Source organism: Aythya fuligula, chromosome 19 (genome assembly GCF_009819795.1).
Source record: "Aythya fuligula isolate bAytFul2 chromosome 19, bAytFul2.pri, whole genome shotgun sequence".
Taxonomy (NCBI): domain Eukaryota; kingdom Metazoa; phylum Chordata; class Aves; order Anseriformes; family Anatidae; genus Aythya; species Aythya fuligula.
The window spans coordinates 391,613-463,701 of record NC_045577.1 but is presented as its reverse complement, the minus strand read 5'-3'; the positions used below and the strand labels follow the sequence as shown (position 1 = coordinate 463,701).

The 72,089-nt window shown below is 39.8% G+C and overlaps 1 protein-coding gene across 1 annotated transcript; it reads left to right on the top strand.

Moving 5' to 3' along the window:
- The first annotated feature begins 33,970 nt into the window (after window positions 1–33,970).
- Window positions 33,971–61,873, top strand: LMX1B (LIM homeobox transcription factor 1 beta). The gene is made up of 7 exons (XM_032200347.1): window positions 33,971–34,010; window positions 52,958–53,190; window positions 56,868–57,046; window positions 58,058–58,135; window positions 58,539–58,605; window positions 59,582–59,743; window positions 61,533–61,873. Exons 2-7 carry the CDS (start codon window positions 52,986–52,988, stop codon window positions 61,688–61,690), a joined length of 849 nt encoding a protein of 282 aa, XP_032056238.1. The 5' UTR covers window positions 33,971–34,010; window positions 52,958–52,985; the 3' UTR covers window positions 61,691–61,873.
- The last annotated feature ends 10,216 nt before the right edge of the window (window positions 61,874–72,089 follow it).

The window sequence follows — 72,089 nt, the reverse complement described above, 5'->3', positions numbered from 1 at the left end:
TCCTTTGGTAGAGAAACATAGTGAGAATCATCTATTGAAAAGTCTTATCAGACCATTTCTCTTTTCTGTTTTAGACTGCTTTTGTTTCATAATTAATTGTTTGTGTATTTTTTCTTCTGATGTAGCTGGCTGAAGCCCTGAGCCAACCATTTCATCAGATGCATACATTTCTCTGAACACTGTGTCACTCCTGCCAAAACAAAACAAAAACAAAAACAAGACAAACAAACAAAAAAATTCAAAGTTTGATAGTTCTTGAATTTTGGATTCGGGCTGTTGGCACAAAGAAGAGCCACGCAGAACTGCACGGGGCTAGGTGGCTTGGGGAAGTTAATCGTAGTGTTATTTTACACATCTACAACACTTTTATTGTGCAGTAACTCATGAGTTATAGGTCCTCTGCAATTGCAAAATAAATCCTTTAATTAACCACCTAGTCAGTAACAATTTAACCTCCTCGGTGTATCTCATAAACTACATTAGCCCCAGATTTATTTAGAATAGTGTTGTACAAGTGTGATATATTTACATTAAGAATATGCCCTTTGTTATGTTACTGGAAAAAGAAAAGAAATCTGTTTTATATGGTTTCATCCCTGGCTCTTAATGAATTTACTGAGAGTTTCTCAAATAGAAGCAAATGTATTTTTCCAGAGTAGTACATGTATATGAAGACAAGCAGTCAGGACAATAACCATTTCACATACACAGCTTCAAGTTTCTGTATACATTGCTTCTTGTTAAGGGCTATTTTACAGACAACAGTGTTGAGAAACTTTACTCTCCCCACATGTCCAGTAAAAGTCAAACTATGCAGTGACATCTTGACAAGCAACAATTTTTTCTTGAATGCTGAAGAGTTTGTTTCTGTCTTTCAACAGAGGTGTGAACACAAGGCCAGTCAGTGTAATAAATCTTACAGGCTGCCAGAAATAGAGCACGCTTTGTGGTTTATGAGTTTAAGAACATTAAAGAGGTTCATGAGAGTTCCTCTTTTAATGTAACCAAGTAGAAAAGCTGACAAAAATAAGAAGTCAGAAAGGAGACTGAATGAGGTGCCAAAAGCACTAATGAATGGGCATAGAACAATCAGCTTTGTGTTTCATAAAAAACTTCAGTGGTTGCACTGGACTGATGGACCTTTTTGATTTCTGGATGAATTTCACACAGCCCCACTGATTCTCAGTGTATCTTTAGAGCATGGTAGCATAGCCATTGCTGCTTGTGCTGTATTTGGCAACAGCAACAAAAGTTGATTATATTTGTAACTCACCTCATAGTTCTTTCTAGTATTAACATATTCCCCAGAAGGAATTTTCCCTAAAAAACAAAACAAAACAAAACAAAACAAAACAAAAAAAGGGTATTTTCTCTGATTTTGTTAGATGGCAAGAGCAATAGTGATCATGTAGAGGAGAAACTCTAAACTACCATGTTTCCTTGCATGGGGTCAAAGTACCTCTTGGGGCCCTCATTTTGTCCCATAGTGATGGTCAATGCTGTTGGGTCACAGCAAATTTGGGTGTTTGGTTGGCCACTGTTCACAGGGGTTGCATGGAGGGTACCGGGAGTTGAGTAAATATCTGCTAGACCCTTCTGGAAGTGCACCTTTCAGGAAGAACAGTCAGGGATCAAATTGGATTGGCTCCAAAATATCTGTCACAGGTAGTGGTTACTCTTCTGGCACTGCAACCACCAGCAGAGCTGGAGCCTGGACAGCAGCAGCGGTATTTCAGGGAGTGGGGCTGCTGAGCATGCTGTCCTGCCCAAGGCTCAAGCCCATGCAGACCCCTTGCAGCAGCGTGTGGTGGTGCCTTTGGGTTCTGCTTGGTTATTCCAGTCTGAGCAGGTGTCCATGGTTGGTTTGACAGGGTCAGACCCCAAAGTAAGCCTTCTCACTGTGAGATCCACCAGACTGGCCCTTAGAAAGCAAGCCCACAGGCTTGATCCTCCCCAACTGGGAGCCTATGTCCTTGGTGAGGCTGCACCTTGAGTATTGCGCTCAGTGCTGGGCCTCTCAGTACAAAAAGGACATGGAGGCCCTAGAGTGTGTCCAGAGAAGGGCTGTGAAGCTGGCGAAGGGCCTGTAACACAAGTCCTGTGAGGAGCGGCTGAGGGAAGTGGGATTGTTTAGTCTGGGGAAGAAGAGGCTCAGGGGAGCTCTCATTGCTCTCTACAACTACTTGAAAGGAAGGTGTGGGGAGCTGGGGGTCAGCCTCTTCTCACAGGTAACAAGTGATAGGACTAGAGGGAATGGCCTCAAGTTGCACCAGGGGAGGTTCAGGTTGGAATTTAGGGGACATTTCTTCTCAGAAAGAGCAGTCAGGCATTGGGATGGGTTGCCCAGGGAGGTGGTGGAGTCACCGTCCCTGGGGGTATTTAAGGAAAGGTTGGACATGGTGCTGAGGGACATGGCTTAGTGGGTGACCTTGGTAGTAGGGTGATGGCTGGACTGGATGATCTTGGAGGTCTTTTCCAATCTTAAACACTCTGACTCTATGATTCCATGTGAAAGGCTGGAGAGGAGTGGCAGGAGGAGACCGTGTAACAGGCAGTCATGGTTACATTGCTGTGAACAAATGAACAGTGTCTGCTGAGTACTCTGAAATATTCAGACTATAAAAGCAACAATACTCACTGGAAACAGGCCCAAAAACATCACACAAACTGTGTATACTCTAGCAAATATAATTAATAAAATCCAATCCTACTATCTTATTCAAGCTCTGGCCTATGAGAAAGCCAGGGCACAAGGTCTCTTAAGTTGATGTTTTTGTTTGCAAGAACTAAAGCTAGTGTTCTGTCACACAATTGATGAGAACCTAGTTAGCAGGAAGTAAAAAAAACGCCACCAAGTTCTGGAGAGAGACAAGCTAATGACATAAGGCCTAGCTCTCCAAGTGATCTGTTAGCAGATGATAGATGAACGTGTGCCGCACTCGGCAGCGCCACCCAGCCTTGCTCCATTCTTGATATCTGTCAAGATGTTAAGTGGACGACTGCAATCAGCAGTGAAATAAGACCTGTGTAATCTGATGTTCCACTTAGAAAAGAAAACAAAATTCCTACCACCTAATATGAGACTACACCAGTCAACACACAAAGGCCTTTCAAGCAGGCTAGGTATCTGATAAAATCTTTACACCTCATTATCATTTGTAATTTAGAGATATGGGTACAGCTGTATCTACAAACAGTGTATGATGACATTTCCAGGGATTTTTATCTGTGACTGCTTCCAGTGAACAGCTCCTCATTCATATATGTACTTTTATATTCTTTAATGTGTTTTTATTCAAACTTTATCTTTCGAGAAGGGTAGACTGCCTACTAAAAATGTCCTTTGGTAAGAATTTATGTAAATTAGCAATAAAGACAGTCTTCTAGTTCTTTGCAGTGGAAGTTGGTTTTGGTTAATTCAATTTACAGTCAAGTTGTTTTCTACAAGATGATAAGAAATGGAGGTGCTCTTATCTTAAGGTGCAAAACAAATTCTACCTCTTAGGGAGAACCTGAGAGAAGCAGCAACTACATGAATGTTAAGTGAAATGCAGTTTTGAGTATTTAGAACAGGACAGACCAGAAACTACATCAAACTGTTACTCTTTAATCTGAACCTTCCTGATTGTTTTTCACCCACATAGTTTGGATTACAGAGGATATTAGTAAATGTAATTGAATGCACACCAGTTTGCTGTGAAAAGACAATCAGCTGTGTAAGCACCTTAGCTTTCTCAGCATTATAACAGAGGTTTGCAGGATGGATACTGGGGCCTGGGAAAGTGCACCTAGAGAATTAACTCCATGTTTCAGCAAAAAACGGAGTGAAGTAGAAATGATCATACAGCTCAGTCCTGACCAAACATGTGCTTGATAACTTGATGGTACCGGGCTGGCTTCCAGCCTTGGTTACTTTCTTTCATACACACCTTAGGGATACTGCTTAGGGGGAGCACTCTGCATGGCCAGGAGCATGTTCCTGGGTGCAGAATACTGCTTCACCTTCACTGTATGGCTGGCGCTGATGGTGCCCCACCCAGAGCAACCATGCTCCATCTTCCCCTCTGTGTCTGGGCTCCTTTCCAAAGGAGAACAGGGTGCAGAGAAGGATGGTTTATGTCCAGGTTTTATCCCAGAAAGCAGCTGGGGCACAGTTGAGGCACAATATGGGGTTCAGCTCTATCGAGGCACAATGGAACTCACCATAACTGTAGAGGCACAGCTCCCAGAAGCAGCACTCAGCTCTGTGCTCGTGGCACAGTGCTGGAAGCCATGCTTGGCTTCTTGCACAAGTAAGCCACTTATTAATACTGACACAGTACCTCCCCTTCTTGCACTGCCCTGGAGCACTGATGTTACTCTGTGGTTCTCTGGGATATACAATCTCATTCCTCAAATGGGTACTTTTTTTTTTTTTTTGAGTGTACGTTTGCAGAAAATATAGGGCATTCCCAGAAAGAAGGAGGCATGAATCACAAAAGTCCTGCTTCAGTCTCCTCCTAGTCCCACCTTGGTCTGTGTCCGGTGCTGTAGGAGTCAAGATATGACCTTCTGCCACAAATGTTGCATGTGAGCAGCACAGCACCATCTGCACTGGGAGCAAGGAGGCACAGCTCTGTAAAGAGGTGCTGAATGGTTGGCCCAAAGCCAGTGAAAAACCTGTGGGAGAAATGGGAATGGATCCAGATGTCCAGATATTCCTGTTTGCATGGCTCCTTATCTGTGGCAGAGGTAGCTTAAGAGTACACTTCATCCACAAAATTGTGTCCAGTCAAAACTTTTGCAGTACGGACTGTCTCGGCACAGCCTTCAGGCAGAGGGGTCCTGGAGACTGGGACCCTGGTGGTGTCCACATGTTTGTGAGGGTTTCTGAAGTGACCTCCCACACAGCAGCCACATTTGCTCTTCCTGCTCACAAAGAGGTCCTCTTCTTCCTTGCTATATGTCCAAAGGAGCGTATCCTGCAGTTAAGAAGTGGGTTTCTCCTTATCTGCAATCAGAGTTCAGGTACCAAGAGGGCACAAGACAGATCCATCAGCAGTGTACACAGAGTACATTTTAGTTGGGCTTTATGTTATGTGTAGATCAAATGACATGTAGTTTTTGGAGATAAATTAAATTTAACAGTTAAGGACAAATATTCGTATGACAAATACATGGTCATAATTTCTAATAACAATGAAATTTTAAGTGGGACTGAATGACCTGTAATAGACAACTCCTTTTTTTTTTTTTTTTTTTTTTTTTCCAAGCTACTTCGACAGCTTTTTGCTCTTTTACTCTCCCAGTGTGAGATGACTATCATTTTAGGATTATGTTAGTAAATAAAATGGAGAGATTGAGAAGGATGAATTCCACAGTGTTCAACAAAGATCTTAACTTAAGCAGCCACAAAAATGATAATTGTTGCTGTTATTAGAAATGTCATGTGATTCCAGAAGAAAAGATATTAAAGAACGAACACCCCCAATAGCCATGCAATATTTCTCTTCTCCCTTCTTGCTGCAGAAACTTCCATCTTCTCTCTCTGTCCTTTAAGAAGAGGCATGGGCCGGCACAGTGGAGTTCCTCTGTATTGACCTGACCCTTTATGGATGTATCATTTAGAGGAGTACAGATGTGTTATGCATATTGTACTATGTTCCTTGTTACTTCAGCATTGCTTTTTCTTAAATGCAGTGACTTATGTGGCACAGCTCGTTTCTTAAAAGACAAGAGTACTGCTGGTGGCATACAGATGATACATTACATAGCCCTTTTGCAATGCTTTCCTTTTCTCTGTATCCTAATATTTTTTTGAGTGTGTGTGATATTTGTTGTTGTTTATTTTGAAATTTGGTGTAACTGTCTTTCATAGTATCTGGCTGGGTGTCCTTAGACAGAGTTAAATTTAACTCTTAAATAAATTTAACTCTTAGATAGAGTTAAATTTAGATAGAGTTAAATTTATTCATAGAGGCTCATGCATTATTGTGTTTTTGATGAAAATAGTGACAACACACCAATGTTTGTCATTGCTGCAGAGCAGTGCTTACCCTGAATTAAGGACTTTTCAGCTTGCCAGTGAGGAGTCTGGGAGTGCACTGGAAGCTGGGAGGGGACACAGCCAGGACCAGTGTCCCCAGCTGGCCAAAGAGATATTCCATACCATATAGTGTCATACTCAGCAATAAAAGCTGGGCTATAGGGGGAAGGGGGGACACTTGGAGTGATGGCATTTGTCTTCCCAAGAAATCTTTACGTGTGATGAGCCCTGCTTTCCTGGAAGTGGCTGAGTGTCTGCCTGCTGATTGGAAGTACTGAGTGAATTTCTTGCTTTGCTTGAACACGTAGCTTTTGCTTTACCTGATAAACTGTCTTTCTCTCAAGCCGTGAGTTCTTGCACTTTTACCTCTCTGATTCTCTCCCCCATCCCACCTGGGGAGAATGAGCAAGTGGGTGTGAGGTACTTAGCTGCCTGCTGGGGTTAAACCACAACAGAATTGTAAGACACCTGTTGTACAGCCCCTCTCACTGTGGGCATGCCAGAACCTTACTGTTTCCATTGTGCAACTGTAAGGAAAAAAGAGAGACCTAAATTAAACTGAAAATAGTGATTGAAATACATATACTATGTTTATTGTATAAAGAGACTTTTCTTGACCCCAAATGTATCTAAGCTGTCTTGGGATTAGTGTGCTGATTATTATTATCTCTAAAAAAAAACCTGAGAAAATTAATAGGAGGGAAGATTGTTTGAAGAAGACAGGAACGGAGGAAAAGAGGAAAGAATGAAAGAAAAAGGGAAGGAGTCGAGGGTGGGAGGAAGGAACAAAGGAAGGAGAAAATGCAGGTTAGACAGACACAGTTAGAGATTAAAAAGATGTAGACACTTTCTCAGGCACCGTGGGCTGCAGTCCTGGGAAGGAGGATTTGTTTTGTTTCAGCAGAATGGGTTACTGGTATTCTATTACTGCTCTCTTATGATATTTAAAGACTTGCATCCTTCCTCAAATCTGGGCTGAAGATATTCTGTACATTGTTTCAGACAACGTAGTACCATGATACTGCTTCATGCTGTAGAAAATTGCTAATGCAAGAAAACAGAGCCCCTTTAAAAATCAGCTAATGCTTCATTATGCTTTCCTGGGTCCCTTTTGACCCTGCTCATAAGGAGTAACACTTCCCACAGAATAGTTGCACAGCAGAGAAGCTGTTTGGATTTCTGTTGTGGCAGTTTCCCTGAACCCTCCCTGCTATTATGTGCTTTTGCAGCAGAAAATAATGCTAAGAAGCATCTCTTACGGTAACTCAACAAAGTGCTGTATCAGAGGATTGTACCTCTCCAGCAAAGCTCATACTACTTTGGGAGAACGCAGAGGAAAAAAGTCTGTGAGATATTCGGTGTGCCTTTCGTTCCCCTTGCCTGCTCTCCTGCAGTGGCTGCTCTTACTGAAGGAGGAATGCTCGGAGGGATTGAGAGAAGGGTTGTCAGTGGATGCTGACATTACAGAATCACAGAATCACAGAATTTCTAGGTTGGAAGAGACCTCAAGATCATCGAGTCCAACCTCTGACATTGGTGTGTTCTCTTTGCAGGTGTTATTTGGCCATTTAGTTAGTCCAAAGTGATTCACCTGAGCTACAGCAGTAAAATTAGAAACTGTAGCTGAAGGAGTAATATATGTCATCTTATGCTAGATGATGTAGTTTTATGTTGGTTTGGGGGAAACAAACAAACAAACAAACACACACCTGCCCTTTGAAGTACAAGAGTACTTACAGTCGTACACTGACTGGGAGCCATGTTCCCAGTCATTAAGCAATGAAATGCATGTTACGTAGCAAAAGAAAAGCCAGTTTCTATCATTCCTAATAATATTTGTATTATGGCAGCTTCAGAGGGCCTTGTCTAGATCATGGCTGGGTGCTGTCCTGAAGATAAAAGCTTAGACGTTGAACCTTAAATTGATGTCTTTGAATCTCTCCAATTTTTGATAAACTGCAGACAAAAAATACATGTAGAAAGACTACCTAAGTTATCAATGAGAAAGTACGTCATAGTATGCACATCATTTAGCCCATCAGGCAATAAAAATATTTATTTTATTAATAGTTGTTTTATTGTTGTAAAAGAATATTCAGTATATGCATAGATATGTCCCAGGCAGAAAGTATAGGTATTCCTATAGGAGAAGATGATTAAAGAATTCTCTACTTTTTGGGAGACTAGAAGTTCACTGAAACAGACTAGCCCTTCTCATGAGGACAGGAAAATTAGTGCAGCAGAAACAACTATAATGGTGATTCCAAAGGTGTTTTTATCTGTCTGATAACCTTAACAAGCAGGAATACCTCAGTGATCATGGATAACTTACACAAATAGAGATGAGGGAGAGGTGATCTTTAAGATATATGTACCAGTTGCCATTGCTGCTTTAGCTGTAGGCAGAGGTTTGAAAGGAGCATAACAGTACTTGAAACCAGCGTGACATTTCATGCATTTCTCAAGGTAATGTAACGGAGCTCCACATCGTTGAAAGTCAGGCAACATAAAAGGTACTTGGACCTTTCTGAAAGGAGGGGGGAAGCCTGTGGTTGTGTTGATAGACTTAAGCCCCTTCTAGCCTCGCTGCAGCTGGGTAAATCTCCCTAGGATTGGGCTGGCTAACAGAAATATTGGCATTCCTTAGTGCTGGGTGAGTGAGTACAACTGATTCATTTCTTTGCTCTGCAGCGTAATTCTAAGCAGCTTCTTTTTAACAGAAAGGATCAAAGTCCCCAAATGAGAATGTGGTGAACTTGATACTTCTCCACAAGCCCAATAGGCATGGACAATATACATTCTGTAACCGAAACCTTTTGGGGTTTGTGTAATACAATACCCTCTCTGTAACCCCCACCCTTTTTCTACATCCTCATGACCCTGCTGCAGCTAAGGGACCGGACAGTAGAAAAACATGTCAAGCATGAAAAGCAGCAACTTGAGGGCAAACATGACCCCTCCGCTGCTAGTTACTGAACTTCTGAAAGTACGTCAAGCAAGTAGAATCAGCTAAAAAGGGAGGCCAGGGACACCTCATGTTGTGCAAGATGGGAGGTTAGGTCTTTGCTCTTTAGAACTAAAGTGTTTTGTTTTAATCATGGGGAGAGCTGCTAGCTTGGCACAGTGTGAAATAGATTTAGAAATCCTGAGGAAGGAGGAATTTCTCAAAACAGTAAGGAAAACAAAAGTCAGCAACAGGGAAGAATTGGCCAGCATTTTTACAACAGGAAATGTGGAGGATACTGAAAAGAGAAAATTAATGACACAGGGAGTATGATGCTGTTAGCTGTTATTATTGACACCTCATCATTTCTAAACTATAATGCCAGCTAAGTCCATGTTTCACTTGACACTAACTTAGGTCACGTTCACCTTACCCAGAGGAAAATAAATATTAAGCAAGTGATCAAAACTTTATAATAAAAATTGAGCACATCAAAAGAATCTCCTTTGATGTTGGAATCTGACAATATGGCTTCTGCAAAAACTCTTTGGGTTGATTGCACAAAATATTTTGCTGCATTTTATTTTCTGAGGTAGGATAAATGTTCCATTATGAGCATTGGAAAATGCTAGCTATACCTATTTTAAACACAAGCGTAATGTTTATAGCCCATAGAGGGATAATTACAAAGTACAAAATCACAGATTTTATAGCAGATTTTCCCACGAGTGCAGTTAGGAAAACAGTATGTGTCATGTAGCCAATTTAGATAATGATTCTGATAAAGATAAACTGAATTGTTTATGATAAGTAATTGGACCTACAAAGGCCCAAATGACACAGTTGAATACACAGGCTTAGAAACTGCACAGGCCAATTGTGCAGCCCTGGATCATGTGCATTAGCTCCTTCTCCCCAGCTGTATTACTTCTGCCCAGACTGTATTTGGCTGGGTTTGATCTTCCAAATACAGTTAATTTTTCGAGGAATATTAAAGATTTAAAACAGTTTTTTTTTTTTTTTTTTTTTTTTTTTTTTTTTTTTTTTTTTTTTTTTTGAGACTCCAAGGCAGTGGCTTTTGTGCATCTGTGCTGGAAGGAACTGTGTGTCCATGGAACAAATTAGCAGATTCATGTTTCTCAGATGGACTGGGAGACACACCTGAAAGCCTGAAAACATGAAAAAAAAAAGCCCCGGAGTTCACAGTTCCTATAGAAGTCCTAGGGCACATTCAGAGCTGAACCATAAAGAATACTAGTCTCGTAAAATACAGCATTGCTTTACCACAGGCAGGAGATTACTTGTTGAGTAGATTATCTCTCTTGAGATAAGACAAAATCCTTCAGACTTGAGTAGAGTATCCTTTCTAACCTATTAGTATATGACAAGATGCAGTTTGGGCCCAGTAAGCCTCTATCAATCACAAGATGAAGTAAAGCCCTAATTATCATTTAATTGCTGCCTTCAGCTTGAACTGCCCTTCTTCACAGCTTTCTGCATCCATTTGAGATTAGGTTGCACTGAAATGAGAACCGTAAAGGGCCTGGCAAAGGTGTGAAATTCCCTGGGTAACTGAATTAATGACAGTGTGCTCCTGCTGCTAGGGGGGTTTCTGTTCTCTATGAAGACAGAATGAGTGAGGGCAAAGGGAAATAATGGGGAATTGGCAACGATAGCTCTCAGCCATTTGTTCACAAAAGGAATGACATAGAACATGCTGTTTTGGCCAAACTCGAGAGGAACAAAGGAAATACAACTCACAAACATTTGATTTTATGCTAATTTTGTGGAACTATGTTGTCAATTTTGTTGAGTAAGAAAATGTAATATGTCCTTGTAGGCCAGAGCAGTTGAGCATGAGCTGCAGATTATAAGCATTGTTAACCATAGTTTTTCTTTTCTATGGTATTCTACCATGACATTTTGAAATTGATTAACATATGGGGTCAGAGTATTTGGGGTTTGGTTTAGTTTTAAAGCAACACTTGTTGTTTTCATATGCCCTGCATGGCAGGTGTGTTTTCTAAGTAAACTGCAGAAGCAGAACAGTGTTTCTCATGATGAAATTCTACCAGCAGCCCTGGCACTGACATTCATCATTAAGATGCTTGTCTACACTATGTAGCTTTACAACATCAAATCCAGTTTCAAAGATAATTACAGGCCATTAGTGCCTGACACATGGAGTTTAATAACAGAGGGTAAATATTGTGGTGATCATTGGAAGTGCATATATAAATAGATAAACACACAAAACAGAGTTGTCTGGCTTTAAAAATGAGTTCCTTAAAACTGGTATTGCCTGAGAAACAGGCATAGTTGGAACTGGTCACTTAACCTCTTTAGATGAAAGACATAGTCCTATGAATCCATCATTTTACTAGTCTGCCTGGCAAGCAAATGCTACTCTTCCTAAACTGGTATTGCATTCCAATTTTTTTTTGCTGTAGAAAGGTGAACTGTGCAAACCTAACATGGTAGGACATGAGCAGCTCTTCATTGGTTTCCAGAAACTTTATGTGTTTCAAAATAAATAAATAAATTAATAGCTTGATGAATTTTTAAAATAATACTTTATTTTTATTATTATTTAAAATATATAATAATAATATGAAAGTGTTCCCAGCAGTGTAATTGGAATTCTATTTTCCTGATATTTCTTCATTTTAATTCCTTGCAAAGCCCTTCATAATGACAGTACTCCCTACAACTTACACACATTCATTTATCCACTTAATATCAAAGGAGTTCAGAGTCTTCTGTATCTCTGCCTAAAGACTCTCCTTTCTTACCCATGTGGTTTTACAAGGTAATCACAGAATGGTGGCAAATAGAGGTAGAAAGATTTCAACTTTAAGTAAAGGGACCTGCTCAAAGATGAGCCTGTTTCTTTGGAAAAAAAATATCTGGATTTACAATCAAGAGTGGTGTTTGTCAGGTGGTCCAGGGAAGGTGCTATGCCTTTTCTGATAATGAAGTAACCACATGGGTTTTGCATAGCCTGCGGTGCAGTAACTATGCTTCACGAAGCAGTGATGCATCTCCTTTGAGCAGCCTTCACCTCAGTTGCTCAAATACTCCTGTAGTTAGTGGCCTGGAGTTGGTTCTAAGCATAAGAAAACTTTTATCAGAGTGTATAAATCACTATCTGTGCAGCATGTCTTTGGGCATTGGGATAGTCAGCTGCTTAGAGCACAAGATGACAAAATTTGAAGAAGCTCTGAGAGTAAAACTTCTGTTCTTGTAAAGGAGCATTAAGTAGGATTTAACACGTTATGACAGGAGAAGGAAGTAGACTTGCATGTAAAGAACTCCTCTAGAAACAAAATAACCTTGGTGTTAGAGCTTAGGAGATGTCTGAGTCCTCTTTTTTAAGGGTAATATTAATTTTATCTAGTAATTGTCAAAGTAACAGTGGAAGGGAAAGGATGGAACTGAAGAGACCTTTATCTGCTAGAGACTTCACTAGAGCTGGTTGATTTTTTTGTTTTCAAAATGTCTATTATAACCTAACAAAGCTTATTATGGCTATCTTGCTGTATTTCTCAGATGCTTGAAAAAGCTCCCATGCTAAGAGGTTATATAGAAGGATTTAAGCCAATGACAGTTTTTGCAGCTCAGTTATAAATCATATAAAAATTAACGTTCATAACAGGAGAGCTGTTATTGCCTTATCCATGGAACTGCAACATTCTGTTAAGGCATTTATTAATGTATTATAGCAAATGACACCTTAGCTGCTATGGCTGTAGAATATGTGCTTATAAACTACAGCATTTTATATGTGCTTATAAACTAAGCAGTGCTTGACAAGCTATCTCCACAGCTAATGGAGAAATCCTAATCCTTGTTATGCAGGAAAAGACAATAGGGCATTAAGTGCAATTTGGAACCAGACATCTCTAAAGAGAGGTACTGGAGCTTAAAATAAAATTCAGGTCTTTTGACTTCAGTTCTCTGCTTCAGGTGCAAGTATGGGCATGGTTGTTCAAGACCAGCTGAAAAGTCTGTCTCCTTCAGTATCCTGACTCTAATAGTAGTTAGAGGATTTTAAAACAGCATGTTCTTCTCTCCCTTCTTACACTTAACAAATCTAAGCCAAGTACCAAGAGTTTTGAGGGTGCCCAACAATCTAAAAATAAAGTACTTCTTTCAGTAGCATACTAATTAAGAGGTAGCCTCTTTTTCCCTCCTTCCAGTCATGAAATTAAATGAAATACCATAAAAAGCAATTAATTCTGATATTTTTCCTCTCCTGTAGTCTTCTAGTCACAACTATACCTTTTTTTCCATGTTCTTCTCAATAGCCACATTCTTAAAACAAAGGAACAAACAAACAAAAAAACAAACAAACAAACAAAAAAAACAACACACAAACATACTTCAAAGAGAAGCAAATCAAATCATATTCCTTCTGAAGTTCACTTTTGGGAGCATCAGGGACTTAACACTGAAATGATAGGGAAGTATGAGCTGACAAAAGAAGAACCAAAGACATAGGACAGGATGTTTCTGAGTGAATTGCCCAGTCTGTTAGTATGAACATCCTCACTTTGGAAGATAATTTGGAAAGTCCTCAGAGCACACCTAGGGGGAAAATTGGATAGGGCTGAAACATGCTATCCTGGTCTGTGCAGCCACTGATGTGACTGTTAAAAGCAATGTTAAGCATGCCACTGGATGTCTCCAGTTTATTCTGTCCAGCACTCCCTGTGCAGTCACTAGGTTTTTTTAAGTGTCTTGTTTCACTGAGTCTGACTGCATGAAGCTGATTTCTGGTTTGACAGAACATCTGTGGGAAGGGCAGTGATTTGAATTCTGTTTGCCAAGCACTGAAAAAAAATCAAATTTTGATCAAAACAAGAAATAAGAGTCATGTAGTGACTCTGGCAGGTAAAAATAGCAGAAGACAGATAATTATTTCACTTTTAATAGACCACACAAAATTATACTTGCTCCTGGAAAAGCAAAGATCAGTCAGCAGTTTTCAGACTCTGTGCAGTCTGCATGGGTCTTGCAGGGAGTCTGTCCTGAGAGCTTCTCCATACCCACAGTGCTACCACACAGAAGCAGGAGTTTAGATCAACCCAGTATGCTTTGAGGCCTCTGTGTAAATCTCTGTTTTTTATTGGAGAGAGAGAGAGAGAGAGAGAAAACAAAACAAAACAAAACAAACAAACAAACAAAAAAACTTATAATGAATGGGAAATTACTGTTGCAGCTTTTTCTCACATCCTCTGATCCCTGCAAGCTTTGAAGCTGATGGTTTATTACCTCAGAGCATTCACTTCAGGTGCAGCATGAGCCCCATTGTGTTTGAGCTGTAGTTTGTGTTAGCCCTTTTATCTCTCCTACCTTACCTCAGACTTTGGGAACTGTGGCTGTTGCACTCAGAATACTTCTCTGGGGATCACTTTAGCCACACAGCAAAAGTCTCATGCAGAAGTGAGAAATCCTTATCCTTCTCTGGGATGTACAGCAGAAGCTGTTGATCCAGGTAAATTATCCTAAGCTGCTCACAGGTACGCAGCATCACCTGCTTGATGACCAGCTGGAACAGTTTGTGCAAGTACGCCCTCCAAGCAGGGTGGAACAAATGCAGCAGATGTACTGGGGCTGCAGCGCATTTGGCTTCGCTCATGTGGCAGCATCTTCCCTCCAAAGCAAGCAGCCTGCAGGTGATGGTACACTTTAAAGCAGCAGGCTTGGTTCAACATTCATTCAGGCTTTCCTGATGCCATTTTATTTTTGGAAAAATAACTTCCACCCTGGCTGCATTAGCTTTCCCCCTTGCAGACTTTGTTACCAAATACACCCTCACCTGTGTACCTGGGCTGTGAGGGCTGGGTAGTCAGGGTAGAAGTCTTCTTTGTAGGGTCTGGTGCTCTGTAGTTACATCCAACCAGAGCTTTCTGTAGTTATAGATCCACAGATAAAGGGTTAGGATGCTATGTCCTCTTTTAGCAAAATAGCTTAGTCTAGACTTAGGAGTTATGTAAATTTTAGCTAGGCAGAATGAATCAATATTTTAGGAATATTTAATAAAATTTTAGATCCCTTTAGGACTTAAAAAAAAAATACAGTATCTTGAGAAATTGTGTAATATATTTTATTTTTAATGAACGTAAACTGTGTGGCACAGACCCTTGTTATTAATTCAGAAGATATTTTTGTCTTTTAAACAGACACTTTATTTTAATAATCAACAGTACTTTTCCATAAAAGATCTTAATGTAGATTTTTAAAATTATGATAAAGAGGAAGTAAGAGAAGCTGTGAAATGTCATTCTACAAGCTGGTGCACTGGCATTTCAGATGTGGGTTTTGTACAGTGGTTGTCAGGCCTCCTGCAGTCTCATCACTGGGAGACGCAGGTCTGTGCAGATTACAAGATGATGATTCATTGTAACATGTTTTAAAATTGAAAAGTTATGTTTGAATCTTTTTACACGCAGAACAATGGGTTTGGGTCTAGTGTTAAAAGCCAAATAACAACTGATTTTTCAGGCTAGATTTTATGCTCATGTGTTTATTTATTTATCTGTGGCCCCAGTGGGGAAAATGGTGCTTATATACAAGAACGAAATATGATCAGAAATTTTGCTTTTAAAAAAAAATATATATTTTTTAGTTTAGCAGCTACTACCATGTCAAACTGAGAAATATTTTTAATGTATTTACATATCCATTGTGCTATTTTTTCAACTTTAGCTCCTGAAGGTGTTTTTAAGAATTGTTTATTTCTCAATAATTCTGATAGAAAGTTTTCTTAGCCGGCATTTTTTAATTTCATCAAGAGTAATTTATTTTACTCAGGGTCTGATTTGCTTACAACGATGAGAACATTTTCCCATCCTTTTCCTAAAAATAATAAAATAGACACCATTAATGGTGAAAAAGGAGATTACATTCCCAAGGGAAAAAATACATCTGTGGAGATGAGTTTCATTAAACTGTTAACTGAAACAGTGAATTTTCAAATTGATTCCATCTTTAGCCAGTGTAGTCAGCACTCTCATGAAGACTGTGTTTATGGAGCATTCTTTATTTAAGATAAACAAAACATAAAAGGAAGCCTTCTCGCCCTCTTTTGCTTTATCTGGGTCAACATCTCAACCTCTTGATTAGATTTGGAATCTACTAATTAGATATAATTCATTATCTGCAAAAATGAGATCAGAAATCAAGAGCTTCGTCTCAGAATAAGGCGATCTTTCCCCTCATCCATCATGGCTGTAAGTAACCAATTTAAAGTCAGACAAATGCATAACCAGCATTATTACCTTGTCATAACTAGTTAGGGAGAAAGACCTGGAATAAGCTGGCATTATAAATGGTTTTTATCACATTATTTTGCAGTTATTTGTCAGCCAATTTGCTTAAGATAAATGTAGAACAATAATCAGATTCTGAAAGTGAATCATGGTCAAGATTGTGTTAATTGCAAAAATACTTCTGCAGGCAAAATTTTTCTGTAGTAGGGCACAATTTATAAATTTCCTTTATGGAGAAATTGTACTGAACATATCTCTACACTTGGGCTTGAAGATCTGATTGGCCAGAAAATAAGAGGTCCCCTCCTCTGGAAACACAGTGAAGTCTCACAACGGTCAATAAATAGGGTTGCTTTGATAAATGACCAAAGGAAAAAATCAACTTTATTTTTTTTCTAAAAAAAAAAAAAAAAAAAAAAAAAAAAGCATACTGATCTTAATGCAGTATGCCTGTGTAATTCAGTGAGTATTATAACAACATGGAAGAGGTGCTGCAGCTGTGGGAGGCTTCTCAAAGGTGCAAACAGATTCCTAAGGTTGCATTTTTGGTAATCACAAATGTCCGTGCTGGGCTTTCTTTGATGGAATGAAGCACAGGTTAAGTCCCACCTTCAGCAGGATTTTAATGTGAGAGCAGCTTTAGAGAGCAACCACTATGTACCTCCTGGAGCAGAGGTGGTGGAAGGTGTAAGCCCAGGGACCACAGTGGAAGCTGCAGTGCCACCATCTCTTGCACAGCTGTGTTTTTTTCTGTGACTTCAGTAAACCAAGATTTAAATTCACATTTAAAGAGGCTAACTGAAGGAAATATAGGGACAAGGTTTTAGCAATATAAATTCAGAACAACCCTCTCTGCTATACTTTCATTTAGACAAAGAATTACTTCAAATTTAAAATCCTGCTATAGAGAACAGGATCAGGCCTCAGATTTTTCTACAGAAAACAGGATCAGACATGAATTATTCAAATTTTTTTAATGACACTTGGAAACCACTCTTAAAATTTAGGGACTTGAAATGTAGCAGAAGGTTTTGTCAGGTTTGCCCAGTGAGGCCCATAGTCCACACTCAGTGTCATGGGCTGTTATTCTGTGGGGTCAGGTAAGGAGCTTACATTAAGGACTATTGTTCCTTCTTGTCAGGGGCAAAAAGAGTCTTCACACATCTTTTCCTCTGAGAATAAAAAATATTCTGTTTAGCTATAAACTGAAGCATAAAAGGGTATGGTTTTAAAAGCAATAGAATTACTGTAGTGTTGTGGGGTAGGAGAACACCAATGCTGAGGTCTAAGGATGCTGTGTTATTCAACTACGGTGCAATGCTGAAATGCACAAAAATGCTACAAAGTCAGCTGATCTGATCACTTGTAATTCCAGATTTTTATTAAACCTGATTTTTACCACATAGATAGGCAAAGGCAGTAACTTGATATTTTTGATCTCAGTCACAATACTCTATCTAGCAAGATTTCAGCAGTAGATATTTACTAAATTATTTCTTATACCAGATTTTCACTGAAAAGCAGTTATGTATTTTATGTACCATTAGCAGAGCACTGTGAAGGCGTACCTTGCTACAGAAAAATAGGTAAGGAATGTTTACTGTCTGGGGTTCTTAGGTTTCATAAAGACAAGTCTATTTAAAAGTGTTAATATAATTGGAACTTAAGGGGAAATGTAGCAGGAAAGGGGAGAATTGAAAATGACAGGTCATTAAAACCTGAGTTATTCTTCTGTCATCTCAAAGTGTAAGCCATCATTATGCAAAGTAAAGAGGGTTTATTTTCCAATTTTTTCCAAATTTAAATGAAAATTTTGTGCCTTCTGTTAGCCCATGAGTATCAGCGCAGTAGTTATGTAGACTGAATCTACTATAGAGTTTACTGTTGTCATCCAGACTTCCATCCTGCTGCAGCCTTTAGAAACAAAAGCAATTCTAATCAGATGTTTCTCAATGCAGTGCTGTGTTAGTGCTTCTGCCTGTAACACTCTGCTTGGTATACATTTGTGTTTCCAGATAAATGCTTTCTGAAAGGCAAAGGAATAGTTCCACCTGATTTTTGCATTCCAGTTTCACTTAAGGTGGTTGATCAAATGATCAAATGGCAAAATTTAGATGAGTTTTCCTTTTTTTCTTTCTTTCCTTTTTTTTTTTTTTTTTTTTTTATCCTTCTGGTTAATGCAGCTTAAGTTGCTGCAGCATGAAAAGACTTGACAAACTGTTAGCATTAATGTACTGAGCATAATGAACACCAACCATACAGCACACGGTGCTTGTCTGCTTATTGGTGAATTTAACTCAGTTTAGTTGGAGTGTTACTTACATGATGGAGATGTAGTCCTCACAGGGATCATTTGAGGGAGGAATAATGTATTTGTCTAAAATTCAAAACAAAACAAAACAAAAATGTAGCACTACTAGCTGTAGTAAATTGTATTTTAATAATTATCGTCAAGATAGTATTTGGCTTAAGGTTAAAAAAGAGGCACTTCTGGAAAATAGGATAAAAGCTTGCCTGGAGCACAGCCATTGGGGCTGTCTTTTTCAAGCTATACTGGTGGCAAGACATTCACTGGAGCACCTGGGAATAAATTGAGTCTGTTGGGAGGAGAAAGTATCTACCCTCAGGGCACGTCAATGGAAATAGAAGGTGACAATGAGCCCAAGGCCTGCTTGGCCATATCACATGGGTCTCCTGATTCTATTGAAGGTATTGCACAGCAACCTGCCCTCTGAGCAAATTTGACACCTGGGAGGTTTTCTATGCAAGTGGGAGGTGTAGGACCTTTACCCTCTAGCACAGAACTAGTGCCGTAGGCAGTGGGACACTGGTGGTGTTAGAATCTCCTTATGTCTGTCATTTGTACCCTGAACATTGAATATCTTCCTCATTATTCATCCTACCACACTAGAAACAGCTGGTCTTCAAGGGAAATTACCTAATGAATCAACAATAAGGCTATTGTGTAGGCGTGACATTTCTGATAATAAATTATTGCTTTCAGGAGGTTGACCACACTCATCAGGGTTTTGTGAATTACAAATTCAGCTGCCTTGTCTTATGCTGTTTTACATAAATGACAGCATAAAGTCGTAGTATTTGACTATAAGTTATTCCCCCAACTTCTAGATCTATATTGTAAAATTTCCTTCTTCACTTGTTCAGAATAATATTTGGCATTTCCAACCAATGCATTGAAATTATATTAATTGGTTTCAAATCAATTATCTTTATTATGTGGTATCTATCTTGGAATTAATTGTGAGCTTAAACATTTCTATATCAGAACTGTAAATAGGCTATAAAAGAAAGGGCTACGTTTTTTATTTCACTTAGATAAACAATGTGTTTATGTTTTTTATGTGTTTACACTTGAAGGAGTAGCTTTTCAGAAATTCAGAAAAATGGTGTGTAGAAAGATCTAAATATTCCCTTGCTAACTTTCAAAAAATATCTGGTTGTAACTGCTTAATTTAGAAGTATTTCGCCTATATTAAATATGCTTCAAGGATTATTATTTTAAAGCATGCTTCTCTTTTGCTTGCAAGTGTTATTTGCCTTTTACGTTGTGTATACAGGCACATGATTTGTCAGTGATTAAAAAACAAAAGTCTTTGGTCCCTGTAAACTGAATGCAAACGATACTGAAATTCAGTCAGTATCTACAACAAATTGTATGTTTTATCTCAGTGGAATTTTGTGGAACCAGTTTCTTAGCTTTTAATACTATAAGTCTTTTCATAAGTATCCAACAAGTAGAAAAGGACAGCACTTTCGTTTTTTGCCAGATTTCTTGGGGGCAAAATGCATACTTGCAAATATGAATGAAGTGGGTAAATCAAGCTGGAAAGGAAGTCAGTATTCTTATGCAAGTAGCGGTGGAAGTTAAAAATGAGATCTAAGGGAGGGAATACATGTTCTAGCAAGTATACTGGATTTCAGAAACTCACAGTAACTATTGTTTTACTTTTTTCCTTTTCATTGGTAGTTGATATCTTATGTGTGGACAGTGTTGCTGCTTCTATCCTCTACAGAACACGTTCTTAATTTGATTCCATAGGGCATTTTAAGGTTGCTATATAGGGCTCGCTCACTCTAGCACCAATAAATTTTTTTTTTTTTAATAATTTGGATTATCAATAGGAAGAAAACCACCACCACCAACAACAACAAAAACTGTGTCTACAAAGTGTTTCTTCCGACACTTCCTACCTGAAAGATAGGAAACCAGTCTACTTCAGTTTTACAAGAGTGGTTAGAACTCTGACATGTGTCTGAAATAATGCCCAGATCCCTTCTGTCCAGGGTTTTCTAGGAAGGCTACTTAAAAGTAGAAGAGCAAAACAAACAGTTGTTATCCTCACATCACCACCATCAAAATCCTCAAAACAGAAAGTCCCCAGGAAACCTGTGAACTAAAATCTTCCTCTAGGAGGATAGCACAAAATCTTGACTTCACTTGAGAGAGATGCCTGGAGGCAGTCTAATCTAACTCTTAAAACAAAAGTACAGCAGACAAGAGCACTGGCTGTGGTTCTCTGCTGACCCCTTGGCCCTGGAGGGTTTTCTTAAGCCTGCCTTTTCAATTCTGTGAGAACTGTTTTCTTTTTACTTTGTGCCCAATTTGAGGTACACAAAATTTCACTTGTGGGAGGACTGAGCACTCTTACCAGCTGTAAGTGCACAGCAGTATCAGAAGTCAAGTTTCTTGTGCCCTTTCCATATAGGAGTTCAAACCAATGGAACATCAACAGCTTCAGTCATTACCTTCCTGCGCTCTCACTTTCCAACATGCAGAAAGTGTCCTGCGTAGTAGTTGAATGGGCTTAGCTGTGTGCTCTCTGAGGGAAGGAGGCAACTGCTCCAGTGCCAGGGGCTCATTGCTGTTGTCCACCACAGACCCCAGCACAGTGCCATGGCAAAAAGTGCCCCTATCCACTGGAAGGAGAAACAGCACTTTTCTCCTGGCTGCTTTCCTGATGCCAGGGATCATGCCACTGCCTATTTATCTGTCCCACTGCATGGGCTGTCCCCAGCTCCTGCTCAAGAGGTACCCCTGTACCCTGCAGCCTGCCTGCTCTGCTCAGTCACTTGCTCTTGGAAAGCATCATCCTATCAGAGGCTGGGGCTATTCAGCCTAAAGAAGAGAAGGCTCCAGGGTGACCTTGTTGCGGCTCTTCAGTACTTAAAGTGGACTTCTAAAAAAAAGGTGGAGAGTGACTCTTTGCTCAATCAGATAATTACAGGACAAGAAGGGGAATGATTTTAAACTGAAAGAGGGGAGATTTTGATTAGAGGTTAGAAGAAAATTCTTCACTCAGAGGCTGGTGAGGCACTGGAACAGGTTGCCCAAAGAGGTTGTGGATGCCCCATCCCTGGGAGGTGTTCAAGACCAGGCTAGATGAGGGCCTGAGGAACCTGATCTAGTGGGTGGCATCCATGTCTGTGGAAGGGGGCTGAAACAAGATGATCTTTAAGGTCCCTTCCAGCCCAGGCCATTCTATGTTTCTATGATCAGGCCTTAGTAAGAGTGAACAGGAGACCTTGTCGAGACATGATTTTTGTCCTGTGATGGTTCTTCACATTGAGGATGATGGCTGTGCAGGTCTATGGCCTTCAGAATTTGTCTCACCCCAAACACCAGCAGTTTGCAAGCAGACTTCCTGGTATTAAGTCCCATAATAGGTTTTGTCAGACCATGTGGTAACAAAAAGCTAAACTTTATAAGAAAAGAGGTGACTTACTATGACCCTTAAGCATACTATCTTGGCATCAGTTAGTTAATTGTGTGTTCTAAGTGTGCTGATGGGGATGAGTTAGTGGTGGGCCAAGTGGATACTTGTGGATATGTTGTGTTTATAAAACAGTATCTGTAACCCATGCCAGATATACTAGGCAGCCAAAGGCAGATGTACTTATGCAAATGAAGCTCCCATGAGAAGTTCTGAGCTTGTGAGCTTCTTGTCCTGTGGGTGTTGTCCCTCAGGAGGGGTCTTTCTCACCACCTTTTACTGTTGGTCCACTGTGCTTCCATTCTGTTCCTATTTGCCCTGGAAGGAGTGTTTGTCTCCTGTTCCCTCTGCGAACATTTTGGCTGCATGAGGTACTTGAGCATGCATGCATGGGGAACACACCTGACAGGCAATGGCAGTGACCCATGTTTACTGTGAGCACCAAAGCAAAGCACAGGTTTGGAGGGTGAGAGTGAATTTGTAAGTACTTGAGCATGCTGTCTGAGGGTATTTTAAACATTTCTATTGTGCTCTCCAAATTGCTGCTTTGGTTTGGTTAAATATCATTACTAACTAATCAGGACCTGGTGATTTGCACGAGCACTATTTAGTCATGCTGCAGAGATTAGATGATTGAAAAAAGTGGAAAAATAATTTAGAAACATGATGAAGACTCGTCATACACAATTTTGGATTGAGACTATGTTAATCCAGAAAATTTAGCTAGATGCTAGTGATGGCCAAAGTCCTCTCAAACTCTAAAATTTTCCTTCAAATTCGTTTAATTTCTGGGGGTCTATTTTTGAAAGCAAGTGCCAGCTGTGCACTTTTTTCAGAGAATGGAAATTCAGCTGAAATAAACAAAGGTGTTGTAATTGTGTCCCATTGTCATTTAACTTTCCCCACCAGTCTTCTGATAAAGACACGTTGTATTCAACAGCATACAGACATAACAGCAGTTCTGTCTCCAAAATCTGGCTTTACAGCATAAGGCCTGTTGAGTTTCCATGGCAATGGCCACAAATTCCTCCCCAGCTCTTCAAAGTGAAAGACATATTTGTTTTGCTAGCGCAACTTTGTAGCACAAAAGCTCTCTTTTTTTCACATAACACCTGCTAATCTGTGCTTGGTCCCTTTGAAGCCTCCTGCTGATCAGAAATTCAAATACATTTTTGCATGCTAATCTTAGTAGTAATCTAGAGTTTGTGTCTTTCAAGTTTTGTCTGTGAAAACAGTTTTCTTTATAAATCGCCAAAAATGTTGGCCCTGCTTGCTCTCCATGGCAGGATGAGCCAATAGGGAAATCACACTGTCAACGGCTTGGATGTTGATTCTCTCAAGGTACAACACAGCTTGGATGCTGCTATCAAAAAAGGGCTTTTTAACCACCCATTCACTCTTTGTGAAAAGGAGAAAGAGAAGGGGAAAAATAGAGGGGGAAGGGCTTTCATTAGCTCCTTGTGACCACAAGCACATTGCCGTGTGTGGCTGCCCAACTGCAGCACCACCAGGCTCACAGAGGCATAGCGCAATGCTTGCAGCCTTTGCTCCTTCATCTGTCATTTTATGCCTTATTCCTATATATGTCAGCTCGACAAAGGAATAAGTGTGGCTGGAAAGCTGACTGAATGCATGTTTGCTGCAGTGCTTTTCTGATGCATAACCAGGTAGCTACAGTGCTGAATGTGCAGCCTGTGTGTTCCTGCACAAGATGTGATGGGGAGAGAGCAGCTGAGGCACTGTGCACACAGCACGGAGACACCGGATGCGTGCTGTGCCAAAAGTGGCTGCTGGTGTGGCTGCAGGCATCCCTCGCAGCTGGGTGCCAGTTGTACTAGGTGAGGCTGATGGTGCTGCCCTTCCTTCTCCCCACCCATGGCACAACGCTGGAGCCTGCGCAGTGACACCTGCTGGGGCAGGGCACCTAAGGCTGGGTGAGGGTCCCTGTGCTGGGGGCTGAGGCCTGGCAGGGGTGGCCTCTCAGAGGCTGTGAAGGCCTGATGCAGGGGGAGACTGTCACCTGTTGGCCTGTCCCAGGAGTCATAGCTGTAATGCTTCAGGGATGCTCAGTGGTATCTTGCTTGCATCAATTGTAAAGGATTCAAGTGGTTTGCCCTAGGGATAGTGCTGTGAGTTGATGATCTACCTGTGTCTACCAAGTACACTAACCCTGCATCCCACATGTACTCCACCCCCAAACCACTTTTAATTCTCTTCCCTGTAGTACTGCATCTGCGAGTACCTGTGTGAGCAGTCTGGCAGCAGCTCACAATCCATGCTTTGTTACTGCAATGCTCCTTTGTGTCCCAGAGTCCTGAAACAGAAGAGTTTTAGTTTCACTACATCTTGGACATGGGTAAACCTCTGTGGCATGGTTATTTTGAATGAGCGTTTCCTCACAGAGCTTTACCTTTTTTATTTTATTTTATTTTATTTTATTTATTTATTTTTTTCCTGCTGTTTGAAGAAAAAAGAAAACCTCCGTGGTAAACTTCTTAACTAATACTTCAGAAAATATATTTTTTCTCTGGGGGGAGAATAATGGTTTTCCCACGTATGAGACATATTACTTGCTCTGTACTTGCTGAATAGCACAGGAAATCGTTCTGTTAAACAATTTCTCTCAGAAAGCCTGAACTGCAGTCTGCAGGAGCCAGCAGACTAATTTGCTCTGATTGCCTACCTGGACCGGGCAATCAGCAGTGCTCTGTGCTGTGCACACAGCACGTGGGGATTTCTGTCTGTGAGTTAAATCATGCAGCTCCTCCTCTATATTCTGAGTTTCTTTAAAAAAAAAAATCATAAAAATCTTCATTTATGAAAGCTTATAGTGTATCTCAGGGATGAATTCATGCTTGATATTTCATACAGGATCAGTATCAAAATATTTGACAGAGGTTTTTCTGTTCATTTCAGCATCTCAGTGATATTCAAGCTCTATTCTATTCAAATTCTCTTCCAGTCTTTATGGAGAAGGGTCTGAGTGCACAAGGAGGCTATGATTTCAGCAAGCAGATAATGTAAGCCTGTAATATAAACATTGGATTAATTTATTTAGGCTCTGTGATCTGTCAGACACATTGAGAACTGTTGGCAAAGGTCTAGGGAAGTTCCCACTGCAGCTACAGAGTAGATGGGATGCCTTTCTGCCCTGCTCAGCTGCAGGATCTGTACACCTGGCCCTGGCAAGGTCCATCCTGTCACCTTTCATGGCAGCTCAAACCTCTGCATTGGAAGTCATACGCCCACAGCTTGCAGAGCCTATTAGTTCACCATCATCTGTAACTTACAAAACAAACAAAGCAAACAGGAAAACAAGACCCGCAATGTAAATCTCAATCTGCCTTTATTCTTTTACTTTAGGTTGTGTGTCTTTAAAGGAAAAATGCTGACAACATGATTGCTCACAAAAAGCCTTTTGAGTCAATGACAGGAGTTCAACCAAAGTTGGAAAAACAAAACAAACAAACAGACAAGCAAAAACACAACAACAAACTAACCTGAGAGCTGCACTGATTTTCCTCTACTTTTTTGCTTTATTTTAGTTTTCCAGTAGTTGAGAGAATGTTCAGTATACCTGGTGCTTTTTGCTGTGAGGCTTGGGTCAGAGTGTGCCTTTGTCTTTGGAAGCAGGCGTTCACTGCTGTCTGACTGGTGAGAATCTGCGGGAGCCTATGTTTGCTTTCTCTGTAACTGTTACTCTTCAGTCTGGTGAATGTAACTTTAAAATGATATTATTTGGACTGAAAATTGCAGCCAGGCAATACGGGCCTCATGCATCCAGGAAGGGCTTTTTCCCCTTCTGCGGTGAGCAGCTTCAGGATTGCTAACATCTGCAGGCCACTGTGCTTGGGAAACTCCCAGTTCCCCCATAGGCAGGACCAGTTTAATGCCATAGTAACCTCTGCAACCAAAGCAACAGTCACCTCACCTTGAAAATCCTTCTGTATGGCAGAAATCTTTTGGTTTCCATGCACTCTCATCTGTTGATGGGATGTCATTGCAGTAATACTGCTGGGCTTGTTCAGTGTTCAAGATATGAGATCCTGGCAGCTAGCTCTGGGTCATCATCAGGATTTCAAGCCTAATAAATCAAAAGGAGTATTTTTTTTTTTTTGGTGAGGACTGTGCCTGGTGAAGAAGAGCTGATGCTATATATTTTTCTCCTCTTTAGGAATCTTAGTGTCTTCTCTAATGCAATGGGCAATGACCATGTGCTTCTGCAAGCAGTTATTTGTAATTTTGGTAGGAGTCTTCCTACAAGGAAATGTAGTCTGTTAACTGAGTGTATTGAAGTAGCTTTCTACCTGAGTACTTGCACAGAAGGAGCACTGTGAGAAGGATCAATGGAGGGACAGCTTCTGTGCCCTTCAGAGACCATGAAATACATTGGTATCTTTGCATTTGCACGTGGTAACTGAAGCACCTTTATTATTCTGCAAAGTATGAACAGCAGTTTACTGACCTTTACAGACTTTTCCAATAGTGGCTGTCTTCCCTTGAAATGCAGAGAGCTCAGAGTCTCGAGCTACTGAGGAGCCTAAGACATGGAGCTGCAGGAAATATCCTGCCAGTATCTCCTCCATTCCTAAACAAGGGGAAGCCCAACTGTGAATGCACCGTGTACTATGAGATGCTTGTGTCCCACTGCAGGATCATATTTCCTGCTTTCTCCTACATTGTTTGCACCTCTAGCTTCTACTTCCAGTGACCTCACACATATCTAGAACATGCAGTCTATCTTTTACCACTGAAGCTGATAGGTCCAAAATCTTGATGCTTTTTTAAACATACTTATTTTTTTAAAACTAACTATATATATATTTCTAATCTTTTTTATTATAAAGGGTTGATCGATACAGAATGACTTAACACCCATATCTGCAGTAGTGATAACATGCTTTTTATTGCCTCTCGTGCTGTATCATGCTCTAGTTGTTCTAGCCACTACCCAAGAGAATACAGTAAGAGTTCTTAAACCTTAGGGGCTTTTGTGATCTTCTCACTTGCTATTTATAACTCATTAAGGCTCAGTCATGATATAATGATATTTCCCCCCACGTTGTATTGATCCCAGTGGGAACGGAGGGCATTCAGCATCTCACATGATCAGCCTCTTCACATCCATGTCTCACTGCTCGTTACAGAATATGAGCAAGAAGACGGAGCACTCCTAGATTTTCTTATTCAGACTCAGTTCAAGCTTCGGCTCAGACTGGAGATTTGCTGAGTAAATAGTCTCAACAATAATCTCAGCCTGATTCCAACTAATTAAATCCTGTACAAACATCCCTCTCTGGGCCAATATAGCAAAAGACAACGAAAACACAGAAAACCAGACATAGCTTTCCTCCAGATTTTGCCCAGCCCTTTAATCCTGTATCTTTTGAAAGATAGTAACGTCCGTAAGATGAGGGGTCAGCCTTCCTGCCCTCAGCATCAAGCAGTGGAATTTTTCAATAATGAACAGCTGGGTCACCAGCGACACAAAAGCTGCTGTAATATCCTGTAGGCTTATGGGGCACAACAGAAATCCCAAAGCAAATCACGATGTACACAGAAAGGGACCGTCCTTTTCTATTAAGGAGGCCACTTCAAACCAGTCTCGACACCACCTTTTCTCCAGCTTTTTGGAGGCAAGATTATCCCCTGCGTTTATTTAAACATGCGTTGGGGGGCAGCTTTGATTGCCTTTTTAGAGTCAGAGAAGTTAAAGAACACAGTTTGAAAGGTCTTATTACCAGTACTTCATATGCATGTTCTCAGCTGAGATGTGTTTACAAACAAGTATTTAGATCAGAAAGAATAGTAACACTGCATCCTACCCATGGTTAGGTTTTGCACCAGTTTGACAAAATTGGTTTTATTAACCTAGACTCCAAGTGTGGTGAGAGTTTTTACCAGAGAGCGGGGGTTGATTTTTTTTTTTTAATGAAACCCCATGGAATTCATGGCATTTTCCAGAGAAAGAAAAAGTTACATTGCAGAGCTTTTCCTACAGTACTCAGTAAAGCAAAAAGTAAACCAGGGCAACAGGACCAATAAATAAATAAATAAATAAATAAATAAATAAATCTTTTTAATATATTACAAACATCAGTCTGAAATGTATGCAAGATATGTTAGAGATTCCTGATTAAAAGCAGTTTGTGTCAAGGAAGTTACCACTTGCAACATGTAGAACATCTGACAGTGATTAAATGGAGCTAGCTATTAGATTTTTCCTAAAGAAACAATAGTTAAACATATCTCCACAAGTATGAAACACTTTATGTACTGTATCTGGTACACCTCATTTAAATTGACTTAGATGGAACAGACATGCTAAATCTAACTAGTAGGTTATTAAGAATATAAACCTGGTGCCCAAGAATTTACAATCAGTTATATGGGAGGTATCCTGACTTTTCCTTCTTTTCCCAGGGCTTTCATTTACTAAGCATATGCTGTAAAGATGTCACATTTACAGAAAGGGACAAGTTTAGGATGTTTCTTGCAAACAGTTTTAAGTTACATACCTGTAGCCAACACATCTTGCTATTCTGTACAGTGCTGTACAGAAAGTCTGCCATAAGCTTCAAAAAATGTGTTAAAGGAAGAATGCACATTAGGAAGAGTAAGTTCATAGTTTATTTTTCAGTTTGCTTACTAGAGACTGTGAATTTTGTCAGAAAACATGACATAAAATTGTTTTCTACAAGACGGCAAGCTCTTCAGCCCCATTAAACAACTTGGAACATTGGGAAATATGGTTTAAATGATGCATATCATACTTCTAATTTCTGATGGGTAATAAAAAGAAGAGCTTAAAGATTCATCCAGCCTGGAGTATTTGATAGTTGCAAATAGGCTGAGTGCTGAAAGTAATAATCATTTTAAGAGTTCCATAAGAATGCCTTTTTGATTCTTTCACTTTTGGATCAAGAGGTGTATTTACAAGGTTACTGCCAGGGCTCTACTTACACTTGGATGCTCTAATACACATTCATGAATTGCATAGGAAGAACATGCAAGTAAGAAGACTTTGAGATCAGCATTTGAACCTGATTTTAATTACAGATTTTTCTATTATTTTGTGAGATGAGTGGGCAGAATTCTTAAAGTAAACCACTACAGTGCAATTAGCCCAATCAAAATTATGGTTTAGAGTGTGAAAATCATATAAATATTGTTCATTCTGGTGTTTTTTTTTTTTTTTTTTTTTTTTTTTTTTTTTTTTTCTGTATACCACCTACAGTGAAAGGTTTAAAAAAAAAAAATAATTGCACTTTCAACAGCTAAAGGAGGTTTGCTTTCCAGGCTGGCTTTTAAAGCCCTAACCTGTCTTGTTCACTCTATCTGTACAGTCAAGTCAGGAATTGCATTCAGCTCCTCAAGAGCAGAAGAATGCTGAGGGTCAATGTTTAAGAGGTGGGAAATCGTGTGAGCAGTCAGTCCTCCAGGGGTTGAGAGCTAATTTATAGTTAAGTCCAAACTTCTCCAATTTGCATAATATCAAATCTAATTAAATATTACTGAATAGCTTATATTTCTTTTATATAATCTAAGACAAGCAAAAATTAAATTGGAAAATATTACTTCAAAAATAGTGAGAGAAACATTGAAGAAAATGTCTTGAGAACAGGAGATGTTTTGCTACTTTTTATTTATCTATTTCATATTTACAAAATCGTTTGCTGAGTTAAAACTCTATCCTGAGTTGTTGCCAAGTGATAGTTTGCCTCATGCACAAAACTGTCAAGAGTTTGGTCTTTTTAACAGGAATCACAATGTCACTGGAATTCCAAGGGCTGATCTCAGTCAGCTGGAGGATGGACTTAGAGATGTGGCATGTTTTCTTCATGGGGTGCCAATAATGGTCATGCTATAAGGAATGACAGATTTAAAGGTACTTGTTTTCTTGTGGTTGGATTTAGTTGAAATGATTAGGGCTTGAAGCTTTGCCAAGAGTTTGCTCTTAATCAAGAGATCATTACTACAATTAGGTGATAGTTTTGACTGATACACTCTGTGAAATGTCAAGTGTGTGCGGGAATAAAAGAAACAACAGGGCTAACTGGAGGTTCTGGACTGGGTGTTCAATTCCATGTATATTTATCCAGTTCTGTTTCTGCCATTTGATGATTGATGACCAAAGACAGATTATATAATAAACAAGAAAAAATTAGGACTTGTAGCAGTGTTCTCTGTATGACTGTCAGCAGGACACAGCTACCAGATGAGCACCAGAAATGAAGCTGGTATCTCTGTACCAGGAAAACAGTGGAGCAGGCACTTGCACAGCTGCTGGTCCACCCTGTTCACTAACTCTAAGTGATTCTTTAAAACAGAAATGTAGGAAATCTCTTTCCTCAGCCTTGGTTTTACCATACTGATTGCTTGGTTAGATCAGTACTATTAGTCATGTTCATTACAAAAGTGATCCTAGTTTGTGCTGGGCACTGCACAACAAAGAAAAGCAGAAAATTTCTATCACAAAGAACTTTGCCTTTCCCAACCAGGCAAAGGCTGTGGAAGAAGGTGTCTTGTGAGCTGGAGAAAAATACTGCATTAGCATCACAGTGCTTTACAGAGTGGATCACACCTGGAAAGGAAGACAAGAGGGGACACAATAGTGGGATGGGAAGGTATGATGCTGCATAAGGAGGTAGAGATTTCTTCTGAATAGTGTTATATGGTAGAAATTTTAAAAGTCAGACCAGAATCCTTGTGCCTGTCTGAATTGTAGCAGATGATCCTTAAATAAAGTAAATAAATGTCTTCTGTGAGCAATTACTGACAAAGGTGCAGGACTGGGATGATCCATGCTCACTAATAGTGGACTTGCAGACCAGCCTGCCTTAGTGATCCCTGGGCACAGCTGCAGAATGGCCTGAGGTTCTGCACAGCCCTGAGAACAGTGGAAGTGGGAGCTCCCCGTGGTGAAGGTTATGTGCTCTTACCATCACAGGACTTGGAAAGGAGTTCATCACGGTTTAGGTATACATACACACAAAAATACCTCAAACTTTATAGACCTTTGCAGTCTACAAAAGTGTACAATGAAATACACTATGCATATATTAATGGAAGCTGGAAGCAGGTTCCCCCAACATGTTTGTGGGTTCAAAGTGGTAAGCTGTGCTATCAGCAGCTGCCCTGTCTTCAAAAAAGTAAACTCTCTGGGATGTTTAAATCATCAGTCTCACTTGTCCTCATGAGACAATCTCCAAGTCACCAATAACTGTTTTCTTGTATAGCCCTACCTCAACCCCTCACAATGTGATAACTGTCTCAACCTAGCTTGAGGTCCATATCTGATCTTCACTGCTTTTTCTGTCTTTGCGGATAAGGCATTTATACAGAGAATGCTGTGATCACTCCCACCAGAAATTTATAGGTCTTTCTCTGAGTTTTATTTCCCTCCTGTATTGAGCATGGATGGTGGACGGGCCAGAACAGCAGATAAACTGGATCCCCACCAGTTAAGAGGCACAATAAGTGCCACCATCCAGATGAGGCTGTACTCAGATCTCGCTGGAGAAGATCAACAGGAACAAACGTAGACAGCTCAAAGCCAACCATGCCCAAGCTGTTTCTGTGCTGCTGTCAAGTTTCATTTATTTCTTGGTGAGAAAATATGAGCTGGAGTTGCTCAATGTCTAGGAGCTGTCTCACCTGCTACCTGTATGCATCATCAGGTACATACTGGGAAACTTGTCATCAAAACCCCTCTAGCCCTCTGGGAAATGGGATTGTCCACAAGTGGTGGGTGAAACAGTTTTTGTCACTGGCAGGCTACAGTGACTGTGTGGTTGGTGGAGCAGGAATGAAGCAAATCTCTGATAGGATTTCTGGTGTACAACAAGGATTCATAGCTGGTGTCTGGAAGGGATTAAAATTATGTGCTGTGAAGAAATTAATCCTGTGCCTATTTCTGAATATGTGGAATGCATGGACAAGGCTGTACATTTATTTTATTTTTATTTAGTTTTTATTTTATTTTCATTTTATTTTCTGTGAAACACATAGGTTCAGGAAGAAGAGTGTGGTGAAAAAGTAAAGTCTGTGGCACTGATTTATGATCATGATCCCTTTCAGATATGTTTTTCCTAAATGGTCTTTCAAGAGTTGAGGTATTAGGATTCAAACATTTTTCTTTTCATGTTATTATTATTATTTGGGTTTAGTAACTTCAGAGCTTCCAGTGTATTAGGTGACACCTTGCCTGGGTTAGCAGTGTTATTCCTTCAAGACTAATATTTTCATCTGTTGAGAGTCTACTTTTTAAACAAAAAATCCATGTGTAGTCTTTTATTTTTTTTCTGTTGATGAACCACTAAGTTCAGCTTCATTGTGAGGCAAAGGGTGGTGTGAGTTTTCAACAAGCAATGGTTGGATATTCTTTATCCAAAAGAAAGCCTATTGCACTTTGGCAGTACCGTGTTTCATACTGGCAAGGAGACATTAAACAAAAGCACTTGATTGAGGAAAAAGTGGAAGCTGCCAGCAGAGATCAGATGACAGATATTTTTGTTAGGAAATAATAGGTTTCTCTGATTTCCTGAGAGGTTGAATACAAAGCCTAAAACAAGGGACAGTGATGAAATCCAGGAGAATTACCTCTGTGTATTCTGCTGGAAGAGAGTAAACAAGTACCTATATGCCACCCAGGTACAACAGGCAGTGTTTGGACAGCTGTATTGTCCATTGAAAGGTGCTGCTTGATAGTGGCTTGGTGATGATAATGCTAGTTTCCTTTAAGGTTCATATGAAATTGTACATCTCTATTGAGATAGCTGTATTAATAAACCCTATACAGCACAGAAGTTGAATTTTCTGATGCATACCAACTACTAATGTGGAACACGGTCCAGTGAGAATTCCTTGAAAAACTGCATTTACTGCTGCAATAATAAGGAAAGGTCACTTTGGATCACATTTGCAAAAGGTCAAACACTGGTTTGACCTTTGGTCTCACAGACTGTACACACAGAGCATGAGTTTGTAGGTTCATTGTAGTTCCATCTGCAGCCACAGCTGAAAACCAACCAAGATTGGATGTGGAAAAGCATTTTTTTTCTCTATTTATTGATTCTGCAGTGGGAGAGGGATTGTTCATGTAGTGAGGAATGTCTCTGGGCCTGGTAAAAACTGTCAAAAATAGGAGAAGTATTTTTAAATACATCATTGTGCTGAGCTCCTCTAGTATTTCTGTTCTTGAGATGCATTGGGATGAATGCATACCTTTAAGATGGTGATGCTAACACAGTTGCATAGAATAGCTTGTTTCATGCAATATGGCACAAATGCAAAATGTATGCGTGCATGCCTTCCAGCTTGACATCTCTACTATAAATTTCATAGGCAGAGGGAATTATTATTCTCAGTTTCATGGGAAGTTTTCAGTATGAAATGGTTGGAGTTGAAGTGCTTGCACTGGGCTCTGCATTCTCAAAAGTCATTTCTGCAGCAATATGAGGAACACCTCATTCAGTTGCTGCTGTCGTTTCCATCTCCCCCTAGAGCCCCACCAATAACTGACAAACCTCAAGCACAAAGATAACGAAGTTTGTATGAATGCTGCATTTCCAGCTCTTCTCGGCCAGATGTGGTTAAAATGTTGCAAGCTTATTATCAACATTGCAGCCTTCTGCTTTAAAGAAAATGCATTCCTGGACAAGTCCCCATAATTGGAACAGTCCCAGGAGGAATTACCATTTCCATACGCATAAGCTGTCTCTGCATCAGGCCTAGCAGAGGTGGTAAGAAAAGGGTTTGTAGGACTGAGGATCCCATCTAAGAAACTCATATCAGTCATCTTGACCATCTTGCAGACCAGCCTCTGTAGTTCTTACATAAATTATGTGATCCACTGCTAGGTAGTTCAGGGGAAGTTAACTCAGTTGTGATGGATTTGTGTTGTTCTGAATGATTCTGCTGATGATATTTATTTGTGTCAGGACACAGTCCAGAGACTCCCAGAGAAGTTTGTAATGCTCTTCCCTGCGCAGAGGGTAAATGATGGTCTTCGCCTAATGAATTTATGTTCCATTGTAAGTAAAGCATGTCCTTCTTTCTCCAAATTATCTGCTATCAGTTAAGAGACGTGAGAAGTATCATTTATCTTTGAAAATGAAATGTTAGGACACATGTCACAAGCTCCCAAATGCTTCAGTGAAAGAAGGCAGCATATATTCATGGCTAGAGTCTGCCCTTAAATCTGATCACATTCTCTGTTGGCCCCTAATTCCATCACTGTGACCCTCACAGTATAAGGTGAAATATAAAGCAGCAACTGACAGTAGTTACTGCAGCTGCCTAAAACCTGGCAGGCTTTTACTGAGTACACAAGAGCATTTGGTACCATTTATTGCTAGTCTCTGAAGGATGCAGAGTGATCAGCGTTCTTGGAAATGAATGGACTTTTCATGTTGTTGATTTCATTTTTCTGGATGGACACAGCACTCCTGAAAGTGAGGGATTAATAGTCCTGGCTAGATGCAAGCAGACTGCAGCCAGCACTTCGCACTCTGACGCTTGAATCAGACACTGAAAATATAGAACACAGAAACTGGTTTCCAAATATTTGACAGAAAACTAACCAATGAAACTCAGTGTTGTTCCCATTTCTAGGCTGCCAGCAATATCTAGTAAATTTTCCCAGAGAATCGCTGCTGTCCATGGCATGTCTTCAGCATTACTCTTTCTTAACCCCCTTGTTCTGTTTAAGATTTACCTTTGCCTCTGGGGCAGTTTGATGTTGCTAAGCAAAAAAGAATAGTTGTCTTTCAGGCATGTTTGGGATACTCATTGCATTCAGGCTGCTAGGCAGACACTTTAAATAGCTTCAGAAGCTGAAGTGCTGACTTGGGCTGCTAACTCTGGCATTCAGTTAATTTTTTTTGTACAAAATGCGGCAGAGGCTCCAAGGAGGCATCACCAAACAGTGAGCTCTGGTGTTAAAAGTCTGTGAGAGAGGGGCTCTTTGTCTGTGGATCACAGTGAACTGCAAAAGAGCCAGGAGCTTAAAACAGAGGCCCAAAGGAGAGGGCCTTGGGGTGGAGGCATTGCAGGTGCCAGGCTGGGGACACCAGAGCACCTGCCAGCAAGTGCCGTGGCAGGAAGCGGTGCCGGTGGTCTCCGTGCTGTGATTTCCTTGCCTGCAATCGGCAATCTGCCCGGCACTCTTCTGCCGGTGCAAATCCAGCCAGCAGTGACATCAAAGCATGCATCATCTGATGGTTTTCCTCAGTTCAGACATGCTTCCCCATGTATTTCCAGCACAGAAACTGCAGTATTAGCATGTACAAGGTGATCACTCGTGAATATGTAATTGCCATCCTGCATAGCAGTCCTGGTGCTATAAAGAACACGTCTCACATTTCTACTGAAAATGGTAACAGGTACTGACACAGATCAGCTCCACCGTTTCAACTCTAAAGGTTTCTAGATGGAATATTGATGGCTTTGGGCTTAAGAGTAACTAATTAGCATGTAGGATTCCTCAAAAGGGTTAACATGGGATCTTTTTAATTGTCAAAAGAGTTTCAGGCTATTAGTGTTGGCATATTCTTCAATAATCTGTTTTATTTTTACCTGCTGGGAGCTTAATTAAAAAACAAAGAGGCTCAATTTAAAGCCCATTACTATGCTAATTTTGTAAGAACTGGGCGGTGATTAAGAAGCTTTAAAAAGAGGAGTTTAGTTTGCTCTAGGGAATGGGTTGCAGGCAGGTTTTATTTCGTTTCATTAGCTAGCTACAATTATTTATAAACTAAATGGAAATGATATTAAAGAGTAATGAAAAAAACAGCATTTATGTATTATTAAACAGCAGAACTTTTTTTTAATTTAGCATCGATGTGTGCAGAGCCTTTATTACTGCAACTTGCAGTTAACGCAGCTAAATGCAGTTGTTAAATATAAGAGGCTTTTTAAATATGCCCATAAATACAGAGCTGTCTGGTTTGCTTTTCCTATAGATCACTAGAGTAAGTTTATAAAGATATCAACATGACAATAACGATGAACTACCGTCTCTTTAAAAAGAAAAAAAAGAAAAAGATTTTATGAGTCTTTACGCAGGAAAATTTCTTCACAATAAATTGCAAAGATGTATTTTTTTATACTATGTATTTAAGTATTTTTCATATGTTGTATAGTCTAACAGTGCCACAAACTTTCTACTGTCTTTTGCTGTCATGTAAACACAAAATAATACATGCAATTACAATGGTGCAAAGGGTACCTAGGAGGAGCAGATGTATCAAATGAACACTCAGAAGCTGAAAGCCAGATGAGCACCAGCACAGTTAAAGCTGGAAATGTTTCTGTGGATGAAGACTGTGAAAGGGTTGGGGAGAGCAGCCACAGGAGAGCTTGGCTCTGGCCTAGCCATATGATGGGGACAGTGGGAGTAGGGTGTCACAGATATGGATATGACCAGAGGCAGGGAGAGGCTGCAAGATTGGCAAGAGCAAGCCTAGGAGAGGATTTGTTGTCAGGCAGCAATTTTGAACTGCATTCCCAAAACAAGAGGTATCTGTGAAGATGTGGGCAGGGAGGTGGTCCCTGTATTTTCCAGAGGAACTAGTAAAACTGGTGCTTTCTACGGAAATAACTCTTTCCTATAAAATGTGTAGTTATCCCAGCCTTTGTGGCATGAATGATATTTGGTCAGCCTGACTCATCTAGTAGGTAACTTAATTCAGCATTTGAGTTCACACTGCAACAGTCATTCTGGTCTCCTAAAGGAGCAAAATCTCAGTGACACAATGACTTAGTGATGCCACTGCAGTGCTGAAACCCTTTTCACCGCAGTGTGTTGCCAGAGGGCTCTCTTGCTGCAGCAGCAATTGGGAGCAGAAGAAAGCCTGGGCCAAGTGTTAGATGTCAGCATTCACCAGGCAGAGGGTCAGGAAAGGCGGAAAGGTGGCCAGAGGTGATGCCAGCCCAGAGCAGCTGGTGTTTAACATCTGGATGGATCTGTGACTGGCTGCAGCATGAAGCCTCCAGACACAGGTGGCCATGTTTACCCACAGTGTCTTTGCTCCCCTCACAAGGGAGCATCTGCATCCATGCATCTGGTCTTCAGAAAGCCTTTCCTCTTCAGTGTGCCACACAGAATGGGCACTCTGTTTTCCTTCTACCCACAGGAGACAGGCAGCTGAGCTTAGGACTGGCCTGGGGCCTCTGTCTTTCTCAGCTACGGGAGCTGAATCCTGGCTGTGCAACTGTCATGTGTGCAGGCATATGCCATGGGCTGGGTCTCGTACAACTGTGCTGGCTGGAAACATTATGCGATTCCTGCAGGGAGGAGTTGCACAAGCAGTAGGAGTCTGCAGGCAGCCACACAAAACAAGCAGGATTACAAATGGAGCCACATCAGGGGACTTGGAGAGTGTTGCAGGATTGTAGTAGTGAGACACCAACCACCTTAAGCTCTGTCTGTCCTGGCTGTATGCTGCTTCAGTGTCAAGAGTGCAGCACTGAGCAGTAGGCCTGCACTGTCTGTGCTGGATTTGTCCTGAGTGCAACCAGGTTTGGAGTTCTGCAGGAGACCAACACCTAGGGCTGTCAATTACTCTGCAGATCACTTCCCCAGTGTCGCCACTGACACTGATGCTGTCATAAGCCCTTCCTCAGCCTCACTTGCATGTTACTTAGGCCCTTATTGACTGCTGGAATGGGATGTGCTTCTCATACATTTTGCCTTGCTGAGGAGGTTGAACCTGAAACATGACAATGGCTCACAGCTTCAGCACTGGGCTTAGCAGGGGATGACAGAGAACTTTCCCTTTCTACTTAAATGTCATCAAGAGACCCTTTTGGGGTGCCAGAGGGGGTTTTCCATGAAGGTGACCTTAGTCTGGGCCTTGGTAATTAATTCCACATACAGTCTACTGTTCAGCTAGCTGGTGGAGTTTCACCCAGCTGTCTCTTAGCCAGGGACAAGAGGTGTGCAAGGCTCACTCTGGGCTCCCCTGAAGACAGTGGTGGGTCTGTGGGCCCTGTGGGCACTGACTGCCCCTGGGGCATGCATGCTGCCCAACTCCTGCCACGTCCAAGGACCAGTGAGTGCATTCCCGTCCCTGCATCACTGCCTGCCTCAGAATAGCAATGCAGTAGTTGCTGCTAATTTTAGTCTGTATTAATACATGGGGCCAGGAAGTCTGATGTTTGTGCAACAGTTATGTATTGGTGTCCTTGCTAGGGGGTGGCAGACTGCAGGGTGGTGAGGCTGGGACAGCGCCTGGAGTCGGTAACCCCCCAGCCTCTAAGAGTCAAGGTCCTGCAGGAGCCTCCACCTGCATGCCTCGCTCTATGGCAGAGGGCGACAGAGGCCATGCCAGCATCCAGGTGCAGCACAATACCTCTTCACCACACTATCAATTACCTTTTTTTATTTTGCAAACACAAAACCATTTGTGCAATAACTTTTAAAACTCTGAATTGAAGAATATCATTAAATGATTCTCCCTTCAGAGTAAAAGCTTGCTTTAAAATACAAGCAGAGGAGAATGTTTTGATGTTTGTGCTACTTGTAGATGTAAATAGTGCAGTCAGATGGTGATTGTCAGCATGGACCACCATTGCTGAGGTACCCACGAAAGTTAGTAACAAGAATTCAGATTTCTCCATGCAAGACCACCACACTATGAAAAAGGACTGCATAAGAGAAGCAGAGATTGAGTATGCATTAATGTTTTTGTGCTGGGACTGAAAAGACTGTAGTCCTTGACTCTGTCACCAACACCAGAGAGAAATAAGGAAAGTTTCCTAAGTCCAGGTTTTCAAAGCTATGGAGGTGCTGAAGCCATCAGGATTTGGACTTCTAAGCACTTACGGCGTTCCAGGCTATAGAGACTAATACAAACCACTGCAATAAATGTAAGTCTTTTAACTTATTTTAAGAACTTGCATCAAGTTCCTTTTCTGTTTTCCAAAAATCAGCTGTCAAAGGAGATGAAAATATTTTGTCCTTGTTATAAGTATAGGCATTTGGCACAGAAATAATCCTTTGCTGTATTTTGGCCTAATGTAGTGGGTGCCTGATCTCTATTGAAGTTCTTATGTGAAAGCTTTTCACATCTCTTGTAAACATTATAACCAATCAGAATTAGGACTGCACTGAAAATCTCACCTCTGGGTAGAAAACAGCCACCTGACAACAGAACAGCCCTGGAGCTGCTCACAGCACCTGGCTCTCAACACACAAACTTCAGATTCTTGAGGGAAACCTGAGGAGGTTTGGAGCTATATATTCTCTTTTGATCTGTGTCTGAAAAGCTCTTTTCCCAGTAAACACAAGGATCATATGCTTTTCTTGAATAGCTGCTACTGGGTGCTACTCCTGTCACCAATGGCTTTGCTTTCCATGTACAAGCAATTTTTTTTTTTTGCAGTCAGAATAGTAGCTGTGTTGGTGAACAGCAAGTCTGTGCTAAGAGCTTACAAGTTGTTACCTGCTCTGCGTCCTGTAGAACTGTCATATCCTAGCTCATAGCATGTCCTTTTTGCTTCATCAGCATTTAGCCCCAACAGTGCATAAGATCTCTATAGTCAACTTCATCTTCTTTCAAGCTGGTGGTTAAAAATAGGAAATGATCTTTCAGCTGGAGCTGCTGTGAGGGTTCTTCATGAAGGACATCCCAAGGGAAATTTCTGATGGAGCATGCCCTCTTCCACTTACCCATTTTCAGACAAGTCCCTTTCCTACCTGCAAGGGAAACCTTACTTGGTGAAGTAAGGGTGATATAATCCATACTAGGAAAAGAATGGAGATAGATTCTCAGTAAGGAATTTCACACTGTAAGAAGTTGTGTTTTCTGTTTTTTTTTTTTTTTTTTTTTGTTTTGTTTTGTTTTGTTTTGTTTTGTTTTGTTTTTGCTTGTGTTTGACTTCATCTGAGAATTTAAGGGTACAACAACTGCCATTTCAATTTCACTTGTCAAACACTAACACTTCTTTCTTTAAAGTTTACATTTTTGGGGTCAGGATTTGCATATTTCCTGTGTTTTGAAAGCATTTAGTAGATACTATTGTCCAAACAAAGACCTTAAAATGTAATGTGAACAAGCAGGGGTATTTAAGAAACCCCCCCCATTAGTGCATTTATTTGCCTGAGATCTAATTTAAGACTGATCACAGTAGTAACTGGACAGGAAACAGAAAAGAGGTAACACTTCAAGAGTGAGCAGTATGACAAAATGGGACTATTTTCCTTTATTCTGATGATCCACTTCCAAGTCTACATTCAAGATCTCCTGTTTTCCAAACAGAATCTGTGAATTGTCTAGGCAGTCTGACTGCTGTCCTCAGGTTTGGGCTTTTTCATAGTATGTATCTAATTACAAGAGAATTTCTAACTGTAGAGACATGTTTCATGACAGAGCTATTGCTGTTGGTTCTAAAAGTTATTTTATTTTATATTTTATTGTTTTTGCTCCCATTTTAACTTTAATTCTATAAAAGCCTTATACTTCTCACAGCAAAATGACTGCTGGAGTATCTTTAAGTTAAACAATTATTACAGTCATTAAACTGATTTTTGATAAAAGAGATAAGTTATGAGAAGTGTTAATATAAAAATTAAAATTATTTAAAGCACTCTGCACATCTGTGGCTCAAATATCTACAGAAACCAGCAGAACTTATGCTGTAAAAGTCTTTTGTGTGGATCCTTAGTATGTAACAAGGTACAGCATTGTCTAGCCTTTTAGGCTCTGTCAAATCAAAGTTCATCATGTTACTTCCACAGTCACATTAGGGAGAAAAGCCTAACAGTACAAGTCTACTGCTTCTGGGAGTAAGCTTAGTGTTAAGCCTAGCCATAGAAGCATCTCTTGAAATAAAGGTCCTACAGCAGAATAGTTTAAAATTTTCTTTCGATTTTAAACAGCAAACAGGCTATCCAGGATCCCTGAGGTCTTAAATGTCCCTTGGCCTTCTTTTGACCCTGTATACACCTTACATTCTTCCTTTAATGATTGACACTCAGTGGGTATGTGCCTTCAGGCATATTGAAGTTGTAGCTGCTGCTTCATCAAAGCAACTGTTTACAGCTGGTTTGAGTTGGATGCCAATAAACAGTATTCTTTTTGTCTCAAAATAAAAAGCAGCTTAAGTCTCTAATGATAAGGATTTTTTTCTTTGTGGAAGGAAAAATCAGATAGGTAGGGACAGCCAGACACTCAGCTTCACAAGTCACTTTATACTTACAGCTAAACTGCTTTTATCTCGTCAAGTGAGTGGGCTATAGATTCTTATCATTGTGGCAGAAGTGATGAGGGTAACATCTTTAGTTGGAAATCATTGGCAACATGTGGAGAAAGCTTAAGATGTTGTCACACTTTAACTTGGTCCTGATCTGTTCAAAGGCAGTTCATACTTTCTAACTGTGCCAGCAGGTAGTGAGAGAGAGTTAAAGACCATCAGAGTAAAATAGATCATGCTTTTCTTTGGAGAGTTTATGACTTTCATAAAGTAGGTACAAAGAAACTGCAGCAGTAACTGTTATTTTCTAAATGAAGAGCTTATGTTCACCCAACCATATTTCATTAACTTGTACACCCAAGCTTCTACAATTCCTGCCTGGTTGGTGCAATGCTAGAAGCAATCTTAAACATTTTAATGCCTATTGTCAGTGAAATGAGAACAAGAGAAATGTGTAAATTAGCTGTGCCCCTTATGTGTGGCCACCTGACTTGTCCAACATAGCAGGTAGCAGGACATAGCCATGTACTGGATTGTTTTCTGTGGAATTTGCAAAATTTCCAATGCAAGCTGTTTTGTGACTTGTGTTTATGTGAGTTGATTCTTTGAAGGAACAGTAGAAAATAGATTACAGACCCCTCAGTGAAGCCAGACATTTTTAAAGTCTTCTTCCTTGTGAATGAAGATCCAGTCCTAGTACAGTTGGTACCAAAGTCGTGGGTTTTTTGTGTTTTTTTTTTTTTTTTTTCTAGTTCTTGAAGCAAAAACTGATACAGCTTCTCATCCTATATTTATCTTTAGCAGATGATCTTAACCTCAGAATTATGGGTAAGCAAATTTCTTTCTATTACAGCAAATATTAGGTTTAAGAAAATAAATAATAATTCATAAACTTTGAAGAAAGGACAGTACAGCCAGAGCAGGATTTTTTCAGCCAATTATTCAACAGCACACCTAATTTAGGGGGAACATTTATGCAACTTTCAGAAATACCATGGGACATTTCAGTGCTTTTATAAAACAATTTCAATCAATACAAATGTTCTTACTAAAAGGAAGGAATGTCATATTGATATAATGAGGTGGTGATTTTGTACACCTCCTCCGTAACAGGCATCTCTATTTTTTTCCTCTTTGGATGTATATATGCATGTGTGTACTATACACGCATACACAAAACCAAAAAATAAGCGGTATTGTCCAGCTTTGTCCTACTTAGAAGTTTTCATTTAATTAAAAAAAAAAAAAAGTTAATAAAATGTTTAGACAAACCTTTCAGTCTTGTGAGATTAAGAGCATAATCGTCTTTGCATGCCTAATAATGTTGTTAGTATCTTATGGGATTTCATTTTCACACATATAGAATGGTCCTGTGTGAGATGTTTAACTGCTGGAGTAACTTAAAACCTGTGTTAAAGTTCCAGGCAAAAGAAGGATCTGGGCATGCTATAGGGCCTTACATGTTGATGGTGATCTTCATGTATGTGTTTGGACAGTCTAGTATACCAAATACAAATACAGATGCTGTTAGCTAAGTGTTTAGGATTTAGTCTTTAGGGCTATTGACCATATTTGGCCTTACAGAAGCTTGTAGATTTTGGTAGCTCACTGTTAATCAAGAATTCAGTTTAGAGAGTAAGTAAAGTAATCATTCATACTAGAATAATTAGACAAGTATGTTCATTTACATAAAAAAAAAAAAAAAAAAAAAGAAACAGCTATTTGGAGCCTTCAAAATAGCCTGTATTGAAAGAGCTGTGTATTTTGTATCATAATATTAGTAACGTGTAACTGACATGATGTTAATAAGAGTGACTCCATATTACAAGAATAAGTTATCCTTCCTAGGCATTTCTGGACACACCCTTAGTCACCTTAGGGTTTCTATGTGTTTATTATTGTTTTTCATACCAGTGTTCCTTCTCCTTTCTCAACAGTTTTTTTGACCTCCTGGAAAATGCCAGTGGGCACTTAGTTTTGCTGATTTGTATTATCAGATGATTGAATTTTGTAGGGGAAGGACAGTAAAGATTGCTGGAAAAAAAAAGTTTTCATCCATTAAAGGTCAAGCTAATAGAGCATGATTTACAGCAGAATATAGTGGGGACTTTTGTAAGACAAACAGCAACTTTTCATGTTCAGATGGGGATTCTTGGGTTAAATTGCTATCTTTGAGTTCTGAACTTGGAAAGGTATTAAAGTGGAATTAAACCTTTACACAATCCGGCTCTTGTGTCATTCAGGATTTTTTTTAGTTCTGTTTAATTGTACATCACAGCAGGGTTCTGAGTGACTGGTGCTCTAAAGAAATGAGGGGTAGGGTTAAGTCTGCAGCCCACTGCTCTCTGCTAATCCTTCTTGTTCCTTGAAGAAGGATTTACTTTTGCTGCCAGCTTGTGAAAGACTTTCCTCGTCCAGAAGAGATTGTTGTGGCTTTCCTGGGGAGGTGTGGTTGCTATAGCAGGGAGTCACGCCTGGGTATTTTCTCAGACCCTACTGAGAATGGGCCAAAAAAGAGCCGAAGAAGAGTAAAACTGGGGATTAAAAAGTAGAACAATGGGAGACAGGAAAATAGGAGTGGGAACAAATGGGAATTACAGCACCAAAAATAATGCAAAGTGACAAAAAGAGGAAATAGAAAAATAATAGCTGACAGTCTGACTGAAAAGAGAAACACTACAAAAGAACAATTTATTTTCAAGAGGCAAAGAAAATAAAAGGGCATTTGGGAAATAAGACACAGGCCAGTGTGTTAATTTTTTAAAAATTATTATTCTTAATTTATTATTATTCTTACTGTGTTGCAAACATATATGCATCAAGTATTAAACAAAACTATTCCCTTTATTCCCTTTCTATATCCATCTTTTTACTACAATCTATTTATCCAAAACAAAATATTCCTGGATTTTTAACTGTGTTTACTTATCTGCTGTTAAATGATATTTCTAATACTGTCTATCCCTACAGACTAAGTGTAGGATAATTCTGGTCTTTCCATATAAAATATAGATGTTTAGATAATAGCAGAAGAGAGCCAGCTCTCCACTCAAATTCTGTTCTTCAACGATTCCCAAAGGAATAATTGCTTTCAGGGAAATGCCAGTGGGCACTTCTTTTTGCTGCTGTTTACTGGAGACAAATTCTTCAGTTTCTGCCATGGCAATGCCCCTGATATAAATACCTGGTCCTGCTGCTGCAGGGGCTTCAGCCTCTGCCATCATTCCACCACAGTTACATCCTTAAATTGCATTTGCCAGCTCATGGATATGACATGAAGAGCTTATCTTTAGGATTTTCAGATGCTGCATTTTGGTCCTAAACCCCTTTGCACTACAAATAAAAGACAGACTAATTATGCAGACATCTGAACTTTTTCATCTCAGTAAAGGAAACAGAAATTTTCATTCAGACTAAGGTTTGTCACATTGCAAATAAAATTTAAAAAGAAGCCAGTCCCACATCTAACAGCAAATCTCTCTGAATGCCTTTCCTGCACCCTACTGCTTTATATATAAGAGAGGCTGGGAGATGTAACAGATGAAACATTTTGTTTATGAAGTGTCTATGTTTTGTTTTATTTCACATGTTTTTGCAATATAGATAACAGATTACACCACAGAGCTCTCATTGCCTTGTGCAATAAAGATACTATAAAGCCTTTCTGGGTATTAATAATAGATAGTGTTGATGAGTTTGGAGAAGCTGGCAATAGACCCCCCACTGTAAAGACATTAACACCACAGGACTAAGGTATCTTTCCCTTGCAAATCAGTTTCTAAATTGGCTGTGCTGATGGGTTTGGGCACAAGCTCTTGTACAGCATCAGTGCAGCAGGCACCGGAAGTTACTTTGTTTTGTTTTGTTTTTTACTGGCAAATGATGTTTCTTCCTATTAATGCTCTTCGTTGAGAGGAAAGGCCCTATGTAAATTCTATCCCTAAGTTCTTGCCAGCCAAGAAATAACTTAGAAACTACATTTGAATTGCTTTGACATTATTATTTTTTTTCTTTAAAAGTGAAGGCCAAAACAGTGAATCACCAACAGTACAGTTTCCCTGCTTATAGGCCCTTCAGCGTCAATTTTCATATAAAATTATATTAGACAAATTTCACTTTGTTGTTGGCAATGTAAATTCAACAGAAACTGTAAATTTAGTATGCTACTTAGAGAAGAAGAAAGATAAGACTTCTCATCAGACTAGTGAATATTCAATGCACTGAAGAAAGTCCTCACAGATCTGTTTTATGAAATAAGGCCTCCACTGTACACAGTTGAGCCATTTCACGCACTTGAAAATCAAAGAAGTTGTAGAGGTAGGGAATAAAGATGGATTTAGTTTAATATGTGTAAATAACCTGAATGTGAATCCAAAGAAAGAAAAAACGTAAAAATGCTGGTTGTCAATAATGAACTTGCTCAGCAAAGATCCAGCATAAATAAAAACACCCCAGCACCTATTACGCTTTTGTAGCACTTTGATATAATTAATGTTAAACAAAAGCACAACAGAAGCCTGTTTACCCTGTTTTTAACTCAAAGACAAAATAACATTATTTCCCAAATGTTTGCGCTGCATAAAAGTATAATTCTAACAAAATCATCATATTTGTTAATGTATTAGGCTTCTAATTGCAGCCCTGACTTTACCAATTCAGTTGGAGCCCTTAACTTTTATAACAGTTTATATTCTCCAGAACAGATTAGGAGAAAATTGCAGCCATAATCTGTACAGTGCAATTGCCATGCTATAAAGAGGAATGGGAGAAGCTGGGAAGAGCAATTGGATTCCCAAAGGTGGAGCACAGTAGAGCAATATCAGTGACTTTGTAAATGAAAAATTGTTTTAATTCCCTTCTAACAGCAATAATTCGATTCTTCATAAATTTTTCCATCAAAGTGTTGTAAGGAAAAATGCTATAAAATAGAGCTGCATGGCAGTGATAGAAGGCATTGAACAAAGTGGTCAATTAGGGGATGAAAATTAAGCAAAGAGAAGAATCCATTCTGTCACATTCTGCTTGAAGCAAGAAACTCCTCTGCACTTTACATTTTATGTTTTACTTTATAGTTAAGGAAGATGCAACTTTTCCATTCATTCTGTCCCTACTTCAGCAAGTTGCCTTTGCATGGTGATGTTGAATTACAGGTATTCTTACATGTTTTACTGAATCCATTAGTTGCATCTTTTTAATTCATCTTGGAACTGTGAGTTCAATCCTGGAGCCATCAGCAGGAAGAGCCCGAGGGGCCATGGAGTGCACCCTCCCTCTGCCAAGGGCTGCAGCTGCAGAGGGGGCCAGGCCTAGGCTCAGCACCTTGCGTGCAGGCAGCAAGCAGTGGCCATGCAAGGGGCAGCTGTAGGGAGAGGAAACTCACCTGGGTGGGAGAGTCTTCAGCAGCTGTGCCTTTTGCAAGAGCAGAGGCTGGTGGTGTTGCTGGTCCAGCCCACAGTGCTGCAGGGCACAGAGGTTCTTGCAATGCTGTCATCCCAGTGCCCAAAGCCTTGGCAGGTCCTGAAAATGGACCAAATTCTGTTCCTGTTCACACAAATGGGACCACTTCCTTTTATTCCAGTAGGAAAGAAATCTCAAGCAGAGGGTAGTATTTTAGTTGCGTGTCTTATGCAAGTCATTGTGTGGGTCAGACCAGCTGATGAAGCTGCCAGCTGATGAAAGTTCAAGGGACCAGTGTTCAGTGTGCAGAGCACCACAGGACTGTAGCTCTCTGGTAACACATGGGCTCAAGCTCCTGCCAGCCTCAAAGCACATGCATGCATAGCATGGGACTGCGTTGTCTCCATCATTATTTTATCTGCTAGGTTACTTTTGGGTGGCAGTACAGCACTTCATGTAAAAATACAGGTCAAATGTTCATGGGAAAAAAGGTACCTCGGTGCCACATTTTAATCAAAGTATTCACTTGCACACTGTGAAGCATAGCTTTAAATGCAAGTGTTCATCAGTAGGTGGTATTCTTAATACAGCACCTGTGGATAGAGGCTTAATAAAAATTTTCTTCAGTCTTCCATCTAGAAAAAGGTGGTTTTTTTTGTGCGTATGTTTTAGGTTCTCTCTCTATATTACCTTTTTTCTAGAGACATTTAAATTTTCCATGTTTGTACATTTTATTCATTATATTAATACTCAGTGAAGTGGAATTAGTTTTCTTTTACTGAAGATTAATCTATGAAGTAGACTTTAATAAACTATGTAATTATTTTTTCTGCTATGATTTTAATCATATTTAAAATGAATTTTTATTTTTTATTTTTTTCCCAAAGCATAAATTATAATATTTCTGTTCTACTTGGTGCACTCGAGATGTTTTTAATGTTCAGAATTTAGTGTAGCCAAGCAAGTTTTTCTTTTTTTATGTGCACCATGAGTTGTAAGATGCTACAGAAATGTTCAAGTCCTATTCTTGAAAAAAAACATGCATAGTATTTCCCCTTTCCATGTCATCTAAAGAACAAAGAAGTATCAAAATGTTTTTTGAAGAACAAGTAATGGATGTCATTCATTAGTAATTTAATTTCTTCCCTTAATTAAACTTAGTTTTGTGAAAAGCATAATACATTTTACTTCATTTCTAACATACTTTTTTTACTATTGACTACTTCTGAGTGCCAAGTGAACTCCCAGTTGTATATATAGGCATGATAGGGATGTCATATACCAGCTATTATCAGAAAGAAAAGCATCAGAGTTTAAGACCATATCTACAATATTTACAAAAGCTTATTACCATCATCTTTGCATATTTATTAAGTAAAGAAAAGGCAGGTATCTGCTGTGGTTTCTTGCAACACATAATATCAGAATAATGCAAAGGAAAATGATTTAACATTTCAGTTAGATGGCAGCATCTGTCCTCTCACATATATCAAATTTGACTTAATAACTTCCTGTTTACTGCTTCATGGCAGAAGTCCAGTAAATAAACAACCTGACTGAATTAGTCTATTTTTATACCTCTGTTCTATATAACAAACCTCTTGAACCACACTTAATATGAACAGCAAATTTCATATTGTACATTGATATCACTCAGCACAGATTAAATTAGTTATAATAAAACAATTAAAATGTATTTGCCAACAAACAGGAGGAAATGAAGGACCTGTGTGAGCAATAGAAAGGTAAAGGGTGGGATATTTGGATGTTATAAGAGTAAACAGCAGAACAGTGATTTTCAGGAGCATAGCAGGGTCAAACTTACAGCAAGATAGCTACGCAAGAGATAATAAATCAGTAGTACATGCTAAACACCAGATGGTTGTGCCCATGCAGGAAGGCACAACGGATCATGTAACTGTGGTTGTTCCTAAGGATTACTGATTCATCCTGACTTCACAGGGATATTCTACCAAATAAAATCTTTATGGCCTCTTCCGCTTGTGAACATTTTCATCTACTGTTTAAAGACAGGACCACATGTCTTACTGTTTTCATTGCCCCTAAAATATATGCAAAATTAATTTGGTACGTTCACGCAGTTTAAAATAGTGAATATTTTTTGATATCTAGTACTGTGAATTTGCTTCACAGTGATTGTTTCAAATACTTGAATGGACAAACAGGCCATTGTTCCAGGCTTTAGCTCAGCTGAATCCCCTAAGTATTTCAGGCATAGAGACAAACACACTTAAAAACTCCTAAACTTATTGAGTTGTCTTTCAAAATTGTCCAGGCAACAGAATTTATTTATAAAACTCTTGCAATCATTGATTCAAAACAAGGTTTTCTTGTTCTGCTTTTCTCTTTTGTCCTCTTTGAACAATTTTCTTTGGAATGTTTTCGTTGTGCTTAGGAGTCAGAGATTTCCTGGGGCTTCTAATAAAGGCATTTGATTTCCACTCTCCACATACTTTAACAAGTCCAAGGATTTTGAGGTTTGACGTTAACTTAAGAGAGCTGGAGATAATCAGCCAGGGGGGGTAAAAAGCCAGAGTTATGCAAATTATTTGTAAAAAAAGTATAGAAAGTAAAAGAAAAATTTCTTTAAATATGGTTAAGTAAGACAGTCTTTGTCTCAGCGCATAATATCTGCATGCTCCCCATCAAATGTATTGCTTTGATTAAAAGCTGCAAAGGGTGATCTGTAAAGTATTCCTGCTATCCTACACTTCTCAACAGGTTTATTACCATTCGTTTATAAAATGAACAGTCTAATGAGCAGTGTTTTAGGTCACAGATATCAAAGACTGGTCATTTGTCAAGATTAGTTTCCTGTTGTGAGACTGCCTTGTGCAAAAAAAAAAAAAAAAAAAAAAAAAAAAAAAAAAAAAAGGTGCATAACCCTGGATTACTTTCTGGAAGCTGAAAAAATACCAATAAACACTTTATAAGGTAAATTAAATGAAAATTTTATAATCACAGAATTAAATCCACTACAGTTCAATATCTGTGACTGCATGTTATAATGCAGACAGTATCTGAGTACAGATTATGATATTTTATTATGTTGACAAAGGACAATTTAGAGATATGAAGTTCATGTAGTATTGTCAGACAAATATAACTGTTAATTTGAATGATTTAATACTACATTGACAACTATGTAATTCTTTATAACTAAAAGACTGCATTTGGAAACATTACTGTGGAAGCACCACCTTTCTAGCAATAGTCAATTGCCAATAAGTAACATGAACTATATTCTATTTGTGTTGGCCATCTTTTACTTTGAGGAAAAAAAGAGAAAAAAGCACTTCATAAAGCAATATAACATAGAAGACACTACTCAGGTAAACAACACACACCATAGCACAAGGATAAGAAGAAAGAATGTTTCTATGTTCCACTTAGAAGAAAGGTGAAGGGGCAGTGTATGCCTTCCTACTTAAAATTATTTCTAAACATATTATGTTTATGTTTTGAATTTAATTGGATGGTGGCAGATTTTGCAGTTTGCTTGGGAGAAAACTGAAGGCTGTTGCTGTCTTAACTATTGCAATACACCATTTATTGCAATATTCGTCCAACCCCAGCTTCAGAGGCCCTGAACCACTCACATGCTGTCCCCTCTGCAAAAGAGCTGTAGCAGGCCTTCTGTGCCCTGGCTCCTGCAGCATTTCCAAGGGAAGGTGCCCTTTCTCCTGCACTCAGGTGGCAAAGCAGGAAGGTTTCTGTCTGCTAGCTGCTTTCTACCTGGGCTCACCTTGTGCTGGGGTGCAGTCCCATGGCTGCCACCCACACAGGGCTGCCTGCTGGTCCAGCAGATTTGCAGTATGGATGGTTTGGCCCAGAAGGACTTACTGCGTGATCTCTTGGAACCAGCATCTCTGCTAGTTTATTCTTTCAAAGAGAAAAAAGTCCTTATGCTTTCAGTATCTGTCAGAGTCTGGCTTCTGTGGTCTGCCTACAAAGGAGCTTGGTGGAGCAGACATCCTACATTAACTCTTTCTGTGGAAAGCCTCCGTATGAAGTACACTGATCACTCAGCATTATTTTTATTAATAGCATGACCACAGTGCTGGAGTTTTATCATCATTATCACAGCAGTATCACAAAGAGTTTTAGACAGATTACAGTGCAGGATCACGGTCACTTTCTGAAGTTTCTTTCTAAGATTTCTCATACCAAGAGCACTGATTTGAAATGCAAATGAAGTCAGGAACCTGGAAACTGTAGAAACAGAAATGGCAGCAGCGTTTCTCAGTCAGGCTGTTACATCTGCAGCCCATCAGAGCTGTTACCACATGTAGGGTCTGTCCCATCCCTCCTGATAGCCATCCATTGAATTTTACTGAAGCGTACACAGGTTAACTGTCACCCTAGTATAAATGAACTGATGCCAGTTAGGGGAGCCGGATGCCTTCACACCAGATTTGCTAATCTTCAGATTCTTTAAGTGTGCTCCATCATCACAACAGTCTTCAAACAAAAGATACAAGCTTAATTAAACTGAGTCAAATAGGTTTAAGCAGTTAAATAGAAACAACTTTTTTTAAGTGCTTAAAATCTGTTTGCTCTTTTTTTTCCCATTGTATTTTAATCCTTTCAGATATGTTATTATGCATAAATAGAAATACTTCCTGCATAGGAATTTGCTAGCTAAGACATTGTAATATTTTTGTGATGCTTACTAGTTAGAACATAAAATCATATTTTCCTCTTATAAAGTTTGTATGTAAGAGCAAAAAAAACCAAACATATAGGCAAATCCAATAGACTGCAGGAAATCAAATGGCCTATATACCAGCAGTGGCTGTGGGTCCTGCACGGCATCAATTTTCCTTTAATGGATTTAATTCATTATGTACCCAAAAAGGAGTTGCTAAGTGTTCCTTGTATGACTTGTGCAATGCATATCTGTCATGTTATAGCTGTGATTGTGCAAAGATATACACCAAACCAGCAAGGTTAATAGAGTAGATCTCTTTAATCAGATCAAAAGATACAAATGTAAAAAATACACAATGTCTTGGGCATTCCACCTTTCTTTGAATGCAGTATGCAAATGTATTTACATTTTCTTTTCCCTCTTGCCCATTTTGTGACGCTACGCTTTTCTGAAAAGCTAGTGGTTGCCATTTTGCTGTATTTTCTCAGTGCAAACAAAATGGAAGCTTTGGAGAACTCAGTAGCTACCACAGACGGTGCCTTCTAAAATTGATGATATTTGCCTTTTATTAAAAAAAAAAAAAAAAAAAAGTGATAATTTTGAGGATGAAAAAGAAAGCAGCATACCTCATCCTAAAAGGTAGAATCTCCTTTTTTCCTGTGAATGCATTGGTGCAGTTGTGTTAATTTTATTTTAAAAAATGTAAATATTAATGCACCTTGCACTTTGATTGTATTGCCATAAGAGACACTGAATTTCAAATTACCAAAGCCACTATGTGATACAGGGACATAACTTAGCTATTCATCTTTATTTGAAGCAGCCCTCTTCCGAAAAGCTCACTTAGGGAGATTCCCAGTTGCTATTAGAAAAGCAAAATAAAATTAATCTAAATCATTCAAACTTTATCTTAGAAAATTAATGATGGATGAAAGAGGGGGTTAATAAAGGTTTAATAAGAACTAGTCTGGAATATAGCGTATATTCCAGAGCCTGTGATTATAGTGGTAATTTAGCAGATTGTATCGCTGCCTGTCTCTGCCAAAGGATGTTTCACACCATTTAAAATGCACAGTATTCTCTTTGGAGACAGGTTGGTCTGGAATAACTCAACATCCAAAGAAAAGCCATGTTATTTCACTCCTCTCTTTATCAATTGCATGTGTGTGATTGCATGTGTGTGTCATCTTCTGCTAAGCATTAGCAATAAGCTTCCATGCTTTTTTCTGTGTTCATCTGTTAACCTCCTCAGAGACAGACGATACCAGAAAGGGCAAGTCATGAAATCTATTCAGATTAGGTTAAAATGCTGATGTCAGAACTCCTGTGTAAATATATATATATATAAAACAAAACAAAACAACAACAAAACAAACAAACAATGGAGATCAGCTTTTTGTTTTGTTTTGTTTGCCTTCTTCCAAAAAGTAAATTAAAGTAAATTTGGTTTTGAAGAAAGTTATCCAAACTCTGAGAGCACCTTAATGTTTCTTATCTTGAAGAGGAACAAAACAGTGAGACAAATCTCTAATCCAAAGTGACTGACACTTGAATAAAATGCATGCTTACAGTGTTTCCAAGACTAAGGATGCAAGTTTCCCAGTGTACAAAAGTATTAGGCAAGCTGATCTGTAGTTAAGTTGAATAATTTGTTGTATTTAAATTCATGCAGTGTATGATCTGACATTCTCTTTGACTTTACTGCCTTTCTTACAGGCTGTTTGCTGCCAAGTGCAGTGGCTGCATGGAAAAGATTGCCCCAACAGAATTTGTGATGAGAGCCCTGGAGTGTGTTTACCACTTAAGCTGCTTCTGCTGCTGCGTTTGTGAACGACAGCTGAGGAAAGGGGATGAATTTGTTCTGAAGGAAGGGCAGTTGCTCTGCAAAAGTGACTATGAAAAAGAGAAAGACCTGTTGAGCTCTGTCAGCCCAGACGACTCAGACTCAGGTGAGCTTTCCCACTTCTGCCCCAGATGGAAAAAACACAAAGGTTTGTAGAGCATTTTTACAGAGAAGTATATGCATTTACACATCTACTTTCTCTATATGCAGATGCCACCCATGCAAATGACATCTCTTAGCAGGCACAGTTGTAAATCCCTAGTCTGTTCTCCTTAACTTAATTTGCTGCTCTCTTAGTAAAGGACAAAAGTTTATTTATTTTATTTGTTTATTTATTATATTTTGGAATACTCTGAAAAATCATGTTTTCTACTTTTCCCATTTTTGTAGCTTATTGTTGAAAGTATATGTGCAGAAGATTCCCTGAAATCAGAGCAAATTTTAGGTGGAGGAAAGTATGCCTACACTTTAAACGAGGTCTTGGATATTTGAAGTCAGTCTGATTCACATACTACAATCTCATAGAAAAACACAATCTTGACCAAAAATAAATAAATTCTCTCTTCAAATCACAGGCACTAACTTTAAGGGAAATGACAAGTACCACATACACATACTGAAAAGAATCTGAAAGAAAAAAAAAAAAAAGGGAGAGAGAGGAGAGAGAGAAACGGGTTTGTTCCAGCAATAGCATGAGTGGTGCAGACGAAGCCACTATGGCTCACACAGAGAGGATGTCTGCATATCAATTCCTGTTAAGGCAGGCAAGGAGACTCACACACACACAAAATAAAAAAAATGCAGTAACTTGGAGACCATCTCTGAATGATTTCAAGTACAATATTTGACTCTCCTTATCTCCACCCAGACTTCTTTCTGGTAGTATGTCTCTTCCATGCTTTCTGATCATTTGTGTTGTACATGTTATTTTGTGTTTGAGCTTTGTTCTTGTGTAAACATAGGAGGCAGTCTACATACTGACACAGGATAGCTGCTCTATGGTTTGTGTGCTACACATGGTACAGAAGTGAGGCATGCAGAGCTTGCCTGTTATGGATTGTCAAGGATGTCTCCTACAGGTCCTACACTGTTCCTGATGAGTGCAAACTAAAGGGGTTCAAACTGTCCAGGTTCCAGGGATGACAGGTTCAATACCTCACTAAAATGCACTGCTGCTAGTCTACAGTGTGAAGTAACCTCTCCCTTAATGGGGACCTAGGGTTTGAACAGTATGATTACAAGCCTGCACCACCTGGCCTGAGGACTGAGGCACCATACTGTGCAAAAAGAACTTTCACCTTTTCCTGAAGAAGGAAGTAGAGTCCTCACAACTGACAGCAGCTGATGGGTGTTTTCCCCAAGTTCTCTGCAGCGAGGGAGAAATAAATACTTCCTGTCCTCCACCCACTTCCTAGGGGAAGTTTTGAAAGGGTGAGAAAAGACACTTGCTGTCTATCTGGGGCTGAGAGCACAGTAGTTCACAGGATAAACACTTCATGTACTGGATGTGGGTTCTCCAGTCCAAAATCCAGTGTATCTGGCTGCTGTTACAGTGAGGACTGGGTGTGAAGCTCAAGCATTTCCAGGAGAGACAGGATTCCTCCTTCCTGTGCTGTGTATACTCACGAAGACTGGAAACTTTGCATTGCAGTGTGCTCTGGCTGAGTTCAAGACTAGAGACAGTGTGTATGTAGACTGCTGCCAGTCATCGTAATTGCTCATTTGTTTCCCAAGAAAATGTCTAAGAAAATCAACAATTACCATTCCATTAAGCGTACAAATAATACAAATGTTTCCCTGTAGTTTGGGAAAATACATTATTCCAAATTCACTAGGAATAGTAATTATATTTAGTCTCTAATCTGAGAGCCATATTCACCACATTGCTCAAATTTATATTTTTGTGTCATGAATGCTGTAAGACAAAGGTCACTGCTGATTCAGCAGGATGTGCAGGATCAGAGCCTTTCTAAATCTCATGTCACAAGGTTTGTACTTTGTGAATCTTCCTGAGGTGTGTGAGTTTCCTACTTGCCTTTTAGTGTGTTTTACCATCACCAGCTTCAGCAACCTGCTGAAGACTGTCTGTATCCAGACAAACCCCTTCGAGAAGACCAGTGAGCAAGGCTGTACCCAGTCCTGCAGTGATGAGTGTGGTAATCCTGCTGCTGCTCTGCTGTTCTTGTCAGCAAGTGTGAGTGTGCCACGCTGGGACTGTTGGTTGCTGTTTGCCAGCTGCCTCTGAGGACTACATCTGGCACAGATAGTCCTTTACTACTAGATTTTATGTTTTGTGATCAGATGGGCAGTAAGATGCCAAAGCAGTACAAAATAAATTTGGTTTCAACTTCATTTTCCCTTGGCACAAGGGTTAGTTTCTTACTCCTGGATATGCTTTTTCACCATTATTCTCTGTTAGCCAAGCCCAAACCTGAAAAACAAGTTAACAAATTAAATGGGATGTTTCATCTCCCATTGTCTAATACATTGAAAACATAGATCTCACAAAAGCCTGTGTGAGAGCAAATGATCTCACATACCCCTGGCTGAGTATGTGTCCTTCCCCAATCAAATATTTATCCATTGGACACAAAAGTAACCCTCCAATGAGCAATATTAATCCTCACAAACCTTTCCTTAGAAATGGCATGCTCAAAAGTTAATAATGTCATGGTTATTAAAATGACTGAACTTCTCTTTAATCATTAGGAAAAAGATGCTTATTAAAGTAAAAGGTGATTAGATTGCTAGGTACATAATAATCAGACCTTAAAATGAATTAAAGTCTAATTTGTTAATTCCCCAAACGCCATCTTTGAGTATATCAAAATTGCAGCATGTTTCTTAAGGCTGAAGTCCCTAGAATAGTGTAATAATGTTTTCTGGAAGAAAAAAACAACAAACAGTAGTCTGGTAAAATAAAATATACCACGTTGAAAAGTTTTTCACATTAGAATTCATACTTACTCTTCAAACTTTACCACTGAGATTGAAATTTCCCAGTACAATACGCTAACATGCATCATATCACCAGATCATAAGAATATTTAGAAACTAACTACAGAAAATACAAATAATCTATTTATTCTACACAAGCACATCTATATTTATTTGTATTTGCCAAGCAAGATAAATTTGTGCATGTACATGTAGACACATTGTAATACCCAGAGAAAGGATACTGATGTTTTCCATGGGATGCAGAAATGAGAGGGCAAAGAATATATTTAATATTACCTCCAGAGCTTCAAAATATTCAAAACAATAACTGGAATCTATGCTATATTTAATGAAACAGACCTTAAGATATTTTGGGAGTATTTGCGTTTACACTGTTTTGCTTCCGTAGCACCTCTCTGAAACTAGTGCTCTAGGAGAAGATGCAGCTATTCTGTGAAAGGAAAGTGTTGGAAAGCTAGTTGGTGTGGTTGCAACAGTGTCAGCAGGTGAGCGTAGATCAGACCAGGAAATGCTGGAAGGGCACCAAGTCTATCAGTGCCCAGTTCCTGAAGCACATTCTGAGTTTCCACCCCCTGATTAGTCCCATGCCCTTAATTTAAACTTAAGCTCATTCTTCTGCTTTTGTGAAATTTGATTTAGGCAGTGTACACACATTTAAGAGAATTTAAGTAAATTTAATTCTTCAAATAAGCATAGGATAATAGTTGAACCTGCTGACAAGTTTGCAGCTGAAGAGTAGTTCTCATACATGTTGTTATCTTGGTGGAACAAGCACGGTTCTATATTCTTTTTTTTTTTTTTTTTTTTTTTTTTTCTCACCAGTTAAAAGTGATGATGAAGATGGAGATGTTAAACCCACCAAAGGACAAGTAACCCAAGGAAAAGGAAGTGACGATGGGAAAGACCCAAGGAGACCTAAACGACCAAGGACAATACTTACTACACAACAGAGACGAGCATTCAAAGCATCCTTTGAAGTGTCTTCCAAGCCCTGTAGGAAGGTAGGTGCATCATCAGGGGCCACCAGTAAGTTCTGACACCAGGCCGTGATGGTGACAGGGTTAGGCCACAGGTCCACACAGGCCCCTGCCCCTTCCTGGGCCAGCATCAGGTATCTGTGGTAAATGTAGAAAACCGGGCCAGCATATGGCAGTACTCACCCAAATTCCTTCTTATCCTTAAGCAGTTAGTAGCTTGGGATCAGCATAATGTTATTTCTGGGTACTCAGAATGTAACTGAGACCGATTCCTGTGGAGCAATGCTGTTTGCTTCTTGTAAAACATGTAGTAGTCATGGACAGCCAGAGCCTGGATAAACAAGGGTCTTTGTGTCCTTCTTTCCACCACAGAGGGAATCACTGTCCAGCAAGATGGGTGCAGAATCCTAGTCCCACTACTTGTCCTTCCAGTCCTGTTTTTTTATGAAAATTAATCATGGTGTTAATCTCAGTTACAGCAGCTAGGGAAAGGTATGATAAAGCTGATGAAAATCAAATCTTGGTGAAAAGCCACCTAGGTAACATTTCCTCCTAAATTTGATTGGGAAAAAATGGAGTCAGATCCCCAAAATTGTCATTGTTGGAAAAAGTAACTTTCTCTTGCAGATGTACAAAGTATGTCTCTCAGGACAGTGCAATGTGCCTTGTTGCCATTTTAAAGTATCAAGTTCTACTTAAAAAATATGAAAAGTGTTCATACTAAATTTCTGATACAGAACTCATTTATGGGTAAGACAAAAATCATGAAATGAGTTAATATAATTTTACACAGCTCAGAGCATTTGTTTAATACTTGTTAAACTGGTAGTGATATGAAGGGCAGAACTTGCACAAACTGCAAAAATATGAGGGATTTTAAAAAATTAATTCTGTACCTGAAATTTTTATTGTAAATACAAACGTCTTTCTCTTAACATAACTTACTAGATGTATAATAATAATAATAATAATAATAATAATAATAATAATAATAATTTGAAAAAAAATTATGTCATTAAATTTTTCTTCTTTTAGGTCAGAGAAACACTAGCAGCTGAAACAGGACTCAGTGTGCGAGTTGTCCAGGTCTGGTTTCAAAACCAAAGAGCAAAGGTAGGTTGTTTGTCGTGTTTTGAAATGTAGAATACAAATTGTCCTGCAACAGAGATTCCTTTCTCCTCCCTGAGTTGTTGTACATATCACAAAGATCCTAGGGACTAAACTATACACATTTTTCATTCTCTGCTTTCTACATCCATAAGAGAAGGGCCACTTTCAAACACAAACATTAAGTTCTTGTCCTCAAAGCAATACAAGGTTGGGAGTAAATTTTGCATGCAAATATGAAGTAGAAACTGAAATGTTTAAGCTTAGAAAATAAACTGAAACCACAGTGATGTATGTATGAATATAAGTGGTCTGTATTTATTGACTTAATATTTGCAAAGAATTTTGAAAGGAAAAAAATATTTCATTCAGACCCATGAAATTGTTCTGTTCTTCCTCTTTTATTCAGATGAAAAAGCTAGCACGAAGGCATCAGCAGCAGCAGGAGCAACAAAACTCCCAGCGACTAGGGCAAGGTAGGGGATTTGAGATGGAGGTAAAGCAAGGGGAAAAGAATCTTCAAGATTTCTCAAAGTGCCATTCCCACATGGGTGCATAATGTCTTGGAACAGCCATACATGGCATTCACAGCTCTGTAGGTAATGTGTGCCATCATCTGTGGAAGCACACACAGCAGCTGTGTCCAAGTGCTTGCCACGGGTTATCCCAAAGTTCTTCCATGGGGCCAGACCTTGGAAGTGCTTACACAGAAGCTGTACTACCTTCCTAAAATAAATATGCAGTACAGAGGAGCTTTCACTGGAGGAAATCTCCAGGAGGCCCACTCCAGGGAGATCCCACAGTTAGCTTTATTTTCTCATGAAAAAAGGGAACCATGAATGGCTGGGCATCTGCAGACTGCCTGCAAGGGCATCAACATTGCTGCTGCCCTGCTGTGCCCCAGATCATTCGGCAGGACTTGCACAGAGGTGCTAGGGCTTGTCCTGCTGCTTCATGGATGCTGCTAAGGAGCAGCATCTCAAGGCCTTGCAACCTCATATCCTCTTCTTTACACAGAACATCAAAACTGTCCTGGTGTTCAGGATCATGGTCTGTGAGCAGCACATGGGGCTGTTCTGCATGCTGTCAAGGAAGCACTTACTGATTGCTCAACATGATATCCACTCCAGCTTAGGGAATCATTGTACCATTGCTGCATTAGCAGTATTAGGCTGGCATCAACAGGCATTAGATGTTATAAGGGATATGCCAGACACAGGAGACTTTGGGAAGTTATGGTCAAGCACCCAGGAGCTCCATAATTATGTAGTCAGAGATTACAAGTCTTTCAATTTACTGTTGAGGGTTGTACTCTCAGACAAGATTGGGAATGCTCCTCTGAATAGCACCTAGCTGTATTCCTTCTGATCTCATGTTCAGTAATGCCACCAATACTACTGTCTGCAGCCTCTGTTGCTAAGCAGTGACTGTGCCCTCCTGTGTCTTCTGCAGAAGTAATGTCTAATCGAATGGAAGGGATGATGACATCTTACACACCACTTGCACCGCCACAACAGCAGATTGTAGCAATGGATCAAAGCAGTTATGGCACAGACCCATTTCAGCAGGGTCTTACCCCTCCACAAATGCCAGGCGACCACATGAATCCTTATGGTAAGGCACGCATCATTCTGCTGCATCAGAAATAGCAGGGTTCATATGCAGGTTCATACTCCAAAGGTTCAACAGAGTTACTTGCTTTTATATTTTTTTTTATTTTTTTTTTCTGGGATTTGTACCAGGGAGGTTTGTTACAGTCAGTTTTGTGTGTATGTTTTCATGTACACATAAGTGGGTAGAAGAGAGCTTATCCCAGGCTCTGGACACCCTTCAAAACTACTTCAGAGTATAGTTTTGATAAATGATAAAAACAAGCATCAGTACCTCTCCAGCTCCATTTTTTTTTAATCACTATCCAAGAATCTAAAATAAACAGAGACAAATTGTATCTCCCTCACAAATTTTTCCCCTTCCTAGAGGCTCTGGGAAAGTAATGCTTTGAAAAGTTGTCTGCTAAGGATAAGTAATCTATTTATTCCAGAATAAATGACCACCCCTCTCAGATCCCTCAGATTGGACGCCTGGATTTGTTAAAGAGCAATTCTTGAGCTACTGAGAGGTATATCACCACAGGACATTTCTCCTGCATACATAGGATATTCTCTGTCCAAACTCAAGATGATGTTTTGGTTTGATAATTTCCTGCCCATACAACATCAAGTGAATAGGTACGCCAAATGCATCACAAGCATTAAATGCCTAATAATTGATCCTGGACAATTGCAATGTGGCATTTAAACAAAACTTAAGAGGTTTTCTTGGACTGTGATTATTGGCCTTGCTATTGCCCACAAGGGCCTGTTACATCAGACTCATTTGTATTGACCAGGAGTACTTCATTGCAGAGTTACATGTGCACATCACTTTCATGAGCATGAATTGCACAGACCAAGAAATCTGGCTTGGGTCTGTGTTATTACTTTTTTCCACTGAGGCAAGTCCACAGTACACACCAGGCAATTTGGTAAATACTGTAAGGAGCTGAAGATAGTTGAAGTGCAAATGAGCATTAGACAGCTTGTGATTTTGTTGCTAACAATGTGCTTGGCAAATTCTAAGCAAAACTCATTTAGAAGCATGTTCTGTGTTTCAAAACCAATGCAGGATTTAAAAGAAAGCCATTTTAAATGAAGGCATAAGGAAAAAGAACCATTGTAACACTTTCCTAAAGCTCACATTACTTGAGCTAGAGCTCTTTTGGTACCTTAAGATACAAAGTAAGCTGAAATTCTAGTTGCTAAGGGAAATAAATGGTGCTGTGTTCCAAACCAGCCCCCAGCGAGTGGAATTTTCTGACAAGAAAGCATTTTACAACTGTAGCTCATTTGAGGCCAGGGAAGTTGGGGCCTCCTCCTGGGTCCCGTCGTGTTTGTTGACCTGCCTTTTACCTTGTGTGTAATGAAGACCATTACTGGTTATGGTCCTCAGGCTGCTTTTCCTGTTGTTGGGCTCTCAGCGTCTGGTCCTCCTTTCCTCCATGGAGCCCCCACAAGTGCTGAATCCCAGCTCAAGGAACGCCAGGGACCTTCTCCCCTGTCACCGTTTGCTTACATTGTCAGCCAGGACTTGCTTTGGTACTGTTGACTGGGGCATAAACTAGATACTGGTGTTTTATGCAGTTTTCTGCACTTCTAAGTGGTATTGCTGACAGTTGAACTTTGCAAGTTGATTGCTAGCCTTTCTCTTTATAGGTCAGATGCTTAGAGCCAACTTATGTTAACATGCCAAAACAAAACCAGGAGCATTCCATTTTGCTGCAGTGTGCAACATATGAGCATCCATGTGTACTATGTCCTTCTTTGACTGCACAGAATACCGCTTAACATATACATTTCATTTACAGGAAACGACTCAATTTTTCATGATATCGACAGTGATACCTCTTTAACTAGCTTGAGCGACTGTTTTCTTGCCTCTTCTGAAGTTAACTCCATGCAGGCTAGAGTAGGAAACCCCATTGACAGGCTGTACTCTATGCAGAGCTCATATTTCGCCTCATGAAAATAAAAGAAAACAAACAGCCGGCGTATATTTAGCCAGTGACTTTTTCCAGTGCAGACTCTACAGCCATATGTTGCCCAGCTCTTCCTTCACAGTGACTCCTGCCGCCTCTGGACTGCAAAGAGCATTTTTAGGAAGACTATATCTGTGTGCATATATGTATGTATGTATATATATATGAATACCTACCTAGTTACATACATACATATATAAACAAAACACATCCACTGGTCCCATACCCTTGATTCCCAACTTGCACCAGATCAAGAGAGAAGCGTGGAAGGACAGAAGACCCTGCTCTTCAGCAGCCTTTTTTTTTTTTTTTTTTTTTTTTTTTTTTGGTTTGAGCTCATCGATATAAAGGAAATGGATTTTTGCAGAAGCTAGACCTTTTCCTCCTTTCTCTCTCCCTTTCTTTTGGATGTTTAATTATTTTTTTTTTTTTTAAGCCACTGATACTGACATCAGTCAACCACATGAAAAATAAATCAAAGAAACTGGAGATTCCTCCCTTTTCTTACTGCATGATTCATACTATGTTGTGGATAAATTGCCATTTGAACTGTGAGAAGTTAATGTAAATGTGACGTTCAACATTTGTTTCCTTTCTACATTTTTTTACATAATCTAGATCTGCTGATTAGTTTATAGCCCTTATACATATGATACTGAGGAAACTGGTTAACAGTTATATTTATGGAGAAAGCCAGTGATTTTGTAATAAGAAAGGTCTATGACTCTGGAGAGGAGATGCATGTTAGGGGACAGGAGGCATTTAGGTTAGTATTGATCTTATTAATTAAAACTAAAGGTGCTTACAAGACAGAGTTTTATTTATTATTAATTTTTTTTTTTTTTGAGTGTGAGAATAAAACATTTACTTTTGTTTGTAAGTATTCCAGTGCCAAATTCCAAGTCTAGGCTATGATTGGCAAACATGTTGTTCATTCTGTTTATTTCTGTTTTGCATGAGGCATAAATGTGCTATTCACCATTGTCCACCTGGAATAATTAAGCACTCCTTTAGTTAATTATCTTGCTTCAGCAAGAATCTATGATATACAGTTCTAGCCTGAACCATCAGAAGTCCTGAAATGTGCACCAGCTAGGAAGAAAAAAAAAAGTAGGAGAGAAATCACAATGGGAGGTTTAGATACACTGAGCTGAAATCTAAACAGAAATACTGCAAGTTTCATGCTGATTTACTGTATTTACAGTAAATACTCCAATTAACCTTTTAGGGGTGCAAATGGAAGAACAAGAAATGCATAAATTGAAGGAAATGTCCCAGATGAAGTTTGATCATCTCAGATGCAAAGTTTGAGCATATGTCATATAGGTTTTCATAGGGCATAAAATATCATAAATAATAATAGCATAGTTATAAATATTGCCTGGTGATAATTATAATGTGGAGAGGCAGACAAGTACAGTCATGGTCTTAGTGGAGAAAACTTCATGGGGAAAATTTGCCAGGGTAATATCCAGTAATTATAGGGTGTGTTCAAAATAGAGCTCATGGGGAAAGATTGGCAGGATAGGCCCCTTTCTGAAATAAATACCTTTACTACTATTGAACCTAATATCCAAAACCAAGCCAAAGTGTTGGTTAATCTGATTCCTTTGGATGAGGACTGGCAGCAGCTCAGAGCAGCAGCCTCCTGGGAAGGCACAGAGCATTCCATTGCAGGAGTGCAGACACTCCCTGGACTCTGACCCTGGCCAAGGGGCGCGCTTCCTATGTGGGAGGGAAGGAGTGCCCACTGCACCCAGCCCCAGAGCTCCTCTGCCCACAGAGCTTGGTTCTGCTGGGCAGCCATGTGTCTCTTTGCTCAAGCAGCAGGGCTCTCCCTGCACCCCGGAGGGAGTGATGGCATAGGGGTAGGTGGTAGGTCCAAGGGAAACAGGTAAGATCATGTCTTCTCCAACATGAAGATGCAGACTGAGAGCGTCAGAGGTTTAGTTAAGAAAGCAAATTTCTGTCTTGAGATAAGCCCATGCATCTTCACACTTTGATGAGGTAAGCACTATGGGAGAAATCTACATGCCATACACTGCAGCAGAGCTAAGCACAGACCTGGAGGTAAACCCCTCCTGCTGTAGAGCAGTGGCCAACTCACCACCTGCCCCATACAGGGCCCTTCATGTGTGAAGAACCCAACAACCCTGTGCAGGGTGATGCTCCTCTTCCTGTAGGTGCCTATTCATCTCTCCACTGTGTCTGCCATGCCCAGGGAGGGGGGTCTGTTACTTTTGCTAGTAAACCATTCTCTCACTTTCTTGTAGGGGTGTGTTTTTTTAGTTGAAGGTTGTGAGCCCCTGCATATATTTTGAAATGGGAAGAATTTTCTTTTTGCAGCCATTCTTCCCTTTCATTTGCGTGTCAAGATAACAATTTCCTTTCTTTCTTCATGTTAGAAACATAAAAAACTCAGGTGAGCTATACTGCTTGCAGGGGCAGAAGGCAAGCACTTTTCATTATAAACATTTATAACACCAATCTCAATTAATTCATTATATTTTCCTGCCCATCCTCATCCTGTGCACCTTCAGAGTCAGGGAAAAAGCGCGTTCACCATCTCAAATGTACGGGTTTATAGACTAGACATAAATCTTGCTTTTGTCCCCTCATTCCAGGAAGGATCAAAATGGCATTTATTGTAATACAGAGACTTAAGTGATAACTATAATGTGTCCTACAGTTGGAGAATTGTCTTGTCCCCACACTCTACCTCTGCTTCTGGGCTGGTGTTGAAAATACAATCAATTTCCAAGGTAAAGAATCCAATATCCCGTTTGATAGCTGAAAGTAACCATAATATTTTTGCTGTCTTAGATGGTTGTTTGCTACCTTATCTTTTTTTTCATTGCAATGTACCTGTACATACCATCTCCTTTCCCTTGGTCGTGTTGTATGATGATGCCTTAGCTGTTTGTTCCCCCCATATTCTACCACCTCGGTGCCACAGGCACTACACAGTCAAGCCATCTGGCATACATAATGCTTCCCTTGCCACTGTGGATTGCTGCTGGTCAAGGGAAGGAATGCATGGTCAGTGATTTCCAGCAGACCCATTAAATCTGGCAAAGGCCAAAGTTCATTAAAGCAAAATAAATGTCACTTTTTTGTGGAATGAATTATCCTACTGGAGTGTGATCATTGTGGTTTTAACCTGGGACCTGCAGTAAAGATTCTATAGCAACCTCTGACCTTTTTGATTTCTGTTTTACTCTTCTGTTGTCAAGGGAAATGTCACCAATCAGGTGAAAGTAAAATGTTTAATGGTCCATATCACAGTAATATCTTATACTGAGTCAATTTGATAAACCCTTGCCAAAAATTCTTAGCATCTGGCACTTCCACGGAAACCACAAACAATGATTGCACATATGGGAGCTTGAAGGTTAGAGGTCATGACAGCAGTTTATTACATGCACCTTACAGTGATCATTTTCCCTAGGAAATTAACCCTTTTCTAATATAAACGCATCAAGTGAACTCTTCATGGTGTTCCAATCATTGTTTTGGCTAAGCAAGGAATACATGTTAAGCTAAAGTGGTGACAAGATGCAATTAAGTAAAAGATGATTGATTAGGTTTCAGTGTTTGCTCGATAATGTTTAAAAAAAGGTTACTGTGAGATCAGAATGAATATGCTAAGTAACAGCTTCCTCAGAGGTCTTTATTGTGCAATTACAAGATCTGTTCATAAAAGCAATGATAGCACACAGAGTTTTTCCTGCCTTCATGAATGGTTACTGAGCAGTGTGGTCACTGAACCCACCAACTGGCTCTCAGCTGGGCAGCAACATATTTCCATTGCATGGTTGAATGTCAAGGGAACGATTCCTACCATGTACTGCTCCTTTCAGCCCCCCCTATTTTTCACAACACTATGGGATAAACCCCATATTCTAAGCAGTTAGGGGGCTGGAAGTAAATGTGTTTAGTCGCAACATGAAAGACAGTTATGTTGCTGTAAGTAAAAATATAGTGGTTGCACTCACTAAGATTGAAACTGCATCCTAGGAATTTTGATCTTATTTACTTCTTTAAACACTGTCATCAAAAACATCCAGATCACTTAACCCAGTCGCTGCTAACCATGCTGAAGACATGACTCGCATTAGTCTCACGATGCCTGCTGAGTAGATTCTTCAGACTCACCCTACACAAGCCTGATGAATGCTACCAGGTCCTTTAAGGAGGTCGCTACTGCTCTATCAGCAGCAACTTAGCCACCTCACTGTGCCATCATTGCATGGGGAAGGGCCTTCATGCTGGCAAACCTTTCAGAGATGATGTGAGCCCACTTACCTCTTCATACCGTGCTCAGGACTCCCTTCTGGTTTCCTTAGGGATCAGAAATACCTCCCAAGCCACCTTCCCATGTGCCCCAGAGAACCCAGCTCACCATGACAGTGCTAGGGATGCTGCAAGCTGGGCTTTGCAAGAGCACCTTCTTCAAACCATGTCATAATAATTCTGACTGTCCCAAAAAGTCACTAAAAATGAACAGCAGAATGAAAGAGGGAGGGAAAGGCTCCCACAAGCCCCAAGTTTGGTCATAAAAGTGAAAGGAAAGCGAGCATATTAAAGCACATCAAAGCCATGGAAGCTGGAACCACAGTACACAAAGTCTGAAATGCTCAGGGCGGTGCTTTACACAATCTGATGCCCAAACCATTCATGCCATGCATTCACGGAGAGCAGATGTTCCCTGCACGTGCTGGTTCATCTTTAGCATGTCTTCATTCCTCCTCATGCTGGTGGCCCTGGACAGCTGACATCTGCACCCACGGTGATGTGGCTAGGGCTTCAGGTTTTGGGTCTGTCTTGCTAGGTGACTACTTACACACTTGCTTAACTTTTGGCAGGTATGTAAAGCCTGTAGACTTTGGTGGGATTTAAGCACAGTCTTGCTCATTTGAGGCCCACCTGAATAAACTGAAAACTATTTGCCTTCCTAAACGATACAGCCAAGGTCCTTTTGGTTCTGCACACCATTCTTCTGTTTAGAAGTGACTGTGAAGGGACTGCCAGATATTTAACATTGGGAACTCTGTTTTTAAGTGAATACCTTATTTTTTAGCTGTGTATGGCTGTATTACTTGTATATTTATATATTCTGTATTTATGTTATCAAAATGTAGTATTTTGTAGCTGTCTGTTACAATTTGTTCAACTTGTAAAAAAATATGAATATGCTCTCTCATAATTAACCATCTGCCTCTCCTCACAGTAGTTTCCCTACTCCTTTCCCTCTGCATTGGTAACAAACCACCATAATGTATGTAGATCATTGTCTTTTTTTTTTTTTTTTTGTTATTATTATTTAATTACTTGTCATTGTTAAATTATTTATTAGTATTTTTAAATTTCATTTCACTGATTTTTTTTCCTGCCACCATTGTCTGGCAGCTAAGATACATGAATTTCTCATTATGCTTCTTCCTTTGTGCACATGCACACATACACAAACACAGTAAACAAAAACAAAAAAGAGGGAAAAAAAGATAACACTTCAGTATATTTGTAAATAAACAACCTGTAAACAAAGCAGGATTTTCTTTCAGTGTGCAGTTCTTTCTTTGCTTTTGCAGACTGAAAGTGTTTTCTCTGCAAAGTGGGGGATGGCACCACTGTTTTCTCAGGCAGGATAACCAGGGGATCATTATAACCAACCACTGTGTTATATATTTATTTTTCAGTAATGTGGAATGGTAGTCCAGGCTATTAATTGAGTTCCCTCCTTTGTTCCAAGGGGAGATAAAGCAAGGGCAAAGACAGAGTCTTCCTTCACACTGTTCCTCAGCCTCCATAGTTTGAAAGCTCCTCTGTAGGGATGGGGATAGTCTTTTACATATCATCATGGCTCTCAGCCTTCTTTGCATAGTCTGTCTTAAGACAGGTGAAGTCTGTAGGAATTGAAGATGGTGCAACCAGACTACTCACACAGCTGTAACTCTGTCAGGACCAAAGTGTGTGTGGTGTCTACTTGTTCCTGCTAGCGCTAGGAAGAGAGGCAACTTCTTGCCCACTCACAACATCTGCATCCTGCATACTAGCCTGCCTCCAGGGCTTACTCTTAAGCATATGAATATGAGCAGTCAACTGCAATAAGCCTAGCAGAAAGCATACTGGGAATACCTGGGATCATGACAAGCTTGGTTGCACTGCCCTGATGCCATCAGCCACAGGCACAGCTGTTGAAGAAAATGGGAAAATACCTCTTAGAGCAAACAGCTGACACCACGAACACAGCATCTCACACTGGCCCTCTGCTTCATTCATTGAGTAGCAGAGTTCTAGAAGATTATCAGTGTTTCTGACACATGAATTGCTTCAGGGGAAGACTGTAGTAGTCATTGCCACTGACTGCTGTGGAGAGTTACAGCCTAAGTGGATGTCCAACTGTCAGATAAATTCAGTGGGGGGAGGGGGGGGGAGATGGTAAGAGCTGTTTGCTGCTGTTAATAATGTCCTGGGTGCAAACTCCAGCTGTCCTGCTGTTTACCAGGGCTTGGCGGTCATCAAGGGAAGGATTATCCAGGGAACCCACTGTGCCTGTGCCCTGACCCTACACATTTCCTGCTGACACCAGACATAGATGGGATTCTCACCCACTGAGATGTGGTATGGTCTTATCTGTCCAGTTTTGTTGTAAGACAAGTTAGATATTATTAATAGTTTTCCTTCAGAGTCTTCCATTTAAACTATTTTAATCCGAGAATTACGGTTTCCAGCAAAATGCTGTTTTTCACCCACAGAAAACATATGCTCGGTTTTCTTGAGATAATTTTGATCATGGTAGAAGTAAAAAAAAAAAAAAAAAATCAAATTAAAAAAAAAAAAAGAGACCAAAACCTGCTAGATTTTCAACAGAAACTATAAGAAAAGGACAATTTCTGAAAGATATGTTCTTTAAAGGGAAGAAAACAAAACAAATACAGGTATAGAAAGTGAACCAGCTCTAGAAGTAGGCATCTAGATAGTCTGGACCAAGGTTTTTAACCTCCTTTTCTCTATTTTAGTGGTATAGAAATGTCCATGTGGTTATTTTTTAAATTATCTTAACCAATGCCATTTAAGTGAAAAACAAGCAGTGTTGCTGACTTGGAGAAGCAGCACAAGCAGAAAGGCACAGAGCTGCTGCAGGGGAATGAGGAAAATTCAGCAGACAGCTTGTTATTGCCCGGTATTCTTGGCCTGTCTCCTGAGCAGGTTCTGCTCTTCAAGCTTGATGTACATGGGGAAAGAAAGCCCACTCAAACAGCATTCACCTGACCTTCCTTTGCAGAGGAAATGAGCTGTTCTGTTGGTTCCTGCCATGGAGTGCTCATATTGGAAAACAGAGGGCTAATATCCTCAATGTTTAGACTCAGAAAGAAAGTCCTCTTAGCTGCCAGTTGTTTCTGGTATGTACAGGCAGCACGTAGGGACCACACTAGTGTAACAGCCCTGTCCAAGGACCACATATCTGTGGGTCTCTGAGCATCCCAGGTTGCCCTGTACAGTCAGCGGGTCCATGCAGTCGGGACCAGGAGGTTCTCCAGGAAGAATGGCAGAAGCACAACCAGCAGCCCTGGAGAGGTTCAACACAATTGTCCAAAGATGTACATTTTGCATTAGCACTCCTCAGAATTGTATTCACACTCTTCACAGGCTCCTGCTAAAGCAGTACTTGGTATTGTCAAAGAATGTGTAACTGCAGATCTAGCTGGAATGAGAAGCGGGTCCTACACCAATGCTGAACTGTTTTGTCTACTTGTTTGGATGGGTCAGGCTTGTGAGACCTGCACACATGCTGCAGATAGGCAGGCCAGTTCAGGTGCTCACAGGCACCATCTGTGACCTGTTTCAGGACAGGTTGTGAGTTAGGAGAGCCAGCTCTGCTCAGCAACACCTGCAGAAGTGCTCAAGAGTTGACTCACAGGGCAGAAGTCCTAGCAATACAGCGTGTGGAAGCTGCAGTGGTGTCAGAGAAATCTAACAAGATAGTTTTTTGAAGCAAAACACATGTGAGGGGAGCCATATTCTAAAACAGACAAGAGTATATAAGTATTACCAATGGATTATAAAGTATTCATCTAGTAATGACAAATTTGAGACCAATATAAAATGATAGATATATGCTGATGTCTGTGGGACAATGTAAATATGGACGTAAACTTCAGCTTCAGCTGAGGTTTGATTTGGTCACATCTGATTATAAGTTGCCATTCCCCTGCTCTAGAGACACTAAATTTCTTTTTTGTGCCTCATGCATAAAGTCACAACTTCTATTTTTTATTAAAAATCAAAAGATACGGTTTTATACGTAGCCTGTCATCACCAAAAGGGGCAGCCCTGTTCCCACCGCCACTGCCAGTCATACCATTTCAGCACATACTTTGCAGCCCTTGTGCAGAAGAATACGTTTATCTATCTTTCTGTCTTGAAAAGCAGTCCATGAAGGATCAAAATGAAAGTGGCTTCCCCAGAACAGCTGCTTAATCTGACCTGAGCAGTGAGTACGTCTGCAAGAATCTAAGAAAGAAAATGAATGCACAGGGGAAGTGGGACTGGGCAGAGGGAAAACAATCTGTCCTTTTTCACAGCAAGCCACAGTTTTACCGGGGGGAAGTAGTACACCCCAAGAGTAGGATGTTAAGAGAACTGTCCAGTCTTTCCCACAGCAGTTTGCACATAAAGCGTGCAGTGTCATGCAGGGTACAGTGGATCAAGAGGTGGCAGCTCAATAACATAATAAAAATAGTTCATAAGTAGTCAAAACTTTTTTTTCAGTATTTGTTAATGTAGATCCTAAGGATATTTGTATAGCTGCTGAGCACAGATCTCTCTCTGCTAAAACTCTCACTCCAGAACTTGACCTTAAGGACTGATCAATAAATTGTCTTTGTTCCCAGTCAAAACCTTCTTTCCCTTTTGCTGTCCACCTCCAAATTGCATCATCATGTGCCCCTCATGCTTGTTATTGGTGGAATGTCACTAAGGAAAAATGGATTGCCATTAGCAATTGTTTTCACCTAAGTCAGAGTTAGCTACTCAAATATTCATGCTCTGCATGCATCTAATATTTATGAAGTAAGAATTACTGAGTTGCCCATAGCCATTTCTGAATCTCCCCAAAAAGATGGGTGAAAGGGATTGAAAAAAAAAAAAAAAAAAAAAAAAAAAAAAAAGATTAATACATTTGGGGCTTGCTTTGCTGTTCTGCATTGTTTGTGTTGTGTTTCTCTTTGGTGTCAGTGAGACAGAATGAAGACTGATTTATATGCCACAGCTGTAGCAAACAAAAGAAGAAGAGACCAGGGAAATGGCTAGAGGTAAAAATGCCGGTGCAAAGGGCTAAAGGCCTGCACCTGGGTACTGCTTCCCATGCAGTCTACCCCCCTTGGAGCACCTTGTAAAATCAGATTATCTGCTGGACACAGGAGTTCAAACAGCCCTTCAAAAGATTTGTCTTAATAATTGCTGCCTTATCTTAACTTCTGTTTTTTTATCAGCCAAACTGCTGCTGGGAGGCAGATCCTGAGGATAAGGTGCTGTCACTCTTAATTATTATTACCTCTTATAATGAAAACACATTTGTTCATCCTTCTGTGCACTCAGAAATGGTGTAACTAATGAATGTTTAGTGTTTTATCAATATTTTTAATAACATAAAAGAAACATTATGAGTATGGCCCCACTGTATAAAATGATCATGGATTAAATGCTATTAAATAAAGAGTATACCTGTTTCTCATTTATTTGTATACAAATATAAACAAATTACTCATTAAGAATGAAACATATTTTTATATTCTCAGAAAACCACTCTTTCCTGCAAACTGTATTTTGCAGTTAGGATGCTGTGAGGCTATATTCTGTCACAGGAACATGGTTATTAGCACTAGAAACAGCATGTATATTCTGAAATAAGAGAGGTGATAACATTATTTCTTTGTTTATTTATAACAGGAGAACAGAACATTCTCTTTAAAAGCATGCTAATGAATTTGGCTTCTAGTATTTATCCAATTGACATCTGACATTTGCATTCCAAACTGATTTTTCTCATCTTTTGAGAACTAAAATATGAATTACTTGGATGAAGAGAAAGCATGCCTTTAGTTGTACTTGTGGAAGAAAAGACCTTCTTATATTCTTCTCTTTGGTCCACTTCTCCTCACTTGGGTTTGACAATCCCCACTGATGGTAGCTGGGCTTGGACACACCTTTGCCAGCTTGACATTGCATTATACTGAGCCTCAGTGTTTCAGTATCACAGCTTCATCTGATCATGTTATGAGCAAGACATGTACTGTAATTGACCAGAGCTGCACCCTGAACTAGAGAGGAAGAGAATAATACTAAGTGGAGAACTACATAAAACACAAGGTGTATCAAAGC

What these genes read in the sequence shown, in the direction of transcription:
- LMX1B (XM_032200347.1), top strand. Translation starts at nt 52,986, where the DNA reads ATGGAAAAGATTGCCCCAACAGAATTTGTGATGAGAGCCCTGGAGTGT. An exon ending in CTTCCAAGCCCTGTAGGAAG is followed by an intron (nt 57,047 to 58,057) that starts GTAGGTGCATCA and finishes TTCTTCTTTTAG; the next exon opens with GTCAGAGAAACACTAGCAGC. An exon ending in TTCAAAACCAAAGAGCAAAG is followed by an intron (nt 58,136 to 58,538) that starts GTAGGTTGTTTG and finishes TCTTTTATTCAG; the next exon opens with ATGAAAAAGCTAGCACGAAG.